We start from the raw sequence: 72089 nt of genomic DNA, 5'->3' as shown, positions 1-72089 counted from the left end.
CACTTGGTGTTGGCTGTGTCAGTGTGGTGGTGTGGCCAGTGTACAAAATACACTTGGTGTTGGCTGTGTCAGTGTGGTGGTGTGGCCAGTGTACAAAATACACTTGGTGTTGGCTGTGTCAGTGTGGTGGTGTGGCCAGTGTACAAAATACACTTGGTGTTGGCTGTGTCAGTGTGGTGGTGTGGCCAGTGTACAAAATACACTTGGTGTTGCCTGTGTCAGTGTGGTGGTGTGGCCAGTGTACAAAATACACTTGGTGTTGGCTGTGTCAGTGTGGTGGTGTGGCCAGTGTACAAAATACACTTGGTGTTGGCTGTGTCAGTGTGGTGGTGTGGCCAGTGTACAAAATACACTTGGTGTTGGCTGTGTCAGTGTGGTGGTGTGGCCAGTGTACAAAATACACTTGGTGTTGGCTGTGTCAGTGTGGTGGTGTGGCCAGTGTACAAAATACACTTGGTGTTGGCTGTGTCAGTGTGGTGGTGTGGCCAGTGTACAAAATACACTTGGTGTTGGCTGTGTCAGTGTGGTGGTGTGGCCAGTGTACAAAATACACTTGGTGTTGGCTGTGTCAGTGTGGTGGTGTGGCCAGTGTACAAAATACACTTGGTGTTGGCTGTGTCAGTGTGGTGGTGTGGCCAGTGTACAAAATACACTTGGTGTTGGCTGTGTCAGTGTGGTGGTGTGGCCAGTGTACAAAATACACTTGGTGTTGCTGTGGTAAATTATCTTCAGTTATCATCAGGATGTTGTGTTTGGCGTAGCCAGGCCTGGGGGGCCAAGCCCAGCCACACTCACAGGTTTATCGCCTTGGCTGTTTTGACTCTGACTTGGCCTAAAACTGCCATCTCTCCATCACGAATGTGGAGCTGGAACAAGAGATTAATACTACAGTATAGTGCTAGTCACGAGGTAGTGCTGTGGCAAAGGTACAGAGTGGTAGTATGGTATTATTCTGGTAGTGATCTTGGTGAAATAAACCACCAAAATACAAGTCAAGGTAAGTCTACAGAACTGCATCACAAGGACTTAACTCCTTCAGGCAGATGACGTCATTTTGTAGCGTAGTCTTGGTACGGTATTGCACACGATTTTATTGAACTGACCAATTGACTCTCGTACTGAAGGGGTTAATAAAGGCTGTAGCCAACCCCTCTAGTAATAAAGCTGTGGCCCAAGATTAATAAAATCGTCTTGAAGTGGTAATAATAAAATAGAAATATCAGGTGGCAACTGCACCAGAACATGCAATGACATCATAGACACAAAGACGTTATGGCAGTGAAGGTATTTATGATAATGTGTTGCATATCAACACAAGGTGCTATGATAATGTGTTGCATATCAACACAAGGTGCTTATGATAATGTGTTGCATATCAACACAAGGTGCTATGATAATGTGTTGCATATCAACACAAGGTGCTATGACAATGTGTTGCATATCAACACAAGGTGCTATGATAATGTGTTGCATATCAACACAAGGTGCTATGATAATGTGTTGCATATCAACACAAGGTGCTATGATAATGTGTTGCATATCAACACAAGGTGCTATGACAATGTGTTGCATATCAACACAAGGTGCTATGATAATATGTTGCCTATCAACACAAGGTGCTATGATAATGTGTTGCATATCAACACAAGGTGCTTATAATGTGTTGCATATCAACACAAGGTGCTTATGATGATGTGTTGCATATCAACACAGGGTGCTTATAATGTGTTGCCTATCAACACAAGGTGCTATGATAATGTGTTGCATATCAACACAAGGTGCTATGATAATGTGTTGCATATCAACACAAGGTGTTATGATAATGTGTTGCATATCAACACAAGGTGCTATGATATTGTGTTGCATATCAACACAAGGTGTTATGATAATGTGTTGCATATCAACACAAGATGCTTATAATGAGTTGCATATCAACACAAGGTTCGCCTTCACGTTGTGGCACAGATATAACATGGCGGCTGCACTGCCTGGTTATACATATGTCCCCCTACTACTTCCCTAACCCGCGTGAGGATGATGGTGGCGTGCATGTAAGGGTCAAGTTAAGCCTGCAGTCCACTGGGTTGAGAGTCCAGATGAGCCTGTGGCCACAACAACAACAATAAGCCGGTGACGTCTTTTACTAGATTAATTTTGCCGCTTAACAGGCGATTTTATTCAGCTTAGGAAAGACGTCTCGTGCTGAAGGAATTTGTGAAGGATTTTTCCAGTTCTGTCTAAAACCGGCTGTGGACAGGCCTGGCAGGAATAAGATCAAACTATGTCATTGGTATGAAGGGGTAAATTTTTGCACGATCATAAACTCCCTCAAAAGAGGCCAGTGGACTGCCAAAAGGGGGAAGTTGGGCCTGAAGTCCACTGGGTTCACTTTCAGATAAGCCTGGTTCAACAAGATTGTATCCCACATTACAGCGAGCACTATACTGTTCGTGTTACCATGAGTCTCTTGTGCCCCGCCCCCTTCCGATGCCCCGCCCACTTCCAGCTTTACTCATTGCTAATTTGCTGAGATAATTATTCTTCTTATTGACAGAATAATGAGCCTTATCACGAAACAGTATCCCATTATTTACTTTTACTTTGAATTCATTTCTGTTTGACAAAGGAAGCACTAAAATTTGCTGCCTGAATCAAAATCAGTTTGAAAAGAACCACTCCGCCTCCTCCCGCGACCGCAACTGAATTTTGGCGCCAAGGATATTCAGAGCTTGGCAATAACACATGGCAGCTGTGCCGCTGTTGCTGTTAAACATATTAAGTCTTCTGTTAAGTCTGGTAAGTTACCACAGTATCATAACCATATTGTAATTTCCTTATTTATTTTCTTCATTAATTTCATTAAAATTAGAGGGATCGGATACAGAAGTAGGATAACGAAATGTCACTGGCTTCGCCTACTCAGTACAGTATAATATTATTATTTATACAGAATAATTATTTATACCAGCAATGCCGTAAAAGAATTTGATTCTATACACGTGAAGTCAATAAAATCTTATAGAGAGAAAAGGGTTGTGCTGTGTGTGTGTGTGTGTGTGTGTGTGTGTGTGTGTGTGTGTGTGCGCGCGCGCGCCAGTCCTCCTCCTCTCAAATTCATCTCCCGTTCCTCTGTTACTTTTGTTCTATTTTTCTTATCGTCTTTCCTTTTCCATCTTATATATAAAGAAAAAGTCAAAACGGTTCTTTGTAGAAAGTATACCTTTTTATTTTCATAGAGGGAATTTTCGTTACTTCACAAACCTTTCAGCCCGATGACGTTGCTTGGTACTTTTTTCCAACATCCTTTACTACAAAACATTTCCTAGTTAAATGGAAAAGATGTCATTGCAGTTAAAGGGTTAAATAAAAGTTTTGTTGCTTCGATTAGCTAGAGCACCTGACATGTTTACCTGATGCTGGCTCGGCAAGACTGGCTCAGAACTCCTACTCGGGCCGACGGGGGAGTGGGCGGGGCCAAGGGGGCAGGGCACAAGAGAATCGGACTAACGCGAACAGTATAGTTAACAGTTTTACAACTGGATTAGTTAGACGTTAAGTAACCTTCATTAATTAATTAACCGTTGTATATTATTCCTAAAGTAAGTAGGTAAAGGTGGGGCCAGACACCTTGAGTTAAATCCTGTGTTCACAGCCAAAATAAAATACTAATGAGTAATGGCAGTAAACTGGCCAGAATGTCACAATACGATCTACACTGCAGTATTGTGTATTAATCTATACTGTCTTGGCGTTGTGTTGTATTGCCATGGTATATTTTATTGTTAGGCGGCATGAACACACTCCATGACTTGTTAGACAGTATATCATCATCATCATCATCATCATCATCATCCAACCTTCTCCACTCTGACTCATGTCCCACTGGAGTCTGGGGATTGCCTTGAATAAGATGGTGTGGATGGGGTAGGGTTGTATTGGTGTGGATGGGGTAGGGTTGTGTTGGTGTGGATGGGCTAGGGTTGTGTTGGTGTGGATGGGCTAGGGTTGTGTTGGTGTGGATGGGCTAGGGTTGTGTTGGTGTGGATGGGCTAGGGTTGTGTTGGTGTGGATGGGCTAGGGTTGTGTTGGTGTGGATGGGCTAGGGTTGTGTTGGTGTGGATGGGCTAGGGTTGTGTTGGTGTGGATGGGCTAGGGTTGTGTTGGTGTGGATGGGCTAGGGTTGTGTTGGTGTGGATGGGCTAGGGTTGTGTTGGTGTGGATGGGCTAGGGTTGTGTTGGTGTGGATGGGCTAGGGTTGTGTTGGTGTGGATGGGATAGGGTTGTGTTGGTGTAGATGGGATAGGGTCATCAGCCTTGACACGCACCCAGCATATGAAGCCACTGGACTCTAGTCATCGAGTGTTAGTGTGAGCTGAGCCAGGCTGAGTGTGAGTACAAGTAGCGGTACAAATGACAGGGCAGCAGCAGGCCAGTGTGATGTGTTGTTGCCAGTGCAGTGTGAAGATGGCGTGAGTGGCAGCATGACTGAGAGGCAGCGGAATTAGGCTACAGGAATCTGGCCAGCTTAGTAATGGCTGCATCCGTCATGTCTTGGCGTGTGTGTGTGTGTGTGTGTGTGTGTGTGTGTGTGTGTGTGTGTGTGTGTGTGTGTGTGTGTGTGTGTGTGTGTGTGTGTGTGTGTGTGTGTGTGTGTGTGTGTGTGTGCACGGAATTAACACTGATGACTTAATTTACCACGCAGCCTTGATTGTGTGTGTGTGTGTGTATGTATGTGTGTACGGAATTAACACTGATGACTTAATTTACCACGCAGCCTTGATTATGTGTGTGTGTGTGTGTGTGTGTGTGTGTGTACAGAATTAACACTGATGACTCAATTTACCACGGAGCCTTGATTATGTGTGTGTGTGTGTGTGTGTGTGTGTGTGTGTATGTGTGTGTATGTGTGTGTGTGTGTGTGCACGAAATTAACACTGATGACTCAATTTACCATGCAGTCTTGATTATGTGGCTGGGAGAAAAGGAGCGGAATTCAGGGTGTGTCTGTGTGATATATATATATATATATATATATATATATATATATATATATATATATATATATATATATATATATATATATATATATATATTGTAACAAAGCCTATGATTTCATCATCCTTTGTGTAATTCTAACGTACAGTATGCTGCATGTTTGATCACGAGCGTGTTCTACCTCACTCCCCCCTTCTACCCTTATAGTAGAGTAAGTCGTTCTTTCTGTTGTTCAGAGCAGGAGTGTCAACTCTTTGTTCCGTATGGCTTCATTTGCGCGTCCTTCTTACAAGTTGTATCAAGCTCTGCCGGCCCCTATATAATGAGCTCAGTCTCTGCATTTATTGCCACTTAGATCTACTCCTCATTTTGTTCACATCTCTGTCCTCCCCTGTACAGTTGTTATTATTGTGAGTGCTCAGGAAGTCTCCAACCATCTAGCAGCTGTGTAATTTGAGTATAAGTGTTATTGCATATTTTCTTGTACTGTAAAGCATAAAGAGTTAATTCGTTTAACTGGTAAGGCTTTTGTGATTCATGTAAAATTCATATTGTCAGCCATTATTAATATTTTGTATATGTAATAATATATCTTGCATTCACTGAGCATTATCCGGTTTTCTCATTTTATCAGGGCTGACTTAAATAAATTTACTCTTGCTAATTTCGTGTTAATAGAGGCTATTGCAGTTAACCATATATTTAACCTGTTTTTGCCATTACATTATCCTTATGAGTCTTGAATGTTTAGTTGTTAGTTTGAGCATTAAACTTTAACTTGTAATTTTACCTAACTCTTTTGTTTTGAACCTGGAACTTTGCGGGACGGTTTTCTCTGTTCCGTAACATAAATTTGGCGACCTCTCATCAGGATATTCAGGATATTATCATCAGGATATTGCTTGATATTTTGTGACTGTGATTTATTCATGATGTCTACTATTACTACTCTTGATGAAGCCAAAGATTTTTTGTCAAATGTGCAAACAGTGTGTGATGTAGAAAACAGAACAAAGAATGAACTTAAGCTTGGTGCTCAACAATTGGGAATTGCTGTTCGCTCTCATCATTCTAAAGATCAAATTGTTGACATGATTAATGAAAGCTTGTTTAATGTAACTCCTACAAATGAGCAAACGCAGATTGAATTAGCTAAGTTACAGCTAGCCCTGCAGGAGGCTGGTGCTAAGGAGGCTGACTATCAGGCTCGTGCTAAGGAGGCTGAGTTTCAGGCCCGTGCTAAGGAGGCTGAGTTTCAGGCTCGTGCTAAGGAGGCTGAGTGTCAGGCTCGTATTCAGGAGGCACAGGCACAGGCTCAGGCACAAATTGAACTAGCTAGGACTCAGGCAGACCATGAGTATCGCATGAAACAAGGTGGAACTGGATCATCTAGCTCTGATGATTTTGATGTGGCTAAAAATGTTAAACTTGTCCCTCCTTTTAATGAATCTGATTTAACAAAGTATTTTCAGTTGTTTGAGAGGGTAGCTACAGGTTTTAATTGGCCCTAAAAGTATTCGCCAGTACTCCTTCAGACTGTTCTCACCGGTAAAGCTCAAGTAACTTATGCATCTTTGCCTCAGGATCAATCTGATAATTATGATGTAGTTAAGAGCTTGACTCTTAAGGCCTATGAGCTTGTTCCTGAAGCCTATAGAGTAAAATTTAGGACAACTTATAAGCAAGATAAGCAATCCCATGTTGAGTATGCAAAAATCAAAGAAGATCTGTTAGAGCAGTGGTTAAATTCTAAGAAAGTGGATTCTGATCTTGGTAAATTTAAGCAGATGATTTTGCTGTAGGACTTCAAAAGGTGTATTAATAAAGATGTAAGCCTATATCTTGATGAGAAAAGAATAGATAATTTGTCTGATGCTGCAGTTTTAGCTGATGAATATGTTCTCACTCACAAGAGATATTCTAGAGAAAAAAGGAAAGCTGAGAGTAAGTACGTTGCCTCTACTCAGAGTACAGGTAACAGGAAAGAGAATAAAGATGATGTTTCTCAGGAAGTAAATACCAGCTTCACCTCTAGATTTCAGAAAAGTAAATGTACTTATTGTAGTAAGCTTGGTCATACTACGGAGAAATGTTTCAGGAGACAGCGTGATGTGAACAAAAAGGAGTCTTTAAATATTCAGTCAATTGGTCTAGTGTCCACCCTTGAGAGTTCCCAGAATTCTTTAACTGAGTTAACTGAACCTGCTTTGAGGGGTAAATTAAATTCTCATGATGAAGCTCCTCTTTTGAGCAGTAACGTGGGTGACACTCTCGAGTTCATGTGCTAATTTCCTGTCTGATGGTTTTGTCAGTCCTCTGGACAGTAATAACAGGAAATCAGTTAAAATATATCGTGATACAGGTGCTTGCCAATCCCTTATGCTGACCAGTGTTCTAGGCTCTAATGTTAATTCCTCTGATGAAACTGTAATCTTACAAGGTGTAGGGAATAATTACTTCTCTGTCCCTCTGTGCAGAGTGAATTTAGAGTCTGTTTTTGTTAATGGTTCCATTTTGGTTGGGTTGGTTGAGACACTCCCAATGTCAGGTGTAACTTTCTTACTTGGAAATGATATTGGTGGAAGTCAAGTGTGTCCAGCTCCTCAGTTGTCTAGTGAGCCAGTGGCTGCGACCCAGGATTGTGATGTCCCTGATGTGTTCTCTGCATGTGCTGTCACTAGGGCTAAGTCTAAAGTTACTGGTGACTTAGAGGATAATGATGATGATGTTATCCTAGCTGACACTTTTCTTGCTAATTTGGACCACTCACCAGATGAGGCAGTACCCCGTAGTGTTGATAATTTGTCTCGTCAAGAGTTGGTTGAGTTGCAGGTTGCTGACCCTGAGTTGAAAGGTCTAGCTAACTCTGCTTGCAGTGAGGAAGAGTCAGCCGGTGCTTCTACTTGTTATTATATAAAGTCAGGAGTACTTATGAGGAAGTGGAGACCCCCAACAGCATCAGCCGACTGTGAATGGGACCTTGTACATCAAGTTGTCATCCCTCGTGTTTGTAGGCAGGATATCATTAGAGTGGCTCATGATTCCAGTTTGGCAGGACACCTTGGAGTGAGGAAGACTGTGGCACGCATTTTGAAACACTTCTACTGGCCAGGTATCTTCAGAGATGTTTCCTGGTATTGTAAGTCTTGTCACACATGTCAAGTTGTGGGGAAGTGCAATCAGACAGAAAAGGTTGCACCTCTAGTTCCCATTCCTCCTTTTGAGGCGCCATTCACCCGTGTGTTGGTGGATATTGTGGGCCCTCTTCCTAAGACTTCTTCAGGATTTTCTTATGTGTTGACCCTGATTGATATGGCTACTCGTTATCCTGAAGTCATTCCACTAAGAAATATCTCAGTAAAGAACGTGGTTAAGGAAATGCTAGGGTTCTTCACCAAGTTTGGTCTACCCAAGGAGGTACAGTCCGACCAGGGAAGTAATTTCATGTCAAATGTTTTCAAGCAGTCTCTGAAAGAGTTGGGCATCACCCAGATAACGTCTTCAGCTTACCATCCCCAGACCCAAGGAGCGTTGGAGAGATATCATGAAACACTCAAATCGATGCTCAAGAAATACTGTTTGGAACATCAGAAAGACTGGGATAAAGGTCTTCCATTCGTTGTATTTGCCGCAAGAGAATCTCCAAATGAATCACTGGGCTTCTCACCTTTTGAACCACTGTTTGGCCATGAAGTAAGAGGACCCCTTAAGTTACTCAAGGAATGCTGGCTGTCGGAGGAAGATGACGTCAACCTGCTGGAGTATGTGATGAAGTTCAAAGAACGGCTGTCCACTGCTTTACAGCTGGCGAGAGAGAATTTAGGAGCTGCTCAGGAGAAGATGAAGACTTGGTATGATAAGAAGTCCAGGTTACGCCACTTTCAGCCAGATCAGGTTTTGATTCTGCTACTGGTGCATGGGCAACCTCTTCAAGCCAAGTTTAGTGGTCCTTGTTTCGTGGAGAAGAAACTCAGTGATGTCAACTATGTCATCGCCACACCAGATCGTAGAAAGAACAAGCAACTTTGTCACATCAACATTCTAAAGTTATATCACAGGCGGGATGAAAATAACCCAGTCTGCATTGTAGCTGTTCCACCCGAGTCTGCAAGTGAAGTTCTCCCATGCAGCATGAGCCTGAGTGATAATTCGGGGAAGAATCCTGATATAATGAATGATCTCCAGACTAAGCTTTCTCATCTACCTCCCAAGGAAAGGCAGGAGTTTTTGGCATTACTGCAGGAGTACCCGCAAGTGTTCCGTGCCACTCCAGGAAGAACCACTGTGTTGATGCATGATGTCGATGTTGGAGACGCAAAGCCAATTAAACTGCATCCTTACTGTGTGAACCCAGTGAAAGTTCCTCTCATCGAGAAGGAGCTTGGCTACCTGTTGGACCACAAGATGATTGAGCCCTGTCAGAGCGAGTGGAGTTCTCCTTTCACTCAAGTCCCTAAGCCAGGTGGGTCACAGCGGCTTTGCATCGACTACAGACGTGTTAATCAGATAACCAAAACAGACACTTACCCTCTCCCTCGCGTGGAAGATTGCATAGACAAGATCGGAAAGGCTAGGTACATAAGTAAGTTTGATTTGTTAAAGGGATACTGGCAAGTACCTATGACTGAACGTGCTAGGGGGATCTCATGTTTTGTAACACTAGGAAAGACTTTTGCATGTTCTGTAATGCCATATGGTATGAAGAATGCACCAGCCACATTTCAGAAGCTCATGAATGTTGTAACAGAGGGTTTGGCAGGGTGTGTTGTTTATATTGATGATGTATTAATCTTCAGTTAATACATCATCAATTGGAAAGATCACCTATGCCATGTCAGTAAATTTCTTGAGCGTTTGGTTCAGGCTAATCTTGTAGCTAATTTATCAAAGTGTGAGTTTGGTCAAGCTAAAGTTCAATACCTTGGGTATGTAATTGGTGATGGACACGTTGCACCACCAGCAGCTAAGGTTCAGGTCATAAGTGATCTTCCCAGACCTAAAAGTAGGAAAGAGTTACAAAGATTTTTGGGAATGGTAGGTTATTACAGGAGATTTGTTCTTAACTTTTCAATTCTTGTATCACCACTTACAGACCTACTGAAAAAGGGAGTTAAATTTATCTGGACCGATAACTGTGAATCCTCTTTCAGTAAACTTAAAGCTATCCTATTAAGTCAGCCAGTGCTCGCTACTCTAAATTTTGCTAAGCCTTTTAAGATGGCTGTTGACGCAAGTGATACAGGAGCTGGGGCTGTTTTGCTGCAAGAGGATGATCAGGGTATTGAACATCCTGTATCTTATTACAGTAAGAAGTTCACTCCACCTCAAAAGAACTACTCAACTATTGAGAAAGAGCTTTTCGCCTTGATTTTGGGTTTACAGCATTTTTCATTTTATTTGTGTTCTGGTTTTGACCCCATAGTCATTTATACCGATCATAACCCACTGAAATTCCTTAGTAAGTTTAAAGATAAAAATCAGAGATTGACAAGATGGAGTCTACTTCTTCAGGAGTATTCATTAGACATACAACATGTCAAGGGGAAATAAAATGTTATTGCAGATTGCTTATCTAGACTTTAGACAGATTGTTTTAGAGTAATAAGAAATTTCCTTTGTAAATTTCTTTTTTTTTGTGGGGAGGTGTTACAAAGCCTATGATTTCATCATCCTTTGTGTAATTCTAACGTACAGTATGCTGCATGTTTGATCACGAGCGTGTTCTACCTCACTCCCCCCTTCTCCCCTTATAGTAGAGTAAGTCGTTCTTTCTGTTGTTCAGAGCAGGAGTGTCAACTCTTTGTCCCCTATGGCTTCATTTGCGCGTCCTTCTTACAAGTTGTATCAAGCTCTGCCGGCCCCTATATAATGAGCTCAGTCTCTGCATTAATTGCCACTTAAATCTACTCCTCATTTTGTTCACATCTCTGTCCTCCTCTGTACAGTTGTTATTATTGTGAGTGCTCAGGAAGTCTCCAACCATCTAGCAGCTGTGTAATTTGAGTATAAGTGTTATTGCATATTTTCTTGCACTGTATAGCATAAGGTGTTAATTAGTAGGCCTGGTAAGGTTTTTGTGATTCATGTAAAGTTCATATTGTCAGCCATTATTAATAATATTTTGTATCTGTAATAATATATATCGCATTCACTGAGCATTATCCGGTTTTCTCATTTTATCAGGGCTGACTTAGATAAATTTACTCTTGCTAATTTCGTGTTAATAGAGGCTATTGCAGTTAACCATATATTTAACCTGTTTTTGCCATTGCATTATCCTTATGAGTCCTGAATGTTTAGTTGTTAGTTTGAGCATTAAACTTTAACTTGTAATTTTACCTAACTCTTTTGTTTTGAACCTGGAACTTTGCGGGACAGTTTTCTCTGTTCCGTAACAATATATATATATATATATATATATATATATATATATATATATATATCACACAGACATTGATGAATGACACGGACGGTGATGGTGGTGATTGGACTGGGGAATTAAATCTCTCCCTCTCCCTCTCTCTCTCTCTCTCTCTCTCTCTCTCTCTCTCTCTCTCTCTCCACACAGCTTTGGCTCTGCTACTGATGCAGGTCAAGGCTGGGCTGGCCACTGAATACTGATGATTCTTGATCAAAACGGTGGCTAATGGGCTAAGGCGAGCAGTGTCTGTCTCCCTGTCTCTCTCTCAAACTGTTTCTTTCTTTCTGTCTCCCTGTCTCTCTCTCAAACTGTCTCTTTCTGTCTCCCTGTCTCTCTCAAACTGTCTCTTTCTGTCTCCCTGTTTAACTATTAGTGTCAGTGAATCTCTCAGGCTATCTAATTACCTTCCCGTAAATCCATTTGTCTATCTTTTTCTCTCAGTCTATCTATATCCATCCATGTTTCTGTATGTCATTCTATCTACATCTTTATCAATTTGTCTGTTTATCTACCTATCTATCTGTCAATCAATCTATCTATCTGTCTATCTATCTATCTATCTACCCATCTATACTTCTCTCTCTCTCTCAGTACCATGCATCTATCCGTACACAACCAGACGCCTCAGTGCCACACAGGGTGGCCACGAACAAATCATCATTTAGTGGCAACGAAGAAACAGGCTGGACATTGATGGTGGAACTTACAGCAATTGCTACTGACTCTTTCAAACCCAAGGAGCATTTTTTGTGGGGTTGGGGGTTGTGTGGGGGTGGGGGGTTACGTCAGATCATTTTATTAAGCTTTTTTCTTGCCTTTAAGTTATAATATTAGTCTTTAAAAACAGCAGCTGTAGAACGACCAGAAAGAAACTTGAGATGAGGGCTTTGATAGATGAGAAGCCATTAGAATGTGTTTTATACAGTAAGTTATACATTAGTACTTTACGATGTCATGCACAATACCAAAAGCTTTACCTCCACCACAAAAAGGCTGAGCAGCAAATATGAACAGAATGTAAGATAACTGGCAGTGCAACGTCCCTCAGACTAAAGAAAGAGGCCTATGATCTTCCTTTTGTAGTGAGGAAAGATTCAAAATGAAAACTTGTATAAATTGGTCGATAGTCGGTGGGGTGGAAATGGTCGCCATCCTTCACTGTAGTGCAAAAATCCAGCTACAGAAAAATGTCTTAGGACAAGCTTTTGTAAATGAATGGGCTAGATACAGCCTTCATTACCCCTTCACTGTACAGCCTTTATTACCCCTTCACTGTACAGCCTTTATTACCCCTTCACTGTACAGCCTTCATTACCCCTTCACTGTACAGCCTTCATTACCCCTTCACTGTACAGCCTTCATTACCCCTTCACTGCAAATGTAGCAGTGACAAAGACAATGACGTTATGGCAGTGAAGGTGCTTATGATAGTGTGTTGCATATCAACACAAGGTGCTATGATACTGTGTTGCATATCAACACAAGGTGCTATGATAATGTGTTGCATATCAACACAAGGTGCTACGATAATGTGTTGCATATCAACACAAGGTGCTATGATACTGTGTTGCATATCAACACAAGATGCTTATAATGTGTTGCATATCAACACAAGGTGCTTATAATGTGTTGCATATCAACACAAGGTTCGCCTTCACGTTGTGGCGCAGATATAACATGGCGGCTGCTCTGCCTGGTTATACAAATGTTCCTCCATTGTTTCCCTATCCCTCGTATGGATGATGGTGGCGTGCATGTGAGGGTCAAGTTAAGCCTGCAGTCCACTGGGTTCAGGGTTCAGGTGAGCCTGTGGCCACAACAACAACAACAATAATCCAGTGACGTCGTTTAGTAGTTTATTTTTGCTGCTTAACAGGTGATTATATTCAGCTTAGGAAAGACCTCCCGTGTTGAAGGAATTTATGAAGGATAAATACAAGGCCTTCACTTGTAAAAATATGAGTCAAACCGTCCTTGGCTAGCAAGACTAAAACTGAAGGGGTTAATCTTATCATGTTCACACTCAGCACACTGTTCATATCCATGTTAACAGGATAACACCTTATGTGTTTATTGTATTCCTTTTACGGCCACACCATTGTATTTTGTGGGGGAGAAACTACCTGCACTGAAAACGTTTAGATGCTTTCACTAGGCCCTTCCCAAGCATGAGTTATTAAGTAGCACTTGTTGCCGTCACAAGATTTTTATTTAAGTTAGCAGGAATCAGCTGTGCATTATGTTAGCCTTTTATATATTATTCTGTGTTGTCTCCAAACCATCATTTTTGGGTATAGGCAGAGTTTTGGAACTGGCCGGGTTACATCTATCCTTCATTAACACCTTCATTACTGTGGCTCCTTTACTTATTATTCATGATAACAAGAATACAGCACCAAAGACGTCATGGCAGTGAAGTGGTTGAAGTGATCCAGCAGCATATGGCATCAACAGGTATTATTTTGTGCAGAGGCTGTGCTCTGTTACCTGGGTACTAGACACGTTTGGCCGAATGAACACATTCCATGAACAGTTGACTGTTGAACACTCAGCAATTTTTCAGCCGCCACCACCATTAGCAGCAGCAGCAGCAGCCGCCACACGGCGGTAAGAGACGATGTGTCATAACAATGAGGTAAAATATTTACATAACAGAATAAACATAAACACAGAAATGTTTATTAAAAGCAACAACAATTTCGGCCCACCTTGGACCCGCTTCTTACCACAATGATAACTTATTTCCATACTTGGGTTTAGCCTAATTGTTCCCTGATGCAGCCACGTCTGCTGACCTTGTACACTCTGACCTACAGAATACGGTATTGCTTTGGCAGCAGGGCTATCACTGCAGCTGATTATACCTTTGGCAGCAGGGCTATCACTGCAGCTGATTATACCTTTGGCAGAAGGGCTATCACTGCAGCTGATTATACCTTTGGCAGCAGGGCTATCACTGCAGCTGATTATACCTTTGGCAGCAGGGCTATCACCGCAGCTGATTATACCTTTGGCAGCAGGGCTATCACTGCAGCTGATTATACCTTTGGCAGCAGGGCTATCACTACAGCTGATTATACCTTTGGCAGCAGGGCTATCACTGCAGCTGATTATACCTTTGGCAGCAGGGCTATCACTGCAGCTGATTATACCTTTGGCAGCAGATGTGAACACACAGTGAACCAGATCCATGCAATGTTTGTGTGCTCTGTAGGTCCCAGATAATAGTTACCGACAGCGATACAAATGACAGCACCAGCTGACCCCAAACATGCCGTGTGTAATGTTGTTGGCAGCGGGATGTGAAGGTGACGTGAGTGGCTATATATATGTTAGTTATTATCACTGTAGGGGGTTTAATTATAAACTAACATAAAGCGAAACAACAACTATCTATCTGTCTATCTATTTGCCAGACGCCTCAATCCCATCTGGGGTGGCCACAAACAAATCGCCTCCATGTCGCCCTGTCCCCCGCCATTTCACTGCCCTGCTCCCAACTCACACCCCCCTCTCTCAGATACCTCTCCACCCCATCCCTCCATCTCATCCTCGGCCTCCCTCTCCCTCTTCCCCCCTCCACCTCACTCACATACACTCTCCTCGTCAGTCTTTCACCCTCCATCCTCTCCACATGGCCAAACCACCTCAGTGTGTTCCTCATAACGCTTCCTATCACATCCACATCAACACCACAACGCTCCTTTATATCTTCATTCGTCAGCCTGTCTCTCCACGTGACTCCACAGGCTCCTCTTAAATAACTCATTTCCACTGCTCTCACTCTTGACTTGTGTCCTTCCAACAATGTCCAAGCTTCACTTCCGTACGTTAGAGTGGGTATCACAATACTGTCATGTAGTAACTTTTTCACTTCCATGCTCACTTCCCTGTTTCTTATCACTGCTTTCAAAGAACCAGCAACCTTTCTTCCCTGCTGTACCCTTTCAAGCACTTCATCCTCCAAACCTCCATCCTTACTCATCACACTACCCAAGTACTTAAACGTACTCACATTTTCCAATTCCTCACCATCCAACCTCACTGTACATTCACTAACTTCACCTCTCTCACAGACTATCACTTTACTCTTCCCTACATTCACCTTTAGATTCCGTCTCTTACACACTCTCTCAAACTCATCCACCAAGCCTTGCAGCTCTCCTTCGTCTTCACTCAACAACACAGTATCATCTGCAAACAACAGTACAGGGAGTTTCCAAACACTATCCTCTCTCACCAGGGCCACTCCAACATCCACTACCCTACCTTGTACAACAACTCACCATTATAATATACGGTATGTGAATATGGCGTTTTGATCAGTACTCGGTATAACTATGCTAGGCCCAATAAATATGCTGAGTACTTAGTTGTGGTGTTGACGGTAATAAATGCAGAATATTCTTGGATGATTCCTGGAGAATGCTTAAGGCACGTGTATATTAGCTGGTGGCAAGGAGAGAACTGAACTCACTGGTAGCAGGGAGAGGACTGGTCAGCTTCGAGCAGCTTCGTGCACGAAGTAAATGAAATGAAACAACATTTCTGAATAATTATAACTAAATACATTGTTTTCTCCATGACCAGATTTATCTCTAGCGATAAATAATATCTTACCCAATTTATGCAGTACATGAAATTATTTACAAAAATGTGTTGTCGTGGGCGGGAATATTTAAACCCGAAATCCACGACAATATATGACAATCAGCAGGATTAAGGCAACGGACTTACCTAGTGACTGACAGGCAGCAGGATTAAGGCAACGGACTTACCGGCTAGTGACTGACAGGCAGCAGGATTAAGGCAACGGACTTACCGGCTAGTGACTGACAGGCAGCAGGATTACGGCAACGGACTTACTGGCTAGTGACTGACAGGCAGCAGGATTACGGCAACGGACTTACCTAGTGACTGACAGGCAGCAGGATTAAGGTGCAAGATAATCGTAGGATCCGTATTGGATCCATCGTCCAGGAGTTTTCAATATCCCTTGAGAATTATTAACACTGATGGCTCAATTTACCGCGGAATTATAATTGTGTCGAGAGAGAGAGAGAGAGTTAATCCCTTCATTATGATTGTCGTCACCGCCGTACAGTCCTCTTATGTATCTTGTGTAACCCTCTCTCTCTCTCTCTCTGAAACCATAGCGCTCTTAATCCTCAGTAGGCAGCTATGTAATCACACACACACACACACACACACACACACTTTTTATTACAGGAAAGTGGTCTAGCTCTAGCCTTAATACTAATGGAAAAACCTACTCGCTGGTATGAGACAGACAGACAGACAGAATTAGATAAGGGACACGAATGGTGGTGGTGGTGATTGAATTACGTAACTCTCTCTCTCTCTCTCTCTCTCCGCCATTACAGGTATGGCCAGGTACAGGTGCAGGGCCAGGCGGGTGTGGTCACCGAATGCTGATGACACTGGCACCAAAATGGCCACCAGAGGAACCAAACTGATGCTGCCAGTTGTGGACGCCAGTTTTGTCCAAGGCATATGACCGATTGACTCCCAACTGTCTGGACAATTCCTTGAGGAGGTTGTTCCTGGACTGTTAGTTTGCTTATCACTTGGCTGGATAATACCTTGAGCACAGCAGGTTGTTCCTGGACTGCCAATTTGCTTATCATCCTGGTGTAGGTGATTGTGATGCGTTGATAAGAATGAGCCATGGTTGACTGCCAGCCCTGGAATGTGGATATGAGGGTAGGTTGATGACTAATATCTCTACTGACTCTGACTGGGTCATTAATAAAGGATTGTTGTATAAATTTCCCTTTACTGGTGCAGGAGGCTGTGTATGCTGTCTGGCTGAGAATTTCCCTCAGGTCGTAGGCAGAAGGTGTGCATTGATGGTGTTTATGGTTATTGGTGTGAGGTTATGTGTGACGTTCCTCAGAGCTGTGTCTTGGCTTCAATTCTGTTGTGCTGTACAAACTTGTTCTGTCCAGTATTGTATTGTATGCAGCTGATGCGATTGTGTTGTATGTAGCTGATCTGTCTCTTATCGTATACAGCTGATCTGTCTCTTACCGTATACAGCTGATCTGTCCACTGTTTGTGTTGTATGCAGCTGATCTGTCCACTGTTTGTGTTGTACGCAGCTGATCTGTCCACTGTTTGTGTTGTATGCAGCTGATCTGTCCACTGTTTGTGTTGTATGCAGCTGATCTGTCCACTGTTTGTGTTGTATGCAGCTGATCTGTCCACTGTTTGTGCTGTGTGCAGCTGTTTGTGTTGTATGCAGCTGATCTGTCCACTGTTTGTGTTGCATGCAGCTGTTTGTGTTGTATGCAGCTGATTTGTCCGCTGTTTGTGTTGCATGCAGCTGTTTGTGTTGTATGCAGCTGATCTGTCCACTGTTTGTATTGCATGCAGCTGTTTGTGTTGCATGCAGCTGTTTGTGTTGTATGCAGCTGATTTGTCCGCTGTTTGTGTTGTATGCAGTTGTTTGTGTTAAATGCAGCTGATCTGTCCACTGTTTGTGTTGTATGCAGTTGTTTGTGTTAAATGCAGCTGATCTGTCCGCTATTTGTGTTGTATGCAGTTGTTTGTGTTAAATGCAGCTGATCTGTCCACTGTTTGTGTTGTATGCAGCTGTTTGTGTTAAATGCAGCTGATCTGTCCACTGTTTGTGTTGTATGCAGCTGTTTGTGTTGTATGCAGCTGATCTGTCCTCTGTTTGTGTTGTATGCAGCTGATCTGTCCACTGCTTGTGTTGTATGCAGCTGTTTGTGTTGTATGCAGCTGATCTGTCTGCTGTTTGTGTTGTATGCAGCTGGTCTGTCCACTGTTTGTGTTGTATGCATCTGATCTGTCCACTGTTTGTGTTGTATGCAGCTGTTTGTGTTGTATGCAGCCGATCTGTCCACTGTTTATGTTGCATGCAGCTGTTTGTGTTGTATGCAGCTGATCTGTCTGTTGTTTGTGTTGTATGCAGCTGATCTGTCTGTTGTTTGTGTTGTATGCAGCTGATCTGTCTGTTGTTTGTGTTGTATGCAGCTGATCTGTCTGTTGTTTGTGTTATATGCAGCTGATCTGTCTGTTGTTTGTGTTATATGCAGCTGATCTGTCTGCTGTTTGTGTTATATGCAGCTGATCTGTCCACTGTTTGTGTTGTATGCAGCTGATCTGTCCACTGTTTGTGTTGTATGCAGCTGATCTGTCTGTTGTTTGTGTTATATGCAGCTGATCTGTCCACTGTTTGTGTTGTATACAGCTGATCTGTCCACTGTTTGTGTTGTATGCAGCTGATCTGTCCACTGTTTGTGTTGTATGCAGCTGATCTGTCCACTGTTTGTGTTGTATGCAGCTGATCTGTCCACTGTTTGTGTTGTATGCAGCTGATCTGTCCACTGTTTGTGTTGTATGCAGCTGATCTGTCCACTGTTTGTTTTGTATGCAGCTGATCTGTCCACTGTTTGTGTTGTATGCAGCTGATCTGTCCACTGTTTGTGTTGTATGCAGCTGATCTGTCCGGTGCTTGTGTTGTATGCAGCTGATCTGTCTACTGTGGTTGGGAACTGTGTTTTCTGCTGTGGTGATCATGTCACCCTGGCGGATGTTGTTGATGGTCTAGTGAGCAGGTCTGTGGTGGGTGACAGTCCAGTGAGCAGGTCTGTGGTGGGTGACAGTTCAGTCAGCATGTCTGTGATGGGTGATAGTCCAGTGAGCAGGTCTGTGGTGGGTGACAGTCCAGTCAGCAGGTCTGTGGTGGGTGACAGTCCAGTGAGCAGGTCTGTGATAGGTGACATCCAATCAGCAGGTCTGTGGTGAGTGACAGTCCAGTCAGCAGGTCTGTGGTGGGTGACAGTCCAGTCAGCAGGTCTGTGGTGGGTGACAGTCCAGTCAGCAGGTCTGTGGGTGACAGTCCAGTCAGCAGGTCTGAAACGCATCCAGCAATGGTGTCAGATCTGTGATATGAGGTTCAGTGCCAGGATAACGAGCGCTGGTTGTTGGTCGTTACACAACGGCTCATCCACCACAGCCTGTGTTACCTGATGATGGATGCTGCTGCTGCTGCTGCACAGTTCTCTTGACATCTTGTTAAACAACGGCTCATCCACCACAGCCTGTGTTGCCTGATGATGGATGCTGTCTGCTGCTGCACAGTTCTCTTAACGGCTCATCCACCACAGCCTGTGTTACCTGATGATGGATGCTGCTGCTGCTGCACAGTTGTCTTGACATCTTGTTAAACAACGGCTCATCCACCACAGCCTGTGTTACCTGATGATGGATGCTGCTGCTGCTGCACAGTTCTCTTAACGGCTCATCCACCACAGCCTGTGTTACCTGATGATGGATGCTGCTGCTGCTGCACAGTTCTCTTGACATCTTGGCTGTCAGTTTTGACAAGATGATATCTGAGAGTTTATAATGAGCCTGAAGTTGTAGTGACTTGTGAAAGACCATTTGTTCTACTGATGTAGTGACTTGTGAAAGACCATTTGTTCTAGTGATGGATTTTTGTTCTATGGTTTGGGTTTTGTGGCAGCTTCTCATCTTTCTTTTCTTAACAGAGATATGTGGATATATACCAACACTGCCGCCACCCAGGCCAGTTGACTTGGATCATCGTCGAAGTGAAGGTTCTTTGTTCTTGTGTAAGGCAGTGAACAACCCATGGCACCCCATGCAGTGTTCACTGCAGGATCGTTATGTTGCTCCTGGACCCACCAGAGCTGCCGGACAACTGCACGGGCAGGTGTTCATGTTGCGCGTTGTTCAACATGCCAGTACAGTAGGTGTTCATGTTGCTGCGTTGTTCAACATACTAGTACAGTAGGTGTTCATGTTGCTGCGTTGTTCAACATGCCAGTACAGTAGGTGTTCATGTTGCTGCGTTGTTCAACATGCCAGTACAGTAGGTGTTCATGTTGCTGCGTTGTTCAACATGCCAGTACAGTAGGTGTTCATGTTGCTGCGTTGTTCAACATGCCAGTACAGTAGGTGTTCATGTTGCTGCGTTGTTCAACATGCCAGTACAGTAGGTGTTCATGTTGCTGCGTTGTTCAACATGTCAGTACAGTAGGTGTTCATGTTGCTGCGTTGTTCAACATGTCAGTACAGATGGCGGTTAAGGAGTGTTATTAAGCAGCTGAGGAATAGCTGGCCTGAGTTTTTGTATTCCATGTGCTTTTTTGTTTTATCATAAGTGTTGCATCAATGTTGTTTATGATTTACAGTTTGATTCTGTCAGGTTTTAGGCTTTACTCATTCTTCCTCTTCCTCTGTATCTCTGCTGTCAGTCACTAACAGATCCGTTGTGCCGTTATTCAATGATCCAGCAGTGTGTATAACAAACAATTATTGACAGTAAACAAAGGCATTAACCTTGACATCTGTATTGATTTGGGAAGGATGGGTGAGGGGAAGGGTGACAAAATGAAGGGCAGGGAGGCACACAGACAGGCAAGTAGCAAGAATAGATGGAAGAGAGTAGAGAACCATGGAAGAAAAAGGAGAGTTAGAAAAAGAAAATGAGAGAAAAGTAACACTAGTTGAGAGAGAGAGAGCTAATCCCTCCATTCCCATCAGCATCACCACGGCAGTCCTCTTATCTAATAATCTCTCTCTCTCTCTCTCTCTCTCTCTCTCTCTCTCTCTCTCGTTGCTGTGTTTGCGTTCCTTCACTTCTCTTTATTTCATTTCGTTTAATTATCGCTGTTATTATCGTTCTCTCTCTCTCTCTCCCCTTCCAGCATTTCCTTCCATATATCTGCCTCACATCCCGGCATCATTGCCCTGTTCGTCACTTCACTAAGGTATCATTGCCATTACACTCTCATATTCCCTTCTTCAAGCATTTCTTAACCAGTCTCTCTCTCTCTCTCTCTCTCTCTCTCTCTCTCTTTCTTTCTCTCTCTCTCTGATATCATTTGTGTTGTTTTTCCTTTCTAAAAAGTCAAGTAAACACACACACACACACACACACACACACACACACACACACTATGAAGCTGCCCAACATCGATAGTAACAGAAAATTCTAGTGTGTGTGTGTGTGTGTGTGTGTGTGTGTGTGTGTGTGTGTGTGTGTGTGTGTGTGTGTGTGTGAATTATTAAATGCAGCTAAAGTGGATGTACATTAGAGAAGCAGACAGACAGACAGACAGACAGGCCTAGAGGACACAAATGAACAGTAGTCTAATCTGATTAACAGTAAGAGTACAAATAACACTGGGAATAAAAGTAGGAACTGGAGCAGAGAGAGAGAGAGAGAGAGAGAGAGAGAGAGAGAGAGAGATAATCCCTTCGTTTCCCCCCATGCCACCACTGTCAAGTCCCCTTACCTAATACAGTAATCCCCTCCTCTCTCTCTCTCTCTCTCTCTCTCTCTCTCTCTCTCTCTCGAACCATTGTGCTGGTAATCCTCAGTACGCAATTATGTAATCACACACACACACACACACACACCTTCAGATCACAGTAAAGTGGTCCAGCCTTGATATTAATACAACAAACTACTCACTGCCCAGAGAGAGAAATAGGTGAGAGGCAGACGGGGTGACTGGCCTTGGGATTGGCTGTGTGTGTGTGTGTGTGTCTGTGTGTGTGTGTGTGTATGTGACCATTGTTACCACAACCATTGATTGTGTGTGTGTGTGTGTGTGTGTGTGTGTGTGTGTGTGTGTGTGTGTGTGTGTGTGTGTGACCATTGTTACCACAACCATTGATTGTGTGTGTGTGTGTGTGTGTGTGTGTGTGTGTGTGTGTGTGTGTGTGTGTGTGTGTGTGTGTGTGTGACCATTGTTACCACAACCATTGATTGTGTGTGTGTGTGTGTGTGTGTGTGTGTGTGTGTGTGTGTGTGTGTGTGTATGTGTGTGTGTGTCACCATTGTTACCACAGTCATTGATGTGTGTGTGTGTGTGTGTGTGTGTGTGTGTGTGTGTGTCACCATTGTTACTACAATCATTGATTGTGTGTGTGTGTGTGTGTGTGTGTGTGTGTCACCATCGTTACAAAATGATGTCTACTCAGTTCACTTTAACTTGGCCTAAAATTGCCATCTCTCCATCTTGAATGCTAGTCACGAAGCAGTGCTATGGAATGGATGCAGAGCCACAGTACTGCCACACTGTAACATTAAGTGTCGGTAAATTGGCCGCGAAGGGATGGCAGATTGTGGCAGGTAAAGTGACTGTGGTGTGAGTGTCCATTGTATATTGTGTGGTAATGGTGGTGACTACCACGGCTGACACCAGCACCCTCATGAGGCACGCAACTCTGACACCAACACCCTCATGAGGCACACAAGTCTGACACCAGCACCCTTATAATGCACGGCTGACACCAGCACCCTCATGAGGCACACAACTCTGACACCAACACCCTTATAATGCAAGGCTGACACCAGCACCCTCATGAGGCACACAACTCTGACACCAACACCCTCATGAGGCACGCAACTCTGGCACCAACACCCTCATGAGGCACGCAACTCTGACACCAACACCCTCATGAGGCACGCAACTCTGACACCAACACCCTCATGAGGCACACAACTCTGACACCAACACCCTCATGAGGCACACAAGTCTGACACCAACACTCTCATGAGGCACACAAGTCTGACACCAACACCCTCATGAGGCACACAAGTCTGACACCAACACCCTTATAATGCACGGCTGACACCAACATCCTCATGAGGCACGCAAGTCTGACACCAACACCCTTATAATGCAAGGCTGACACCAGCACCCTTATAATGCACGGCTGACACCAACACCCTTATAATGCAAGGCTGACACCAACACCCTTATAATGCACGGCTGACACCAACACCCTTATAATGCACGGCTGACACCAACACCCTTATTTGCACGGCTGACACCAACACCCTTATTTGCACGGCTGACACCAACACCCTTATTTGCACGGCTGACACCAACACCCTTATTTCCACGGCTGACACCAACACCCTTATAATGCACGGCTGACACCAACACCCTTATAATGCACGGCTGACACCAACACCCTTATAATGCAAGTCTGACACCAACACCCTTATAATGCACGGCTGACACCAACACCCTTATAATGCAAGGCTGACACCAACACCCTTATAATGCAAGGCTGACACCAACACCCTTATAATGCACGGCTGACACCAACACCCTTATAATGCACGGCTGACACCAACACCCTCATGAGGCACGCAAGTCTGACACCAACACCCTTATAAAGCAAGGCTGACACCAACACCCTTATAATGCAAGGCTGACACCAACACCCTCATGAGGCACACAACTCTGACACCAACACCCTCATGAGGCACACAACTCTGACACCAACACCCTCATGAGGCACGCAACTCTGACACCAACACCCTCATGAGGCACACAAGTCTGACACCAACACCCTCATGAGGCACACAAGTCTGACACCAACACCCTCATGAGGCACACAAGTCTGACACCAACACCCTTATAATGCACGGCTGACACCAACACCCTCATGAGGCACGCAAGTCTGACACCAACACCCTTATAATGCAAGGCTGACACCAGCACCCTTATAATGCACGGCTGACACCAACACCCTTATAATGCAAGGCTGACACCAACACCCTTATAATGCACGGCTGACACCAACACCCTTATAATGCACGGCTGACACCAACACCCTTATTTGCACGGCTGACACCAACACCCTTATTTGCACGGCTGACACCAACACCCCTATAATGCACGGCTGACACCAACACCCTTATAATGCACGGCTGACACCAACACCCTTATAATGCAAGGCTGACACCAACACCCTTATAATGCACGGCTGACACCAACACACTTATAATGCACGGCTGACACCAACACCCTTATAATGCAAGTCTGACACCAACACCCTTATAATGCACGGCTGACACCAACACACTTATAATGCACGGCTGACACCAACACCCTTATAATGCAAGGCTGACACCAACACCCTTATAATGCAAGTCTGACACCAACACCCTTATAATGCACGGCTGACACCAACACCCTTATAATGCACGGCTGACACCAACACCCTTATAATGCACGGCTGACACCAACACCCTCATGAGGCACACAAGTCTGACACCAACACCCTTATAATGCAAGGCTGACACCAACACCCTTATAATGCACGGCTGACACCAACACCCTCATGAGGCACGCAAGTCTGACACCAACACCCTTATAATGCAAGGCTGACACCAACACCCTTATAATGCAAGGCTGACACCAACACCCTTATAATGCAAGTCTGACACCAACACCCTTATAATGCAAGGCTGACACCAACACCCTTATAATGCACGGCTGACACCAACACCCTTATAATGCACGGCTGACACCAACACCCTTATAATGCAAGGCTGACACCAACACCCTTATAATGCACGGCTGACACCAACACCCTTATAATGCAAGGCTGACACCAACACCCTTATAATGCAAGGCTGACACCAACACCCTTATAATGCAAGGCTGACACCAACACCCTTATAATGCACGGCTGACACCAACACCCTTATAATGCACGGCTGACACCAACACCCTTATAATGCAAGGCTGACACCAACACCCTCATAATGCAAGGCTGACACCAACACCCTTATAATGCAAGGCTGACACCAACACCCTTATAATGCACGGCTGACACCAACACCCTTATAATGCAAGGCTGACACCAGCACCCTTATAATGCACGGCTGACACCAACACCCTCATGAGGCACACAAGTCTGGCACCAACACCCTTATAATGCAAGGCTGACACCAACACCCTTATAATGCAAGGCTGACACCAACACCCTTATAATGCAAGGCTGACACCAACACCCTTATAATGCAAGGCTGACACCAACACCCTTATAATGCACGGCTGACACCAACACCCTTATAATGCACGGCTGACAACAACACCCTTATAATGCACGGCTGACACCAACACCCTTATAATGCACGGCTGACAACAACACCCTTATAATGCACGGATGACACCAGCACCCTCATGAGGCACACAAGGCTGACACCAACACCCTCATGAGGCACACAAGTCTAGAATATTACCTCACTTGCTGCACACTGGTTTGATTTAGTCTGTTGATTCTATTTATTTTATTTCTTTGAATTTTATTTATTTATTTTATTTTATTTTATTTTCATTTTATTTATTGTTATTTTATTTATTATTTTATTTTGTATTCATTAATTTCTTCATTTATTTATTTATTTAAATTTATTTTTCTTTATTAATTTATTCATTTTATTTATTTTGTTATTTTATTCATTATTTTAATATATTTTTTATTCATTTCATTTATTTTATTTTATTTTATTTAACATTTAACCCTCCAATGGGGGGCACAACTCTAGTCATGTGAAGGTGGGTCATAGGAGCGTCAGTGTTAATATTGGTACATTTAACCCTCCAGTGGGGGGCACAACTCTAGTCATGTGTTTTGCTGAAGGTGGGTCATAGGAGCGTCAGTGTTAATATTGGTACATTTAACCCTCCAATGGTGGGCACAACTCTAGTCATGTGTTTTGCTGAAGGTGGGTCATAGGAGCGTCAGTGTTAATATTGGTACATTTAACCCTCCAATGGGGGGCACAACTCTAGTCATGTGTTTTGCTGAAGGTGGGTCATAGGAGCGTCAGTGTTAATATTGGTACATTTAACCCTCCAATGGTGGGCACAACTCTAGTCATGTGTTTTGCTGAAGGTGGGTCATAGGAGCGTCGGTGTTAATATTGGTACATTTAACCCTCCAATGGGGGGCACAACTCTAGTCATGTGTTTTGCTGAAGGTGGGTCATAGGAGCGTCAGTGTTAATATTGGTACATTTAACCCTCCAATGGTGGGCACAACTCTAGTCATGTGTATCAACTAACGCCAGGCAGTTTTACTTGGCTGAGAAGGAGTCACTGAATCACAAGAGAGTTAGGCATTTGGGAACGTGTTACCATTTTGCTTCCTTGATCTCTCTCTCTCTCTCTCTCTCTCTCTCTCATTTTCCTCCATCACAACTCCGGCTCAGTCCCACTCAGTGCTGGTAACTGGATCAAAGATGGTGGTTTGGGGCTGAGTTGGTCTGTGTCTGCCTGCCTGTCTGTCTCTCAAATTATCTCTTTCTTTCTGTCTCACTTTTTATCTGTAAGTGTGTATGAATCTGTCTCTCCATCTGATTATATGCCCGTGAAACCCTCTGTCTATCTGTCTGTTGCCCTGTTTATATCTATATCTATCTATATCTATCTATTTGTCTGTCTGTAAGTGTGTATGAATCTGTCTCTCCATCTGATTATATGCCCGTGAATCCCTCTGTCTATCTGTGTTGCCCTGTTTATATCTATATCTATCTATTTGTCTGTCTGTAAGTGTGTATGAATCTGTCTCTCCATCTAATTATATGCCCGTGAAACCCTCTGTCTATCTGTCTGTTGCCCTGTTTATATCTATATCTATCTATATCTATCTATTTGTCTGTCTGTAAGTGTGTATGAATCTGTCTCTCCATCTAATTATATGCCCGTGAAACCCTCTGTCTATCTGTCTGTTGCCCTGTTTATATCTATATCTATCTATATCTATCTATTTGTCTGTCTGTAAGTGTGTATGAATCTGTCTCTCCATCTAATTATATGCCCGTGAAACCCTCTGTCTGTCTGTCTGTTGCCCTGTCTATGTCTATGTTTATCTATTTTTGTGTGTACAAGAACAGTATATTTATAAGTCTGTCTAAATATTTCTACCTAATATCTGCCTGCCTACCTAGTAACCTACCTACCTACCTACTTAACTACGGTACCTGCCTACCTTCCTTCCTATCTATCTATCTATCTACCTATCTACATGTCCATCGTTCTCAGTACCCATCTATCTAACAATATACAGTAAAGCCAGACGCCTCAGCCCCGGACAGGGTGGCCAGGAACTAAGCATGAACAAAAAGCCGAGGTGGAATATATAGCTGTTTTTATTAACTCTTCCCCCCCCCCCCAGGAAAAAAAACGCATTTTGAGGTGGGGGGGAGGGAGTGGGTTGGGGGTGTACACTAGACAATTTCAATAATATTTTTCTCGTCTCTACTTTTAGGTGAATATTGGTCGTCAGAAACAGCAGCTGTAGAACGACCACAAAGGCAACTTGATGTGACAGTATCGATATGAGGATAGAAACAGTTTGATGCGTTTTATGAGTTAAATATTTGTACTTTTCGGTGTCAAGTGTAACACCAAAAGTTCTTCCCAAGTTTAAAGAAAGGGGTTGAGTGACAGTCTAAAAAAAGAATGTAAGATGATTAGCAGCGTAACGTCCCTGGCAGAATAATACTAAAGAAAGAGGCTTAAAATAATTCTTTTGTACTGAGGAAAGATTCAGATATTTGGTAACGGAATAACTTGTATAAATTGGCCAACAGTTTGGAGGGATGGAAATGGTCACCGTCCTTTGTCATAGGCTGAGTGAGAGCAAACTTCCAGCAAGAGAATAATGTGTAAACAAACAAAAAAAGACACAGCTTGCCTAGTGTGGGTATCAGTGTGGATGTTCAGTATAAGGGAAGGGAATTACCCAACCAACACCTAAATGTTTATTATACTGCTGTGACCACCGGGAGCAGAAAGTACACCACTGAAGAGATTTTAACGCCAGTCATGTGTAGGTGGGAGGGAGGGAGGGAAGGAGGGGTGGGCGGAGATGGAGGAAGAGCAGGGGAATCGTTCAAAGCAGGACCGGGGACAAAAGTGTGTGCAAAATATTTAGCTTCATCAGGGGAGGAAACACCTACTGAGCCATCAGAGTGGAAAAGAGGAGAGAAAGATGAGGTAGTTGTTGAAGAGGGTTCTGAAAACGAGTGGGATGACAGTCTTGGAAAATTTATTTAGCTTAGAAGTGATGAAATGTTTTTTGTCACAGTCGAAGAACGGACACCTAATATTACGGTGACATGTAATAAGTAACAAGATTTACGGACCTCAGGGAAGGGACCGTCAAAGCTGTGGTCAGAGTCGAGACATAAACACAGCGGTGACATGTGAAGGTGTATGGCAGGTGGCAGGATAACTGGGCCTCAGGGAAGAGACCGTCAAAGCTGTGGTCAGAGTCGAGACATAAACACAGCGGTGACATGTGAAGTGTATGGCAGGTGGCAGGATAACTGGGCCTCAGGGAAGGGACCGTCAAAGCTGTGGTCAGAGTCGAGACATAACCACAGCGGTGACATGTGAAGGTGTATGGCAGGTGGCAGGATAACTGGGCCTCAGGGAAGGGACTGTCTAAAGCAGAGCCTGCCATGTTCATCAGAGGGTCCAGTTAGTGCCGTGTGTCATGTTTGGTGGCGATTGATTCAGTAGTTTGGGTGTGACTGGCCACACACACACACACACACACATACACACACACACACACACACACACACACACACACACACACAATTTCATTCAGGTGTAGAAGGATGTGTTATATTGAAGGGATCAGCCCGTAGACCGCAAGACAACACTGCTGAGCTGAACCAAATTCTCTGGTGGTATAGTTGGTTGGTTTTCATCTGACAGAACTGGTCAAGTCCCACAACCTGAACACTAAGAAATGGCTGCATGAAATTCAGTGTTTTAGTCATGAAGGAGGATTGAGTCTCCTTGGTTACTAGTCCAATCCACCTTGCAGTCAGACTCACCTTGGCCGCCAATGGAGGTGGCAGGGGTTAGGGATGTTTGTCAGGTTGATATAAACAGACTAGAGCAGCAGTAAAGCAGTAAAGCTTTGTGTGGTAGTTGTGTGGTTACTGTGTAAACCACACCAATCTATAGCAGTAAAGCTTTGTGTGGTAGTTGTGTGGTTACTGTGTAAACCACACCAATCCATAGCAGTAAAGCTTTGTGTGGTAGTTGTGTGGTTACTGTGTAAACCACACCAATCCATAGCAGTAAAGCTTTGTGTGGTAGTTGTGTGGTTACTGTGTAAACCACACCAATCCATAGCAGTAAAGCTTTGTGTGGTAGTTGTGTGGTTACTGTGTAAACCACACCAATCCATAGCAGTAAAGCTTTGTGTGGTAGTTGTGTGGTTACTGTGTAAACCACACCAATCCATAGCAGTAAAGCTTTGCGTGGTAGTTGTGTGGTTACTGTGTAAACCACACCAATCCATAGCAGTAAAGCTTTGTGTGGTAGTTGTGTGGTTACTGTATAAACCACACCAATCCATAGCAGTAAAGCTTTGTGTGGTAGTTGTGTGGTTACTGTATAAACCACACCAATCCATAGCAGTAAAGCTTTGTGTGGTAGTTGTGTGGTTACTGTATAAACCACACCAATCCATAGCAGTAAAGCTTTGTGTGGTAGTTGTGTGGTTACTGTATAAACCACACCAATCCATAGCAGTAAAGCTTTGTGTGGTAGTTGTGTGGTTACTGTATAAACCACACCAATCTATAGCAGTAAAGCTTTGTGTGGTAGTTGTGTGGTTACTGTATAAACCACACCAATCCATAGCAGTAAAGCTTTGTGTGGTAGTTGTGTGGTTACTGTATAAACCACACCAATCCATAGCAGTAAAGCTTTGTGTGGTAGTTGTGTGGTTACTGTATAAACCACACCAATCCATAGCAGTCAAGATTTGTGTGGTAGTTGTATGGTTACTGTATAAACCACACCAATCCATAGCAGTCAAGATTTGTGTTGTAGTTGTGTGGTTACTGTGGTAGTTGTGTGGTTACTGAGGTAGTTGTGTGGTTACTGTATAAACAACAACAATCCACAGCTGAATAGAATCGTCTCGTGACACCATCAATTCAATGGCGAAGATTTATGGCCCAATTACTGCCACAAAAGGAGCCAGGTAAATAGTGTACCGATAATTTATTAAGATATATGGCCCAATTACTGCCATAAAAGGAGCCAGGTAAATAGTGTACCGATAATTTATTAAGATTTATGGCACAATTACTGCCATAAAAGGAGCCAGGTAAATAGTGGACCGATAATTTATTAAGATTTATGGCACAATTACTGCCATAAAAGGAGCCAGGTAAATAGTGTACCGATAATTTATTAAGATTTATGGCACAATTACTGCCATAAAAGGAGCCAGGTAAATAGTGTACCGATAATTTATTAAGATTTATGGCACAATTACTGCCATAAAAGGAGCGAGGTAAATAGTGTATCGATAATTTATTAAGATTTATGGCACAATTACTGCCACAAAAGGAGCCAGGTAAATAGTGTACCGATAATTTATTAAGATTTATGGCCCAATTACTGCCATAAAAGGAGCCAGGTAAATAGTGTACCGATAATTTATTAAGATTTATGGCCCAATTACTGCCATAAAAGGAGCCAGGTAAATAGTGTACCGATAATTCATTAAGGCTTCCAGGTCTTCCAAGTTACCTATATCTATACAATTACTTCGTTGTTTGTTTGTTTGTTTGCTTGTTTGTTTGTCCTTCAGTCACGTCAATACCAAGGGACAGACACCCCCACACCCATATATATTCCTAATCACGGTGACCCAAGGATGGTTTTAGAGAGGTCAAAATTCAGTTCTGGGTTACTTAAGGTCATCAATAGAATGTTCGCCTTTATGGCCCGGGCAACGCCGGGTACCTGGAGACTCACATGACCTTCAGTTCGGATATAAGGTATGTGAGATTGATCTCCGAGGTCATGTGAGGTCACCGGTCGGAGGTCATTTGAGGTCACCGGTAATAGTAAACAAGTGCGCACAAATACTGTGCGTTAGTCTGTGAAAGTTGAAATAGAAAGTTGCTGGACCTCTTATAATCCCTCATGAAAAGCATAAGAGGTACATGGTCTTTCTGGAGTACAAAGAAAGACTGAACTACAACAAATAGGATTAGTGTTCGCCTCTTTGGCCCGGGCAACGCCGGGTACCCCTGCTATTCTATTTTATTTTTTATGTGTTTATCCTCTCATACAGCGTATGGCTGGAAAATTTGGCCTGAAAAATCATGTTTTTTGTTTTTTGTTTTTTTTAGCACATACTGTATTTACTTAAATACTACTTACCAGCAAAATAACTCTCTCCCCCCCCCTCTCTCTCTCTCTCTCTCTCTCTATCTTTTCCCTACTCTTCCCTAACCTTCTTTTCCCTTCACTTCCTTTCCCTCCCATTCTATCACGTTTCCATCCCTTCCCTTCTCATTCCATCTCTTCATTTCCCTTCCTCTCTCCCTTTTCCTTCCCTTCCCTTCCTTTCCCATCCCTTTCTTTCTCTCCTTTTCCCTTCCCTTCCCTTCCTTTCCTTTTCCACTTCTTCTCTTCACTCCTCTCTCCCCTCATCCTCCACGGGTCATCGTAAAGTGCTGACGAGAGCCCATGAGGTGAGGTGAGGTGAGGTGGAGTGAGGTGAGGAGAGGTGGGGTGAGGTGAGGAGAGGTGGGGTGAGGTGAGGAGAGGTGGGGTGAGGTGAGGTGACGTGGGGTGAGGTGAGGTGAAGTGAGGTGAGGTGAGGTGGGGTGAGGTGAGGAGAGGTGGAGTGAGGTGAGGTGAGGTGAGGTGGGGTGAGGTGAGGTGAGATTAGGTGAGGTGAGGTGAGGTGAGACGATGTGAGGTGAGGTGAGGTGAGACGGGGTGTGACGAGGTGAGGTGAGGTGAGGTGGGGTGAGGTGAGGTGAGGTGAGACGATGTGAGGTGAGGTGAGGTGAGACGGGGTGTGATGAGGTGAGGTGAGGTGAGGTGGGGTGAGGTGAGTGAGGTGAGGTGAGGTGAGGTGAGGTGGAGTGAGGTGAGGTGAGGTGAAGTGAGGTGAGGGGAGGTGGAGTGAGGTGAGGTGAGGTGAAGTGAGGTGAGGTGAGGTGAGGTAATGTTAGGTGAGGTGAGGTGAGAGGGGCTAAGTTTCCCCTTGTTAAGCAGGTGTTGGGTACAACCTTTTGTCAGGCACACGTCTCTTTCACACACCTGTATATTTTACTCTTATATTTTGCCAGGCTGTATACTTTATATACGAGAATTTTAACCATTTTACACACATTCATTTTTATTTTTTTGTTTATTTATTTATTTTTACCTTACATGATGCCTTCCTACCTACTTTTCCTCATTTCCTAGTACTTCTGACGAGTCTCTCTGTTCACCCCCACACGGTGAATGTCTCTACCAACCTACTAGTCTAACTACCTATCTACCTGCCTACTCAATCACCTACCCACCTACCTACTTACCTGCCTACTTTTGTCTGTCCTGCCCTACCAACCTACATACATACACACTTACCTAAGCTAATTTGTACAATTAATCTGTACACTGAAGTGAGCCAACTTTTCTCCTTACCTGACTCCACTCCCTCTCTCAGTTTCCTCTCACAACATCAACACAGTTTATGAACAAGAAGCGGTGCCATGGCACAACAAACCCTTCCCCGGGCAGTCATGTTAGTGCTGACGTATAAACACAACAGGATATCTAGTCAAAGATTTCGCATATCAAATTTGGAATAAATCGGGTGAAAATTGACGATTTATGCCATTTTGAAATTTTAGGCCCGACCCACCTGACACTGACTCCGTTGCCGCTAACACGGGGGAAAGGGTGACCCACCTGCTGTAATGAGGCATGTTATAGGATGTAGATTTGAAAGATACACCTTTAGGTTTTGGTTTCATGTCGGTATAAGGACTTTGAAAGGAGTTAAGGCCAAAAAAAAAAAAATTTTTTTTTTTTTTTTTTTTTTTTGCATTTTTTGGTTCTACAGCCTAGGCCTTGGCCCATGTGGCTCAAAATTCAACCAGGTGATCGGAGGGTCATAGCCCATCATTCCTGTAATTTTAGTCAAAATTGCACCGGTAGTTTTCGCGTAAAGTTATTAAAAGAAAGGCAGACAAACAAACAGACAAACCGAGTGAAAACAATACCATTCCCCGAGCCCCTCATGAGCGGGGACGGGTAATAAACCAACACAGCGGCAGCACTGCCTTTTATCCATGTTTTGGTGAACCACTGACGCCAAACTGGCAACTGTTGTCAATATCGGCTATTTTATGGCGCCATAATTCCCTTACCACCGCCACCATGTCCTAACTTACAACTGTTGTCAATATTGGCTATTTTATGGCGCCATAATTCCCTTACCACCGCCATCATGTCCTAACTTACAACTTTTGTTAATATTGGCTATTTTATGGCGCCATAATTCCCTTACCACCGCCATCATGTCCTAACTTACAACTGTTGTCAATATCGGCTATTTTATGGCGCCATAATTCCTTTACCACCGCCACCATGTCCTAACTTAGCACCATTGTCAGGTAAATGGTCTGCTGTCTGCAAGGACGCCAGTTCGATCCTATTCAGGTCAATGGTCTGGGCTGGGCTAGACCAGCCTGGTGGTGGCCAAGTGGTCTGACAAGTGGTCTGCTGTCTGCAAGGACGCCAGTTCGATCCTAAGCTAGAGCAGGCAACTGTCTGATAATATGAATTTCGTTCAAACCTAAATGAGTAAGACAACCTTACCATGTATTCAGTATAGACGGTAGGTGTTGTAATACCACTACACCACAGAAACCACCTGACTAATACCACTACACCACAGAAACCACCTGACTAATACCACTACACCACAGAAACCACCTGGCTAATACCACTACACCACAGAAACCACCTGACTAATACCACACCACAGAAACCACCTGACTAATACCAGAACACCACAGAAACCACCTGGCTAATACCACTACACCACAGAAACCACCTGGCTAATACCACTACAACACAGAAACCACCTGACTAATACCACTACACCACAGAAACCACCTGACTAATACCACAACACCACAGAAACCACCTGACTAATACCACTACACCAATGCTGAATGAGACAACCTTACCATGTATTCCGTATAGACGGTGGGGGTTGGTGCACAGGTGGTGATATGTGAAGAAATGTACCACCTACCAGCACTTCGTAGTCTCTCTCTCTCTCTCTCTCTAGTTTAATCTTTCTTGTCTCTCACCAGTTATATTTTCTCTCCTTTTCTCTCCATTCTCTCTCACGTTTCTGTCTCTCTTTCCCCCAGCTCTCTTGTCGCTCTCATAATTCTCTCTCTTCTTGCTCTCTTTTTCCTCCTCTTCATTCCATCTTCTGTCTTTCACCTCTTTAAATGTCTCTTTATATTTCCTCTTTCCAGACCTTTTTCTGTTTTACTATATGTTACTTATGGGATTATAGAGGTGTGTGTGTGTGTGTGTGTGTGTGTGTGTGTGTGTGTGTGTGTGTGTGTGAGTGTGTGTGTGTGTGTGTGTGTGTGTGTGTGTGTGGATAGCATAACAATGTAATTCGTGAAGGTAATTGTATTAGTAGTAGTAGTAGTAGTAGTGGTAGTACTAGTAGTAGTAGTGGTGGTAGTAGTAGTAGTAGTAGTGGTAGTAGTAGTAGTGGTAGTAGTAGTAGAAGTAGTAGTAGTAGTAGTAGTAGTAGTAGTAGTAGTAGTAGTAGTAGTAGTCGTGGCCATAATAGTAGTAGTAGTAGTAATAGCAGCAGCAGCAGCAGCAGTAGTAGTAGTAGCAGTAGTAGTAGTAGTGTTGGTAGTAGTAGCAGTAGTAGTAGTAGCAGTAGTAGTAGTAGTAGTAGTAGTGGTAGTAGTAGTAGTAGTAGTAGTAGTAATGTTGGTAGTAGTAGCAGTAGTAGTAGTGGCAGTAGTAGTAGTAGTGGTAGTAGTAGTAGTAGTAGTAGTAGTACTAGTAGAGTAGTAGTAGTAGTAGTAGCAGTAGTAGTAGTAGTAGTAGCAGTAGTAGTATAGTAGTAGTAGTAGTAATAGTAGTAGTAGTAATAGTAGTAGTAGTTGTGGTGGTTGTGGTGGTGGTGGTGGTGGTGGTAGTAGTAGTAGTAGTAGTAGTAGTAGTAGTAGTAGTAGTAGTAGTAGTAGTCATAGCAGTAAACTCTACGGCAGCAACCCTCCACATTTCACTACCGTGGCTACCTGTGCTGGCCACGGAGGAACTAAAGTATTTGTGTTATTCCATTAGGTGTATTTGCCAGGGTCACTTTGCTGCCTGACACGTTATATCAGAGAGAATCATTTATGGCCAGGTAATAATACCAAGTCTCTCTCAGCTTAGCCAGCAGAGCAAAGTGACAGGCACAAGAGGTGAAATACTAGGCCAACTTTTGTATGTATAGGCAGAGAATCATTTATGGCCAGGGAATAATACCAAGCCTCTCTCAGCTTAGCCAGCAGAGCAAAGTGACAGGCACAAGAGGTGAAATACTAGGCCAACTTTTGTATGTATAGGCAGAGAATCATTTATGGCCAGGGAATAATACCAAGCCTCTCTCAGCTTAGCCAGCAGAGCAAAGTGACAGGCACAAGAGGTGAAATACTAGGCCAACTTTTGTATGTATAGGCAGAGCATCATGTGACATCTCTTTCAGCTGTGCAATATAAGCCACTAGAGAACACGGACAGGCACAACACCTGAAATATTAGCCCAGCTTTTATGCCAGTGTGCATATGTATGTGCCTGAGTGTACATATGAGCACGAGTGTATGTGCCCTTGTGTACGTATGTAACCTTGTGTACGTATGTGCCCGAATTTAGGTATGTGCACGACTGCAATGTACCTAAGTTCGATAAACTCTACGGTATGTGCCAGCCATATTTAACAGCCTTGGGCATTTTTGCAGCAGGCAGTGCATCCACACGACCAAATGACACTCTTGTCACTTTAACTTGGCCTAAAATTGCCATGACTCCATCCTAAGTGCCAACTGTAGCCAGACTATATTATGGTGCTAGTCACAAAGAAGTGCTATGGGAAGGCTGTAGAGCAGAGCCGTAGTACTGAGTTAATCTGCCAGTCAGCCACGGGAAATATGCAACAAGGAAAATGTGGAGCGAGTTAACGTTAATCCAGTATATTAAGTAGGTAGGTAGGCATAGGCAGGTTAATTGGTAAGTAGGTAGGTAAGTATGTAGGTAGGTAGGCATAGGCAGGTTAATTGGTAAGTAGGTAGGTAAGTATGTAGGTAGGTAGGCATAGGCAGGTTAATTGGTAAGTAGGTAGGTAAGTATGTAGGTAGGTAGGCATAGGCAGGTTAATTGGTAAGTAGGTAGGTAAGTATGTAGGTCGGTAGCATAGGCAGGTTAATTGGTAAGTAGGTAGGTAAGTATGTAGGTAGCAGGGATAGGCAGGTTAATTGGTAAGTAGGTAGGTAAGTATGTTGGTTGGCAGGGATAGGCAGGTTAATTGGTAAGTAGGTAGGTAAGTATGTAGGTAGGTAGGGATAAGCAGGTTAATTGGTAAGTAGGTAGATAAGTATGTAGGTAGGTAGGGATAAGAAGGTTAATTGGTAAGTAGGTAGGTAAGTATGTAGGTAGGTAGGGATAAGCAGGTTAATTGGTAAGTAGGTAGGCAAGTAGATGGTTAAGTTGGTCCATGGGTAAGCCGGTAGGCAGGAAGATGTACAGGATTTTCTTTCCATTTATTGATAATGTTTGGGGATTTTAAATAGGATCCTCTCTCTCTCTCTCTCTCTCTCTCTCTCTCTCTCTCTCTCTCTCTCTATATATATATATATATATATATATATATATATATATATATATATATAAAGAGAGAGAGTTAAAGACATTATCAATATGGTTAAATAACAAGAAGGTTGTCATTGTAAATGGAAGGAGGTAAGGAAAGTGAGAGATGGTAAAAAATAAATGTGTAAGAGAGACATGTGCCTTACAAAACAAGGGGTAACTAGTCTTCTCTCACCCCACCTCACCAAACCTCACCCCACCTCACCTCACCTCACCCCACCCCACCTCACCTAACCCCACCTCACCACACTTCACCTCACCCCACCTCACCTAACCCCACCTCACCACACCTCACCCCACCCCACCTCACCTCACCTAACCCCACCTCACCTCTCCTCACCTCACCTCACCTCACTTAGCTAACCTTATAGGGCTCTCGTCAGCATTTTACAATGGTGAGTTTGACATAAGGGTAAAAGAGAAGAGAAGAGAAGAGAGGAAACAGGAAGGAAAGGGAAGGGAAGAGAAGAGAAAGTAAAAGACGAGAAAAGAGAAAAGAGAAAGAAAAGGTAAGGGAAAAAGGAGAGAGAGAGAGAGAGAGAGAGAGAGAGAGAGATGTTAGGATATCGAGAACTGGGCAGACTGATCCACATTTCAGGGGCAGACAGCAGTTATGGTGGCAGTGATGGTGGTAGTGGTGGTAAAAGTGGCGGTAAGAGGGTGATAATTGTGGTAGCAATGGTGGTAGCAGAGGTGGTAGGTATGTGAGTGTGGTTGTAGGTGAGGTGGTAGTTGTGGTGGTGGATGATAGTATTGGTGGTGGTGGTTGTGGTGGTGATGTGGTGTTGGTATTAATCTTTGTGGTGTTGATAGTTGTGGTAGTACTAGTAAAGGTGTAATATGACAGTGATGGTAATGGTGGTAGTTGTGGTAGTAATGGTGGTGGTGGTGACAGTGGTAGTGATGATGATGATGGTGGTGGTGGTGGTGGTGGTGATAGTGGTAGTGATGGTGATGATAGTGGTGGTGGTGACAGTGGTAGTGATGGTGATGACAGTGATGGTGATGGTGATGACTGTGGTGGTGATGGTGTGGTAGTGGTGATGATGATGATGATAGTGGTGATGATGGTGATGATAGTGGTGATGGTGGTGATAGTGCGAGTGATGGTGATGATAGTGGTGGTGATGATGATGATAGTGGTGATGATGATGATAGTGGTGGTGATGGTGAGGATAGTAATAGTGGTGATGATAGTGGTAGTGATGGTATTGATAGTGGTAGTGATAGTGATGACAGTCGTATGATGGTAGTGATTATGATGATAGCAGTAGTGATGATGGTGATGACAATGGTAGTGATGATGATAGTGGTGATGATGGTGATGATGATAGTGGTAGTGATGATGATGATAGTAGTAGTGATGATGGTGATGGCAATGGTAGTGATGATAGTGGTGATGATAATGATGATCGTGGTAGTGAAGGTGACAGTGGTGGTGATGGTGATGATAGTGGTAGTACTACGATTATGATGATAGTGGTAGTGGTGGTAATGATAGTGGTAGTGATGATGATGATCATGGTAGAGATGGTGATGATAGTGGTGGTGATGGTGATGATATTGGTAGTGATGGTGATGATAGTGGTAGTGATGGTGGTGATAGTTGTAGTGATGGTGATGATGGTGGTGGTGATGATGATGGTGGTTATGGTGATGATAGTGGTGGTGATGGTGATGATATTGGTAGTGATGGTGATGATAGTGGTAGTGATGGTGGTGATAGTTGTAGTGATGGTGATGATAGTGGTGGTGATGATGATGATGGTTATGGTGAAGTGGTAGTGATGGTGATGATAGTGGTGATGATGAAGATAGTGGTAGTGATGGTGATGATAGTGGTAGTGATGATGATAGTGGTAGTGATGGTGATGATAGTGGTAGTGATGGTGGTGATAGTGGTAGTGATGACGATTGTGGTAGCGATGGTGATGATAATGGTAGTGATGATGATAAGGTTTGGTAGTGGTGGTGATGGTGCTAATGGTAGCTTCAGTGGTTGTGGTGGTAATATGGTAGTGGTAATGGGCATAGCGGTAATGCTGTAGTGGTTGTGATGATATGATGTTATTGGTAGTACTCTTAGCTGATGTGGTAGTTGTGGTAGTACTGAAAAAGCTGTAATATGCTGATGTAGTAGTGGTAGCAGTGTCAGTAGTGGTGGTTGTGGTAGTAGTGGTGATGGTAGCAGTTTTGGTAGTAGTGGTAGCAGTGGCAGTAGTGGTGGTTGTGGTAGTAGTGGTGATGGTAGCATTTTTGGTAGTAGTGGTAGCAGTGACAGTAGTGGTGGTTGTGGTAGTAGTGGTGATGGTAGTAGTGGTGATGGTAGTAGTGTTGGTAGTAGTGGTAGCAGTGGTATTTGCAATGGTGGTGGTTGTGGTAGTAGTGGTGATGGTAGTAGTTTTGGTAGGAGTGGTATCTGTGGTATTTGCAATGGTGGTGGTTGTGGTAGTAGTGGTGCTGGTAGTAGTTTTGGTAGTAGTGGTACCAGTGGTATTTGCAATGGTGGTGGTTGTGGTAGTAGTGGTGCTGGTAGTAGTTCTGGTGGTAGTAGTGGCAGCAGTGGTATTTGCAATGGTGGTGGTGGTAATTATGTTAGTGACACAACAATGTATAGTAAAGAGCGTCGTAAGTAAGATGAGGTATTTAAGTATTGCATTAACGAGAAATATTAATAGGAAGAGACGACTGAAGAATTTTTGTGGTGGTGGTGGTGGTGGTAGTGGTAGTGGTGGTGGTAATAGCAGTGGTGGTGGTGGTGGTGGTGGTGGTAATAGTAGAGGTGGTAGTGGTGGTGGTGGTGGTGGTGGTAATAGTAGTGGTGGTAGTGGTGGTGGTGGTGATAATAGTAGTGGTGGTAGTGGTGGTGGTGGTTGTAATAGTAGTGGTGGTGGTGGTGGTGGTGGTGGTAATAGTAGTGGTGGTGGTGGTGGTGGTGGTGGTGGTAATAGTAGTGGTGGTAGTGGTGGTGGTGGTGGTAATAGTAGTGGTGGTAGTGGTGGTGGTGGTGGTAATAGTAGTGGTGGTAGTGGTGGTGGTGGTGGTAATAGTAGTGGTGGTGGTGGTAATGGTAGTGGTGGTGGTGGTAGTGGTGGTGGTGGTGGTAATAGTAGTGGTGGTGGTGTTTTTTTTTTTTTTAATGCGAGGAAGAAGGAACCAAAGGCCATGAGCCCGCAGTAACAGTTCCCTCCAAGAGAAAAACAAAATACAATATAGAGCCAAATTCAAGATCCGATCATTTTGAGATGCCTGGACACACTGCGTTTGAAAGACTGGAGATCATAGGCAGCAGGAAATACAGACAGAGGGAGACAGTTCCAGAGCTGACCTGTTGCATAAATGAAAGACTGGGAGTAACGGTTAACTCTTGCATTAGAGAGTTGGACAGAAAAAGGATGAGAGTTTGCTGCCAGACGGGTGCTACGCGCCCGTCGTAGAGGTGGAGGAATGCAAGCAGACAGTTCAGAGGAGCAGTGACCATTAAAGTAGCGATAGAACAGAGATAAAGATGCAACAGTGCGGCGAAGAGACAGAGGTTGAAGGGAGTCAGTAAGAGGAGGAGAGTTAATGAGACGAAAAGCCTTTGCCTCCACCCTATTGAGAAGAGCTGTATGTGGGGAGCCTCCCCACACATGAGAGTTGTACTCCACACAGGGGCGGATAAAACCCCTGTATAGAGTCAACAATTGTGCAGGGGTGAAGAAAGTGCGGAGTCGGCTTAGCACACCCAATCTCTTGGAAGCAGATTTTACAAGAGATGTAATATGAAATTTCCAAGATAAGTCCCGAGTAAATGAAACCCCAAGCATGTTCAAGGATGATGCAGGATTAAGCTGAATATTATTAAACATTAGTGGGTATACTTGTGGAAGATTTTGTCGGGTTGATAGGTGTAAGAACTGAGTCTTAGATGCATTAAAGACAACCATATTATTTTTACCCCAGTCAGAGATACGAGCCAAATCAGACATTAGGTGTGCCACAGCCTCATCCCTTGCTTGTTGAAGTAACTGTTGAGATGGGCGTTGCGGGAACCGAATGGAAAGGTGAAGGATGGAGTCATCAGCGTATGAGTGGATAGGGTTAGATGTACAGCTTAGAAGATCATTGATGAATAAAAGGAAGAGAGTTGGTGATAGGACAGAGCCATGAGGAACACCACTGTTGATAGATCTAGGAGAAGAACGATGGCCGTCTACAACAGCGGCTATAGAACGACCAGAAAGGAAGCTAGCGATGAAGGCACAGATAGAAGGATAGAAACCGTAGGAGGGCAGTTTGGAAATTAAAGATTTATGCCAGACTCGATCGAAAGCCTTTGAGATGTCAAGTGCAATGGCAAAGCTTTCGCCAAAGTCCCGAAAGGAGGATGACCAGGAGTCTGAAAGGTAGGTGAGAAGATCACCAGTGGAGCGTCCCTGACGGAACCCATACTGACAAACGGAAAGAAGGTTGTGATAGGAAAGATGCCTTAAAATTTTTCTATTAAGAATTGACTCGAAAACTTTTGAAATACAGGACGTTAAAGCAATTGGACGATAGTTGAAGGGTTGGGAGTGGTCACCCTTCTTTGGGACTGGCTGAATGAGAGCAAACTTCCAGCAAGAAGGAAAGGTACAAGTTGACAGACAAAGGCGAAAGAGTTTGCCTAGGCAGGGTGTAAGCACAGAAGCACAGTTCTTGAGAACAACAGGAGGGACCCCATCAGGCCCATATGCCTTGTTAGTACTGAGGCCAGTGATGGCAGAAAATACATCAACTGAAGAAATTTTAATGTCAGCCATGAGGAAGTCAGAGGGGGTAAGTGATGGAGGAACAGCACCGGAATCGTCTAAGGTAGAATCGGAGGAGAAAGTCTGTGCGAAGAGATCTGCTTTATCAGTAGAAGAAATAGCTACAGAACCATCAGAGTAGAAAAGAGGAGGGAAGGATGATGAGGTAAAGTTGTTAGAAAGATTTTTGGCAAAATGCCAGAAGGAGCGGGAAGAATTCGAGTCGGAGAGTTGAGAGCATTTAGTATGGATGAAATTATTTTTAGTAGAGCGAAGAACAGACTTGGCACGATTCCGGGCAGAAACGTAAAGATGGTGTGATTCAGGGGTGGGTTGGCTCCGGTACCTTTTGTAGGCCCTCTCCTTGTTGCGGACAGCATTAGAACAAGCGTGATTAAACCAAGGCTTTCTTGCATTAGTCAAAGGAAATGAGAAAGGAATGTATGCTTCCATGCCCGAGAGAATAACCTCCGTAATGCGCAAGGCACACTCAGATGGCTCACGGCCATGGAAGCAATAATCATTCCAGGGAAAATCAAAGAAGTACTGCCTGAGGGCCTCCCAGTCTGCGGCTCCAAAATGCCACAGACGACGTTTCACTGGAGGGTCCACAGGCCGTACCGGAGTGATAGGACAGGTTAAGGTAATAAGGTTGTGATCGGAGGAGCCCAACGGAGAGAAAAGATTAACAGAGTAAGCAGAAGGATTAGTTGTGAGGAAGCGGTCAAGTATGTTGGAGCTCTCTCCAAGGCGGTCAGGGATACGGGTAGGGTGCTGTACAAGCTGCTCTAGGTCATTAAGGATAGAAAAGATGAAGGCTTGTTCACCAGGTGGATCCGTGAAAGGAGAGGAGAGCCAAAGGTGGTGGTGAACATTGAAATCTCCTAGAATGGAGATTTCAGAGAAAGGAGAAATGGATAGAATGTGTTCCATCGTAGAAGTAAGATAGTCGAAGAATTTTTGATAGTCAGTAGAATTAGGGGATAAGTAAACAGCACAGATATATTTAGTCAGAGAATGACAGGAAAGCCGAAGCCAGAGTGTGGAGAATTCAGAAGAATCAAGTTCAGGAACACGAGAGCAAGATAAGTCGTTGCGTATATATACACAACAGCCACCTTTGGCTTTGAAATGAGTATAGAGAAAGTAGGAGGATACAGAAAAGGGTTTGCTGTCAGTTGCCTCAGACAGCTGAGTCTCCGTTAGAAAAAGAAGGTGAGGTTTAGAGGAGGAGAGGTGGTGCTCAACAGAGCGAAAGTTAGAGGAAAGGCCACGAATGTTGCAGAAATGAAGAAGAAGAGAGTCAGACCGTGGTTCCAGGCACCTTGAGTCGTCACCGGGAGACGGGCAGATGGTGGGGGCATTTATGGTCCCCCCCCCCTGGGGACTCCGAGGCTTGATAAGACGACGCCATTTTGGTAAATTTTGAATAGGAAGTGTAGTGTGTACTGTGCATGTAGTTTGGTGTAGATAGTTAGAGAAATTTGTACTGGAGAGCATGCTGGCCTACTCTCTGTGTAACTGAGACACGGAAAAAGTTCAGCAAAGGGGGATGGTCAGGAACTAGTCCTGAGGGCTGATGAAACGGGAGCTCCAGCACTCCCTGTCATCAGCTTTCCATCCACCTCGGGAGTACTGCCCTGCTCGACTGGTGCTACAGTAATAGTAGTGGTGGTAGTGGTGGTGGTGGTGGTAATAGTAGTGGTGGTAATAGTAGTGGTGGTATTGGTGGTGGTGGTGGTGGTAATGGTAGTGGTGTTGGTGGTAGTGGTGGTGGTAATAGTAGTGGTGGTGGTGGTGGTAATAGTAGTGGTGGTGGTGGTGGTAATAGTAGTAGTGGTAGTGGTGGTGGTGGTTGTAATAGTAGTGGTGGTAGTGGTGGTGGTGGTGGTGGTAGTGGTGGTGGTAATGGTATTGGTGGTGGTGGTGGTGGTAATAGTAGTGGTGGTGGTGGTGGTAATAGTAGTGGTGGTGGTGGTGGTAATAGTAGTGGTGGTGGTGGTGGTAATAGTAGTGGTGGTGGTGATGGTAATAGTAGTGGTGGTAGTGGTGGAGGTGGTGGTAATAGTAGTGGTGGTAGTGGTGGTGGTGGTGGTGGTAATAGTAGTGGTGGTAGTGGTGGTGGTGGTGGTGGTAATAGTAGTGGTGGTATTGCTGGTGGTGGTAGTGGTGGTGGTAATGGTAGTGGTGGTGGTGGTGGTAATAGTAGTGGTGGTAGTGGTGGTGGTGGTGGTAATAGTAGTGGTGGTAGTGGTGGTGGTGGTGGTGATAGTAGTGGTGGTGGTGGTGGTAATAGTAGTGGTGGTAGTGGTGGTGGTGGTGCTAATAGTAGTGGTGGTAGTGGTGGTGGTGGTGCTAATAGTAGTGGTGGTAGTGGTGGTGGTGGTGGTGGTGGTGGTGGTAATGGTAGTGGTGGTGGTGGTGGTGGTGGTGGTAGTGGTGGTGGTGGTGCTAATAGTAGTGGTGGTAGTGGTGGTGGTGGTGGTGGTAATGGTAGTGGTGGTAGTGGTGGTGGTGGTAATGGTAGTGGTGGTAGTGGTGGTAGTAGTAGTGGTGGTGGTGGTGGTAGTAGTAGTGGTGGTGGTGGTAGTAGTAGTGGTGGTGGTGGTGGTGATAGTAGTAGTTGTACTGCTGTGGTGGTAGTAGTAGTTGTAGTGGTCGTGGTATTAGTGGTGGTGGTAGTATCAAAGGTACATCTAATCCCAAAATAAATATTAGTAGAAAGGCTGAGTGTGTGTGGGAATGTTGGTAGTTGTGGTAGTGGTGGAGAGGAAGGGTAGAAGTGTAAAGGAAATATTGGTGGAACGGAAATGATTGTGGTAGTGATGGTGGTAATAATGATGGTGAGAAGGATATAGTTAAAGTAATTGTGGTGATAGTAATAGCTGTTGTAGTAGTTGTGGTGGTAGTGGTAGTTGTGGTGGTATTGGTAGTTGTGGTGGTAATGGTAGTTGTGGTGGTATTTTTTTTTTTTTTTTTTTTTTTTTTTTTTTTTTATGTATCCGACTCTGGGCAAAGGCTCAGGGCCTATTTCTTGGGGGCAGTTGCCTATCCCATGGCTCAGTAGTCCTCCTACACCTTCACATGTCACCACTACCACTACCACCATGTTATGGTGGTAGTGGTAGTTGTAGTGGTAATGGTAGTTGTGGCGGTGATGGTAGTTGTTGTGATGATGGCAGTTGTGGTGGTAGTGGTGGTTGTGGTGGTAGTGGTAGTTGTGGTGATAGTGGTAATTGTGGTGGTAATGGTAGTTGTTGTGGTAGAGGTGGTTATGGCAGTAGTGGTAGTTGTGACGGAATTGATAGTTGTGGTAGTATTGGTAGTTGTGGTAGTGGTAATTGTGGTAGTGGTAGTTGTGGCGGTAGTGGTAGTTGGGGTGGTAGTGGTATTTGTGATGATAATGGTAGTTGAGGTAGTAATGGTAGTTGTGGTAGTGGTAGTTGTGGTAGTGGTAGTTGTGGTGGTTGTAGCGGTAATATATGCAGTGTGGTATTGTGGTGATGGTGGTAGTTGTAGTGGTAGTTGTGGTGGTAATTTTTGTGGTGGCTGTAGCGGTAATATATGCAGTGTGGTATTGTTGTGATTTTGGTACTTGTAGTGGTAGTTGTGGTGGTAATTTCTGTGGTGGTTGTAACGGTAATATACACAGTGTGGTATTGTGGTGATGTTGGTAGTTTTACTGGTAGTTGTGGTGGTAATTTTGTGGTGGCTGTAGCGGTAATATATGCAGTGTGGTAGTGTGGTGATGGTGGTAGTTGTAGTGGTTGTTATGGTGGTAATTTCTATGGTGGTTGTAGCGGTAATATATGCAGTGTGGTAGTGTGGTGATGGTGGTAGTTTTATTAATGGTAAACTTCACTAAACTCTACGGTTATCGCCAGCCGTATTTCACTACACCACTTTGTCTGTACTGTACGATCGCCCAAAAAAGTGATGACTCGCTTTTTTTAAGTTTCGGACAAAGTCCCTGGGTCTGACAACGTTCACTCGATTGGGAGTTAGGAGACGGAAACAGTCTTTGCCTGCCCGGCAAACATTATGTATGGCGTGAGAAAACTAATCTTGCGAAAATATTGGTGAAGTTTAGGGTGTATATCTTTTTAGGTCAAAACAATAATTAAGCAAAAAGCGACATCTGGCACGTTTCCACTCGTCACGATTCATGCCAGCAGTGTTACCAGTGTAGCAATTTTCCCGCTAAATTTAGAGGTTTTAAAAGCAATCTAGCTGGTAAAAATTTAAATATTTTCTGTGTATTTGGCGGTCTTTTCAAGTCATATCTAGCACTGTTTTCCTTATTTTCCTTAGTCTTGCGAAGTTTTACTACTTTTGAGACCAATATAGCGGATTTCTGTGTTTTTTTCCATTGCAACATTGCACGGAAGGCCTTACCGTTATGTCAGTCAGAAAGTATCATGCCATGGCTGTGGGTGGGTGTCTTCGCCTTTGTCGTGATTTTCCCCCCCCCCGCCCCCTTTTTTATACGATCCTTTTCGTCTGAAGTTCTCTTCATTGTCGCACTCTTGCTTTTGACTATCATCCTTTCCCTGTTTAGTTCTTTCATGAAACAGCTTATATATTTTATAACGTTTAAAATTCATCGTGTGAATAAAATGTCCAATTTCCCCCAAATAATTGCATTGCTTTCACTAACTTAACTGAATACCGGCAGATTAATTTGCTTCTTGGTAGCACCACATGTGGTTAGGGGTTGTTCTTTGGCACATGCAATAATATGTCTGTTTTGGTCTTGTGCTAGGAGGAGCTCCATTTTTCTGTTCTACCTCTCTATATCGTTTATCTATCCGTTAACTGTCCTCCTCGATGTTAAGCTGCCGGTATATCTGTCGTACTGGAATATTTGCTAAATAAAGAGCTATAATCTACTTGCACTGAGACGCTGTAGTATCGTGTTGACGATCCATCTTGCTTACAGCACTCATGGGTTTTCCCGTGTAAATATAATCCCGCAGAGAGAATTGAATGTGGATAATAATATATTTTTAGATGTTTATATTTCTGATTTGATGGCTCTCGTGATTTCAACATTACGCATATCTATGTGTTTTATTTTATTGAACATTTTTACTTCAGCACTGTTGATTTAGGATGTAAAATAAGTATTACGAGAGTTTCTTCGCATTTTAACCCTGAAACCGTTGAGCGATAGGGAGTGCGTTTCACATTCTTTCGTACGGCTAAACCTCAACTTTAGTATACCGTGGTTTCCTCTTCCGTAATGCGAGATATACACAGTAAAAGTATTTATTGCTTTTTGGTGTTTACCTAAATACTGCTCTTTCCGGTGTGCAATATAGGAAATATAACAAGGCCGCAGTAGTTGCCAGATACCACTTTCTGAGCGAAAGGTACTGATGGTCGGGTCATCACTTCTTTGGGCGTCCGTACATTCAATCCATCTGATTCTCCTTGATTCATGGATACCACCTCACGCCAACACTCACTGGGAGGAGAGCTGTTAGTGAGTGTTGTTGTTGTTGTTAGTAGTAGTAGTAGTATTTAATTATTGTTTTATTTTTATTATTATTATTATTATTATTATTATTTGTTCAATCACCACCACCACCACAACCATCACTTCTTTTCCCCTCTCTTAGTGTGTACTTTTTAATATATATATTTTTTTGGTTCCTCTTCTCACCCTCAGTCTCTCAAACACAAATGTCACACTACAACCATTACCACCACAACCACCACACTACCAACACTACAACCATTACCACCACAACCACCACACTATCAACACTACAACCATTACCACCACAACCACCACACTACCAACACTACAACCATTACCACCACAACCACCACACTACCAACACTACAACCATTACCACCACAACCACCACACTACCAACACTACAACCATTACCACCACAACCACCACACTACCAACACTACAACCATTACCACCACAACCACCACACTACCAACACTACAACCATTACCACCACAACCACCACACTACCAACACTACAACCATTGCCACCACAACCACCACACTACCAGCACTACAACCATTACCACCACAACCATCACACTACCAACACTACAACCATTACCACCACAACCACCACACTACCAACACTACAACCATTACCATCACAACCACCACACTACCAACACTACAACCATTACCACCACAACCACCACACTACCAACACTGCAACCATTACCACCACAACCACCACACTACCAACACTACAACCATTACCACCACAACCACCACACTACCAACACTACAACCATTACCACCACAACCACCACACTGCCAACACTACAACCATTACCACCACAACCACCACACTACCAACACTACAACCATTACCACCACGCTGCCAACACTACAACCATTACCACCACAACCACGACACTACCAACATGTCACACTACAACCATTACTACCACAACCACCACACTACCAACATGTCACACTACAACCATTACCATCACAACCACCACACTACCAACATTACAACCACTACCACCACAACTACCACACTACCAACACTACCACCATTATCACCACAACCACCACACTACCAACACTACAACCATTACCACCACAACCACCACTCTACCAACACTACAACCACTACCACCACAACCACCACACTACCAACATGTCACACTACAACCATTACCACCACAACCACCACACTACCAGCACTACAACCATTTCCACCACAACCACCACACTACCAACACTACAACCACTACCACCACAACCACCACACTACCAACATTTTCATCCCAGCTGTTACCTTGAATATTCTCATCACCATCATTACTAACACAGCTACTAACACACCACCGATACCACCACACCTACCACAATAACCACAACTACCATCACCATCGCCATTGACAACCATGACCATAACCACCAGTACCATAAAATCAACCACCATTTCCGCCACCATAACCAACATTCCCACCATTTGTGCCACCACAACCACCACTTCCACCACCACCAGCACCAGCACCACTATCACCATCAGTACCACCACCACTACCACCATCAGTACCATCATCACTACATATGACTCCTTAAAAATATGTATTGGTCTCTATTGTCGATATGATATAGCTTTGCCCCCCCCCCTCTCTCTCTCTCTCTCTCTCTCTCTCTCATCAATTCTGTTATTCTACTTTCTCCTCATTTCTCACTTTTTTCCTCTCATACTCTCGCTGCTTTCCCTCCCTGGTCTCTTGTCTCTTGAATCATTTTCTCTCTTTTTCCCTTCCTCTTTTCTTCTCCTTTTCATCCCCGCTTCTGTGTTTTTCCTCTTGATATTCTTCTTTTCATTTCCTCTTTCAATGCCGCTGTGTATTTCATCTCTATGTTACGTCTGCAAATATTAACAAAAGAGTGAGTCGTGCTGGGAGTGGATAGGATAAGAAATAATGTAATTCGTGAAGCATGTAAGGTGCAATGTGTTAATAATTGGTTGGCAGAGTGTAATTAGATGGTAGGGTGATATAGAGAGAATGGATGTAGGTAGGGTGGTGGAAAGGGTGTATGTGAGTGAGTGTGAGGGTGGCAGGAGGCGTGGTAGGCCAAGAAGAAGGTGTAATTAGATGGTAGGGTGATATAGAGAGGATGGATGTAGGTAGGGTGGTGGAAAGGGTGTATGTGAGTGAGTGTGAGGGTGGCAGGAGGCGTGGTAGGCCAAGAAGGTGTAATTAGATGGTGTGGTGATATAGAGAGGATGGATGTAGGTAGGGTGGTGGAAAGGGTGTATGTGAGTGAGTTTGAAGGGATGGCAGGCGTGGTAGGCCAAGAAGAAGGTGTAATTAGATGGTAGGGTGATACAGAGAGGATGGATGTAGGTAGGGTGGTGGAAAGGGTGTATGTGAGTGACTTGGAAGTGGCAGGAGGCGTGGTAGGCCAAGAAGGTGGATGGATGTGGTAAATGAGTGTGTGAGATAGCGAGGTATGGAGGCTGATGAGGCTGGGGAACTGACAGGGGATCAAGTTGTTTGGATAAAGTATGTATTGAGCAGCACATGACAAGGGTTGGCTCTCCTGTTTATTAAGCTGATAGTCGACAGCTTGACTGTTCCTGCCAGGTATTGTAAACCTTATATTGTAAAGAAAAAAGACATGCAGAAAATACTAGTTCTCCTCTCCTTTCATTTCTCTCTCATTTCTCTACCCTGACTTCCCATTTTTATCCCTTCGTCTCCGTTGCTTGCCTCACATTCTCTTGTTCACTTATCTCTCCCCCTCTTCTCTCTTCATTATATTTCTACCTTGTCTTTCCATCATCTTATCCTCTTTTACCACTCCTTAACTTTTTATTGCGGGACAATTGCACGTGCAGGTGTTCATGTTGCTGCGTTGTTCAACATGCCAGTACAGTAGGTGTTCATGTTGCTGCGTTGTTCAACATGCCAGTACAGTAGGTGTTCATGTTGCTGCGTTGTTCAACATGCCAGTACAGTAGGTGTTCATGTTGCTGCGTTGTTCAACATGCCAGTACAGTAGGTGTTCATGTTGCTGCGTTGTTCAACATGCCAGTACAGTAGGTGTTCATGTTGCTGCGTTGTTCAACATGCCAGTACAGTATGTGTTCATGTTGCTGCGTTGTTCAACATGCCAGTACAGTAGGTGTTCATGTTGCTGCGTTGTTCAACATGCCAGTACAGTAGGTGTTCATGTTGCTGCGTTGTTCAACATGCCAGTACAGTAGGTGTTCATGTTGCTGCGTTGTTCAACATGCCAGTACAGTAGGTGTTCATGTTGCTGCGTTGTTCAACATGCCAGTACAGTAGGTGTTCATGTTGCTGCGTTGTTCAACATGCCAGTACAGTAGGTGTTCATGTTGCTGCGTTGTTCAACATGCCAGTACAGTAGGTGTTCATGTTCCTGCGTTGTTCAACATACCAGTACAGTAGGTGTTCATGTTGCTGCGTTGTTCAACATGCCAGTACAGTAGGTGTTCATGTTGCTGCGTTGTTCAACATGCCAGTACAGTAGGTGTTCATGTTGCTGCGTTGTTCAACATGCCAGTACAGCAGGTGTTCATGTTGCTGCGTTGTTCAACATGCCAGTACAGTAGGCGGTTTAGGAGTGTTATTACGCAGCTGAGGAATAGCTGGCCTGAGTTTTTGTATTCCATGTGCTTTTTTGGATTATCATAAGTGTTGCATCAATGTTGTTTATGATTTACAGTTTGATTCTGTCAGGTTTTAGGCTTTCGTCATTCTTCCTCTTCCTCTGTATCTCTGCTGTCAGAGTCACTAACAGATCCGTTGTGCCGTTATTCAGTGATCCAGCAGTGTGTATAACAAACAATTATTGACAGTAAACAAAGGCAGTAACCTTGACATCTGTATTGATTTGGGCAGGACGGGTGAGGGGAAGGGTTACAAAATGAAGGGCAGGGAGGCACACAGACAGGCAAGTAGCAAGAATAAATGGAAGAGTAGAGAACCATGGAAGAAAAAGGAGAGTAAAGAAAATGAGAGAAAAGTAGCAGTAGCTGAGAGAGAGAGAGAGAGAGAGAGAGAGAGAGAGAGAGAGAGAGAGGGAGAGAGAGGGAGAAGTCCATATGGTTATATATAAACACTGACCACACCTGGGCCTACCTTCCACCCCTAATTAGGTGGCTGGGCCGTAATTATGTAGAAAGATTTATTAATTACCAAAGTTTCAGAACAGCAGAGAGAGAGAGAGAGAGCGAGAGAGAGAGAGAGAGAGAGAGAGCTAATCCCTCCATTCCCATCAGCGTCACAACCGCCAAGTCCTCTTATCTAATAATCTCTCTCTCTCTCTCTCTCTCTCTCTCTCTCTCTCTCTCCCCTTCCAGCATTTCCTCCCATATATCTGCCTCACATCCCGGCATCATTGCCCTGTTCGTCACTTCACTGAGGCATCATTGCCATTACACTCTCATATTCCCTTCTTCAAGTATTTCTTAACTACTCTCTCTCTCTGAAACCATTTTGTTGTTAAGCCTTCCTAAAGAGTCAAGTAACCACACACACACACACACACACACACACACACACACACACACACACACACACACACACACCATTCTATACAATGAAGCTGCCCAACATCGACAGTCACAGAAAATTCTACTGTGTGTGTGTGTGTGTGTGTGTGTGTGTGTGTGTGTGTGTGTGTGTGTGTGTGTGTGTGTGTGTGTGTGTGTGTGTGTGAATTACTAAACGCAGCTAAAGTGCATGTACATTAGACAGACAGACAGACAGGCCTAGAGGACACAAATGGACAGTAGTCTAATCTGATTAACAGTAAGAGTACAAATAACACTGGGAATAAAAGTAGGAACTGGAGCAGAGAGAGAGACAGAGAGAGAGCTAATCCCTTCGTTTCCCCCATGCCACCACTGTCAAGTCCCCTTACCTAATACAGTAATCCCTCTCTCTCTCTCTCTCTCTCTCTCGCTCTCTCTCTCTCTCTCTCTCTCTCGAACCATTGTGCTGGCAATCCTCAATACGCAATTACGTAATCACACACACACACACACACACACACACACACACACACACACACACACAGACACACACACACACCTTTAGATCACAGTAAAGTGGTCCAGCCTTGATATTAATACAACAAACTACTCACTGCCCAGAGAGAGAAATACGTGAGAGGCAGACGGGGTGACTGGCCTTGGGATTGGCTGTGTGTGTGTGTGTGTGTGTGTGTGTGTGTGTGTGTGTGTGTGTGTGTGTCACCATCGTTACCACAGTCATTAACATTTAATGATGTCTACTCAGTTCACTTTAACTTGGCCTAAAATTGCCATCTCTCCATCTTGAATGCTAGTCACGAAGCAGTGCTATGGAATGGATGCAGAGCCACAGTACTGCCACACTGTAACATTAAGTGTCGGGAAATTGGCCGCGAAGGGATGGCAGATTGTGGCAGGTAAAGTGACTGTGGTGTGTGTCCATTGTATATTGTGTGGTAGTGGTGGTGACTAGCACGGCTGACACCAACACCCTCATGAGGCACGCAACTCTGGCACCAACACCCTTATAATGCAAGGCTGACACCAACACCCTTATAATGCAAGGCTGACACCAACACCCTTATAATGCAAGGCTGACACCAACACCCTCATGAGGCACGCAACTCTAACACCAACACCCTTATAATGCAAGGCTGACACCAACACCCTCATGAGGCACGCAACTCTGACACCAACACCCTTATAATGCACGGCTGACACCAACACCCTCATGAGGCACACAAGTCTGACACCAATACCCTTATAATGCAAGGCTGACACCAACACCCTCATGAGGCACGCAACTCTGACACCAACACCCTTATAATGCACGGCTGACACCAACACCCTTATAATGCACGGCTGACACCAACACCCTTATAATGCACGGCTGACACCAACACCCTTATAATGCACGGCTGACACCAACACCCTTATAATGCAAGGCTGACACCAACACCCTTATAATGCAAGGCTGACACCAACACCCTTATAATGCACGGCTGACACCAACACCCTTATAATGCAAGGCTGACACCAACACCCTTATAATGCAAGGCTGACACCAACACCCTTATAATGCAAGGCTGACACCAACACCCTTATAATGCAAGGCTGACACCAACACCCTTATAATGCACGGCTGACACCAACACCCTTATAATGCAAGGCTGACACCAACACCCTTATAATGCACGGCTGACACCAACACCCTTATAATGCAAGGCTGACACCAACACCCTTATAATGCAAGGCTGACACCAACACCCTTATAATGCACGGCTGACACCAACACCCTTATAATGCAAGGCTGACACCAACACCCTCATGAGGCACGCAAGTCTAGAATATTACCTCACTTCACTGGTCTGATTTAGTCTCGTTATTTTATTTTTTTATTTTATTTTTTTTTAATTTATTTTATTATTTATTTATTTATTTATTCTATTTATTTTATTTATTATTTTATGTATTATTTTATTAATTAACTTATTATTTTATTTATTTTATTTTATTAACATTCAACCCTCCAATGGTGGGCACAACTCTAGTCATGTGTTTTGCTGAGGGTGGGTCATGGGAGTGTCAGTGTTAATATTGGTACACATAACCGTCCAATGGTGGGCACAACTCTAGTCATCTGTATCAACTAAGGCCAGGCAGTTCTACTTGGCTGAGAAGGAGTCACTGAATCACAAGAGAGTTACTATGCGTTTCAGGGGCCTTGACCCATCGTTTTTGGCAAATATCTCCCTCCTCTCTCTCTCTCTCTCTCTCTCTCTCTCTCTCTCTCTCTCTCTCTCTCTCTCTCTCTCTCTCTCTCTCTCTCTCTCTCTCTCTCTCTCTCTCTCTCTCTCTCTCTCTCTCTCTCTCTCTCAATTGCGGTTTTACAACGACAACGACAACGTAACATGTTGGACATGGCAGTGACGAGGCAAGTTTCTTCATAGAATGCGGGAATAAGCCTAATGCTGCCCACTGCCCGTGGCTCACCATGTTAACGTATACCGTACGTGGAGGGAAGAGGGAGGAGGGTGGGGAAGGAGGGGTAGTGTATTTGGTGACGTCACAACTGAGTCACGCCTCACCTGTTCGAATGCCGTGTCGGCTGAAGGATACGACGTTATCACAGTCAAGAGTAAACGCCGTAATCAGGTACATTTGGCAATGCACTATAGTGCCTAAAATTAGGGCAGGGTGTGAAACAGGCCGTGGTAATATGCCATACTGATCCGACTGTTTGTTTCGCAGATATTTGCCAAAAACGATGGGTCAAGGACCCTGAAACGCATAGTAGGCATTTGGGAACGTATTACCATTTTGCTTCCTTGATCTCTCTCTCTCTCTCTCTCATTTTCCTCCATCAGTCCTCCGGCTCAGTCCCAGTCAGTGCTGATAACTGGATCAAAGATGGTGGTTTGGGGCTGAGTTGGTCTGTGTCTGCCTGCCTGTCTGTCTCTCAAATTATCTCTTTCTTTCTGTCTCACTTTTTATCTGTAAGTGTGTATGAATCTGTCTCTCCATCTAATTATATGCCCGTGAAACCCTCTCTCTATCTGTCTGTTGCCCTGTCTATATCTATGTCTATCTATCTGTCTATATCCATCTATTGTTATAAGTCTGTCTAAATATTTCTACCTAATATCTGCCTGCCTACCTAGTAACCTACCTACCTACCTACTTACCTACAGTACCTGCCTACCTTCCTTCCTATCTATCTATCTATCTACCTATCTACATGTCCATCGTTCTCAGTACCCATCTATCTAACAATATACAGTAAAGCCAGACGCCTCAGCCCCGGACAGGGTGGCCAGGAACTAAGCATGAACAAAAAGCCGAGGTGGAATATATAGCTATCTTTATTAACTCTTCCCCCCCCCCAACAGGAAAAAAAAAAAAACGCATTTTGAGGTGGGGGGGAGGGAGTGGGTTGGGGGTTTACAGTAGACAATTTCAATAATATTTTTCTCGTCTCTCCTTTGAGGTGAATATTGGTCGTCAGAAACAGCAGCTGTAGAACGACCACAAAGGCAACTTGATGTGACAGTATCGATATAAGGATATAAACAGTTTGATGCGTTTTATAAGTTAAGCAACTGTACTTTACGGTGTCAAGTGTAACACCAAAAGTTCTGCCCAAGTTTAAAGAAAGAGGTTGAGTGACAGTCTAAAAAAAGAATGTAAGATGATTAGCAGCGTACCGTCCCTGGCAGAATAATACTGAAGAAAGAGGCTTAGAATAATTCTGTTTTACTGAGGAAAGATTCATATATTTGGTAACGGAATAACTTGTATAAATTGGCCAACAGTTTGGAGGGATGGAAATGGTCACCGTCCTTTGCCATAGGCTGAGTAAGAGCAAATTTCCAGCAAGAGAATAATGTGTAAACAAACAAAAAAAGACACAGCTTGCCTAGTGTGTGTATCAGTGTGGATGTTCAGTATAAAGAAGAGGCGGGACCCGACCAACACCTAAATGTTTATTATACTGCTGTGACCACCAGGGCCAGAAAGTACACCACTGAAGAGATTTTAACGCCAGTCATGTGTAAGTGGGAGGGAAGGAGGGGTGGGCGGAGATGGAGGAAGAGCAGGGGAATCGTTCAAAGTAGGACCGGAGACAAAAGTGTGTGCAAAATATTTAACTTCATCTGAGGAGGAAACACCTACTGAGCCATCAGAGTGGAAAAGAGGAGAGAAAGATGAGGTAATTGTTGGAGAGGGTTCTGAAAACGAGTGGGATGACATAGTCTTGGAAAATTTATTCAGCTCAGAAGTGACGAAATCTTTTTTGTCAAGTAGAACAGACACCTAATATTACGGTAACATGTGATCATGTGTGATATGCAACAAGAATACCTGGCCTCAGGGAAGGGACCGTCAAAGCTGTGGTCAGAGTCGAGACATAAACACAGCGGTGACATGTGAAGGTGTATGGCAGATGGCAGGATAACTGGGCCTCAGGGAAGGGACCGTCAAAGCTGTGGTCAGAGTCGAGACATAAACACAGCGGTGACATGTGAAGGTGTATGGCAGGTGGCAGGATAACTGGGCCTCAGGGAAGGGACTGTCTAAAGCAGAGCCTGCCATGTTCATCAGAGGGTCCAGTTAGTGCCGTGCGTCATGTTTGGTGGCGATTGATTCAGTAGTTTGGGTGTGATTGGCCACACACACACACACACACACACACACACACACACACACACACACACACACACACACACACACAAAACATAATTTCATTCAGGTGTGGAAGGATGCACTATATTGAAGGGATCAACCCGTCGACCGCAAGACAATACTGCTAAGCTGAACCAAATTCTCTGGTGGTATAGTTGGTTGGCTTTCATCTGAGAGAACTGGGCAAGTCCCACAACCTGAACACTAAGAAATGGCTGCATGAAATTCAGTGTTTTAGTCATGAGGGAGGATTGAGTCTCCTTGGTTACTAGTCCAATCCACCTTGCAGTCAGACTCACCTTGGCCGCCAATGGAGGTGGCAGGGGTTAGGGATGTTTGTTAGGTTGATATAAACAGACTAGAGCAGCAGTAAAGCAGTAAAGCTTTGTGTGGTAGTTGTGTGGTTACTGTATAAACCACACCAATCCATAGCAGTAAAGCTTTGTGTGGTAGTTGTGTGGTTACTGTATAAACCACACCAATCCATAGCAGTAAAGCTTTGTGTGGTAGTTGTGTGGTTACTGTATAAACCACACCAATCCATAGCAGTAAAGCTTTGTGTGGTAGTTGTGTGGTTACTGTATAAACCACACCAATCCATAGCAGTAAAGCTTTGTGTGGTAGTTGTGTGGTTACTGTATAAACCACACCAATCCATAGCAGTCAAGATTTGTGTGGTAGTTGTGTGGTTACTGTGGTAGTTGTGTGGTTACTGTATAAACCACACCAATCCATAGCAGTAAAGCTTTGTGTGGTAGTTGTGTGGTTACTGTATAAACCACACCAATCCATAGCAGTAAAGCTTTGTGTGGTAGTTGTGTGGTTACTATATAAACCACACCAATCCATGGCAATAAAGCTTTGTGTGGTAGTTGTGTGGTTACTGTGTAAACCACACCAATCCATAGCAGTAAAGCTTTGTGTGGTAGTTGTGTGGTTACTGTATAAACCACACCAATCCATAGCAGTAAAGCTTTGTGTGGTAGTTGTGTGGTTACTCTGGTAGTTATGTGGTTACTGTATAAACAACAACAATCCATAGCAGTCAAGATTTGTGTGGTAGTTGTGTGGTTACTGTGGTAGTTGTGTGGTTACTGTATAAACAACAACAATCCACAGCTGAATAGAATCGTCTCGTGACACCATCAATTCAACGGCGAAGATTTATGGCACAATTACTGCCATAAAAGGAGCCAGGTAAATAGTGTACCGATAATTTATTAAGATTTATGGCACAATTACTGCCATAAAAGGCGCCAGGTAAATAGTGGACCGATAATTTATTAAGATTTATGGCACAATTACTGCCATAAAAGGAGCCAGGTAAATAGTGGACCGATAATTTATTAAGATTTATGGCACAATTACTGCCATAAAAGGAGCCAGGTAAATAGTGTACCAGTAATTTATTAAGATTTATGGCACAATTACTGCCATAAAAGGAGCCAGGTAAATAGTGTACCGATAATTTATTAAGATTTATGATACAATTAGTGCCATAAAAGGAGCCAGGTAAATAGTGTACCGATAATTTATTAAGATTTATGGCACAATTACTGCCATAAAAGGAGCCAGGTAAATAGTGTACCCATAATTTATTAAGATTTATGGCACAATTACTGCCATAAAAGGAGCCAGGTAAATAGTGTACCGATAATTTATTAAGATTTATGGCACAATTACTGCCATAAAAGGAGCCAGGTAAATAGTGTACCGATAATTTATTAAGATTTATGGCACAATTACTGCCATAAAAGGAGCCAGGTAAATAGTGTACCGATAATTCATTAAGACTTCCAGGTCTTCCAAGTTATCAATATCTATTCAATTACTTCGTTGTTTGTTTGTTTGTTTGCATGTTTGTTTGTCCTTCAGTCACGTCAGAACCAAGGGACAGACATCCCCACACCCATATATATTCCTAATCACGGTGACCCAAGGATGGTTTTAGAGGGGTCAAAATTCAGTTCTGGGTTACTTAAGGTCACCAATAGAATTTTCGCCTTTATGGCCCGGGCAACGTCGGGTACCTGGAGACTCACATGACCTTCAGTTCGGATATAAGCTATGTGCGATTGACCTCCGAGGTCATGTGAGGTCACCGGTCGGAGGTCATTTGAGGTCACCGGTAATAGTAAACAAATGCGCACAAATACTGTGCGTTAGTCTGTGAAAGTTGAAATAGAAAGTTGCTGGACCTCTTATAATCCCTCTTCAAAAGCATAAGAGGTACATGGTCTTTCTGGAGTACAAAGAAAGACTGAACTACAACAAATAGGATTAGAGTGTTCGCCTTTTTGGCCCGGGCAACGCCGGGTACCCCTGCTATTCTCTTTTATTTTCTATGTGTTTTTCCTCTCATACAGCGTAAGGCTGGAAAATTTGGCCTGAAAAATCATTTTTTTTTTTTTTTTTAGTACATACTGTATTTACTTAAATACTACTTACCCTACCAGCAAAATAACTCTCTCTCTCTCTCTCTCTCTCTCTCTCTCTCTCTCTCTCTCTATCTATCTATCTATCTATCTATCTATCTATCCATCTATCTATCTATTTATCTATCTATCTTTTCCCTACTCTTCCCTAACCTTCTTTTCCCTTCACTTCCTTTCCCTCCCATTCTATCACGTTTCCATCCCTTCCCTTCTCATTCCATCCCTTCATTTCTCTTCCTCTCTCTCTTTTCCTTCCCTTCCCTTCCTTTCCCATCCCTTTCTTTCTCTCCTTTTCCCTTCCCTTCCCTTCCTTTCCTTTCCCACTTCTTCTCTTCACTCCTCTCTCCCCTCATCCTCCACGGGTCATCGTAAAGTGCTGACGAGAGCCCATGAGGTGAGGTGAAGGGAGGTGGGGTGAGGTGAGGAGAGGTGGGGTGAGGTGAGGTGACGTGGGGTGAGGTGAGGTGAGGTGAGGTGAGGTGGGGTGAGGTGAGGTGAGATTAGGTGAGGTGGGGTGAGGTGAGGTGAGGTGAGGTGAAGTGGGGTGGGGTGAGGTGAGGTGGGGTGGGGTGAGGTGAGGAGAGGTGGGGTGAGGTGAGGTGACGTGGGGTGAGGTGAGGTGAGGTGAGGTGAGGTAAGGTGAAGTGAGGTGAGGTTAGGTGAGGTGAGGTGAGGTGGGGTGAGGTGAGGTGAGACGATGTGAGGTGAGGTGAGGTGAGATGGGGTGTGATGAGGTGAGGTGAGGTGAGGTGGGGTGAGGTGAGTGAGATGAGGTGAGGTGAGGTGAGGTGGAGTGAGGTGAGGTGAGGTGAAGTGAGGTGAGGGGAGGTGGAGTGAGGTGAGGTGAGGTGAAGTGGGGTGAGGTGAGGTGAGGTAATGTTAGGTGAGGTGAGGTGAGAGGGGCTAAGTTTCCCCTTGTTAAGCAGGTGTTGGGTACAACCTTTTGTCAGGCACACGTCTCTTTCACACACCTCTATATTTTACTCTTATATTTTGCCAGGCTGTATACTTTATATACGAGAATTTTAACCCTTTTACACACGTTTATTTAATTTTTTGTTTATTTATTTATTTTTACCTTACGTGATGCCTTCCTACCTACTTTTCCTCATTTCCTAGTACTTCTGACGAGTCTCTCTGTTCACCCCCACACGTTGAATGTCTCTACCTACCTACTAGTCTAACTACCTATCTACCTGCCTACTCAATCACCTACCCACCTACCTACTTACCTGCCTACTTTTGTCTGTCCTGCCCTACCAACCTACATACATACACACTTACCTAAGCTAATTTGTACAATTAATCTGTGCACTGAAGTGAGCCAACTTTTCTCCTTACCTGACTCCATTCCCTCTCTCAAGTTTCCTCTCACAACATCAACACAGTTTATGAACAAGAAGCGGTGCCATGGCACAGCAAACCCTCCCCGGGCAGTCATGTTAGTGCTGACGTATAAACACAACAGGATATCTAGTCAAAGATTTCACATATCAAATTTGGAATAAATCGGGTGAAAATTGACGATTTTATGCCATTTTGAAATTTTAGGCCCGACCCACCTGACACTGACTCCGTTGCCGCTAACACGGGGGGAAGGGTGACCCACCTGCTGTAATGAGGCATGTTATAGGATGTAGATTTGAAAGATGCACCTTTAGGTTTTGGTTTCATGTCGGTATAACGACTTTGAAGGGAGTTATGACAAAAAAAATACTTTTTTTTTTTTTTTGCATTTTTTGGTTCTACAGCCTAGGCCTTGGCCCATGTGGCTCAAAATTCAAGCAGGCGATCGGAGGGTCATAGCCCATCATTCCTGTAATTTTAATCAAAATTGCACCGGTAGTTTTGGCGTAAAGTTATTAAAAGAAAGGCAGACAAACAAACAGACAAACCGAGTGAAGACAATACCATTCCCGAGCCCCTCATGAGCGGGGACGGGTAATAAACCAACACAGCGGCAGCACTGCCTTTTATCCATGTTTTGGTGAACCACTGACGCCAAACTTGCAACTGTTGTCAATATCAGCTATTTTATGGCGCCATAATTCCCTTACCACCGCCACCATGTCCTAACTTACAACTGTTGTCAATATCGGCTGTTTTATGGCGCCATAATTCCCTTACCACCGCCACCATGTCCTAACTTACAACTGTTGTCAATATCGGCTATTTTATGGCGCCATAATTCCCTTACCACCGCCACCATGTCCTAACTTACAACTGTTGTCAATATCGGCTATTTTATGGCGCCATAATTCCCTTACCACCGCCACCATGTCCTAACTTACAACTGTTGTCAATATCGGCTATTTTATGGCGCCATAATTCCCTTACCACCGCCACCATGTCCTAACTTACAACTGTTGTCAATATCGGCTGTTTTATGGCGCCATAATTCCCTTACGACCGCCACCACGTCCTAACTTACAACTGTTGTCAATATCGGCTATTTTATGGCGCCATAATTCCCTTACCACCGCCACCATGTCCTAACTTACAACTGTTGTCAATATCGGCTATTTTATGGCGCCATAATTCCCTTACCACCGCTACCATGTCCTAACTTAGCACCATTGTCAGGTAAATGGTCTACTGTCTGCAAGGACGCCAGTTCGATCCTATTCAGGTCAATGGTCTGGGCTGGGCTAGACCAGCCTGGTGGTGGCCAAGTGGTCTGACAAGTGGTCTGTTGTCTGCAAGGACTCCAGTTCGATCCTAAGCTAGAGCAGGCAACTGCCTGATATGAATTTCGTTCAAACCTAAATGAGTGAGACAACCTTACCATGTATTCAGTATAGACGGTGGGTGTTGTAATACCATTACACCACAGAAACCACCTGGCTAATACCACTACACCACAGAAACCACCTGACTAATACCACTATACCACAGAAACCACCTGGCTAATACCATACACCACAGAGACCACCTGACTAATACCACTACACCACAGAAACCACCTGGCTAATACCACTACACCACAGAAACCACCTGGCTAATACCACTACACCACAGAAACCACCTGACTAATACCACAACACCACAGAAACCACCTGGCTAATACCACTACACCACAGAACCACCTGACTAATACCACTACACCACAGAACCACCTGACTAATACCACTACACCACAGAAACCACCTGGCTAATACCACTACACCACAGAAACCACCTGGCTAATACCACTACACCACAGAAACCACCTGGCTAATACCACTCCACCAATGCTGAATGAGACAACCTTACCATGTATTCAGTATAGACGGTGGGGGTTGGTGCACAAGTGATGATATGTGAAGAAATACCACCTACCAGCACTTCATAGTCTCTCTCTCTCTCTCTCTCACTCTCTAGTTAAATCTTTCTTGTCTCTCATCAGTTATATTTTTTCTCCTTTTCTCTCCATTCTCTCTCATTCTCTCTCTCTCACGTTTCTGTCTCTCTTTCCCCCAGCTCTCTTGTCGCTTTCATAATTCTCTCTCTTCTTGCTCTCTTTTTCCTCCTCTTCATTCCATCTTCTGTCTTTCACCTCTTTAAATGTCTCTTTATATTTCCTCTTTCCAGGCCTTTTTCTATAGATGTGTGTGTGTGTGTGTGTGTGTGTGTGTGTGTGTGTGTGTGTGTGTGTGTGTGTGTGGTTAGCATAACAAAGTAATTCGTGAAGGTATTTGTATTAGTAGTAGTAGTAGTAGTAGTGGTAGTAGTAGTAGTAGTAGTAGTGGTAGTAGTAGTAGAAGTAGTAGTAGTAGTAGTAGTAGTAGGAGGAGGAGGAGTAGTAGTAGTAGTAGCAGTAGTAGTAGTAGTAGTAGTAGTCGTGGCCATAATAGTAGTAGTAGTAGTAATAGCAACAGCAACAGCAACAGCAACAGCAGCAGCAGCAGCAGCAGTAGTAGTAGTAGTAGTAGTAGTAGTAGTAGTAGCAGTAGTAGTAGTAGCAGTAGTAGTATTAGCAGTAGTAGTAGTAGCAGTAGTAGTAGTAGTGGTGGTAGTAGTAGTAGTAGAAGTAGTAGTAATGTTGGTAGTAGTAGCAGTAGTAGTAGTAGCAGTAGTAGTAGTAGCAGTAATAGTAGTGGCAGTAGTAGTAGTGGCAGTATTATTATTATTATTATTAGTAGTAGTAGTAGTAGTAGTAGTAGTAGTAGCAATAGCACATCAAATGATGCAAGAGTGGATGTCAGTGCTCGAGGTTTCTGGACACGTGGGCAGAGGGCGTTCTTCGACATCAGGATATTCGATCCCATGGCAGCATGTCATCGTGAACTGTTTCTCGAAGCTGCACACATAAGGAATGAACAAGAAAAAAATAGAAATTATCAAGAAAGGATCCAACATGTGGACCACGGTCGATTCACTCCCCTTGTGTTCACGACATCAGGTGGGATGGGTCCAGAGGCAGTGAGATTCTATTCGAGACTGGCAGAGGTTCTTTCTGAGAAGAAACGTCAACCGCAGAGTTCTGTTATGGCCTGGATGAGATGTCGACTATCATTCTCCCTCGTGAGGTCTGCACTGCTATGTCTCAGAGGCACAAGATCATCAGCCCTCAGGCCTGTCTCTCTGGCGGGTATGGATTACGAAGCTACAGTGGTCGAGAGTCGCATAGACCAGCGACTCCAATAGTTTAATGTCTTTATTTACACTGTAATATCAATAAATAAAAAATAAAATAATAATAGTAATAGTAGATGGTTGGTAACGACAGCCGTTGGCGTGCTTGGGGCCAACGGATTGTAATATGAGGGTTAGTGTTAACCTTCACATTACAACTCCAAATGGTGAACTGTATTAGCAAGGTTGGTTTTGATCTTCACAATATAATTCACCAATGGATGGAAGTGATGTTTCATTTAAAAAAAAAAAAAAAGTAGTAGTGGTAGTAGTAGTAGTAGTGGTAGTAGTAGTAGTAGCAGTAGAAGTAGTAGTAGTAGTAGTAGTAGTAGTAGTAGTAGTAGTAGCAGTAGTAGTAGTAGTAGTAGTAGTAGTAGTAGTAGTAGTAGCAGCAGTAGTAGTAGAGTAGTAGTAGTAGTAATAGTAGTAGTAGTAGTAGTAGTAGTAGTAGTAGTAGTAGCAGTAGTAGTAGTAGTAGTAGTAGTAGTAGTAGCAGCAGTAGTAGTAGTAGTAGTAGTAGTAGTAGTAGTCATAGCAGTAAACTCTACGGTAGCAACCCTCCACATTTCACTACCGTGGCTACCTGTGCTGGCCACTGAGGAACTAAAGTATTTGTGTTATTCCATTAGGTGTGTTTGTCAGGGTCACTCTGCTGCCTGACACTTTATATCAGAGAGAATCATTTATGGCCAGGGAATAATACCAAGCCTCTCTCAGCTTAGACAGCAGAGCAAAGTGACAGGCACAAGAGGTGAAATACTAGGCCAACTCTTGTATCTATAGGCAGAGCATCATGTGACATCTCTGTCAGCTGTGCAATATAAGCCACTAGAGAACACGGACAGGCACAACACCTGAAATATTAGCCCAGCTTTTATGCCAGTGTGCGTATGTATGTGCCTGAGTGTACATATGAGCACGAGTGTATGTGCCCTTGTGTACGTATGTAACCTTGTGTACGTATGTGCCCGAATTTAGGTATGTGCACGACTGCACTGTATCTAAGTTCGATAAACTCTACGGTACGTGCCAGCCATATTTAACAGCCTTAGGCATTTTTGCAGCAGGCAGTGCATCCACACGACCAAATGATGCTCTTGTCACTTTAACTTGGCCTAAAATTGCCATGACTCCATCCTAAGTGCCAACTGTAGCCAGACTATATTATGGTGCTAGTCACAAAGAAGTGCTATGGGAAGGCTGTAGAGCAGAGCCGTAGTACTGAGTTAGTCTGCCAGTCAGCCACGGGAAATATGCAACAAGGAAAATGTGGAGCGAGTTGATGTTAATCCAGTACATTAAGTAGGTAGGTAGGCATAGGCAGGTTAATTGGTAAGTAGGTAGGTAAGTATGTTCGTAGCAGGGATAGGCAGGTTAACTGGTAAGTAGGTAGGTAAGTATGTAGGTAGGTAGGCATAGGCAGGTTAATTGGTAAGTAGGTAGGGAAGTATGTAGGTAGCAGGGATAGGCAGGTTAATTGGTAAGTAGGCAGGTAAGTATGTTGGCTGGTAGGGATAGGCAGGTTAATTGGTAAGTAGGTAGGTAAGTATGTAGGTAGGTAGGGATAAGCAGGTTAATTGGTAAGTAGGTAGGTAAGTATGTAGTAGCTAGGGATAACAAGGTTAATTGGTAAGTAGGTAGGTAAGTATGTAAGTAGGTAGGGATAAGCAGGTTAACTGGTAAGTAGGTAGGTAAGTATGTAGGTAGGTAGGGATAAGCAGGTTAATTAGTAAGTATGTAGGCAAGTAGATGGTTAAGTTGGTCCATGGGTAAGCCGGTAGGTAGGTATGGAAGAACGGATCTGGAGGTAGATACTGTAGGTATGCTAGTAAGTAGGTAAATAACCAGGTAAGTAGGCAGGTAGGTAGGAAGATGTACAGGATTTTCTTTCCATTTATTGATAATGTTTGGGGATTTTAAATAGGATCCTGTCTCTCTCTCTCTCTCTCTCTCTCTCTCTCTCTCTCTCTCTCTCTCTCTCTCTCTCTCTCTATATATATATATATATATATATATATATATATATATATATATAAAGAGAGAGAGTTAAAGACATTATCAATATGGTTAAATAACAAGAAGGTTATGTCATTGTAAATGGAAGGAGGTAAGGAAAGTGAGAGATGGTAAAAAATAAATGTGTATGAGAGACATGTGCCTTACAAAACAAGGGGTAACTAGTCTTCTCTCACCCCACCTCACCTCACCCCACCTCACCTCACCCCACCTCACCACAACTCACCTCACCCCACCTCATCCCACCTCACCTCACCCCACCTCACCTCACCCCACCTCACCTCACCTCACCTCACCCCACCTCACCTCACCCCACCTCACCTCACCTCACCTCACCCCACCTCACCTCTCCTCACCTCACCCCACCTCACCTCACCTCACCTCACCCCACCTCACCTCACCTCACCCCACCCCATCTCACCTCACCTAACCCCACCTCACCTCACCTCACCCCACCCCATCTCACCTCACCTCACCCCACCTCACCTCACCTCACCCCACCTCACCTCACCTCACCTCGCCTCACCTCACTTAGCTAACCTTATAGGGCTCTCGTCAGCGTTTTACAATGGTGAGTTTGAGATAAGGGTAAAAGAGAAGAGAAGAGAAGAGAGGAAAGAGGAAGGAAAGGGAAGGGAAGGGAAAGTAAAGGACGAGAAAAGAGAAAAGAGAAAGAAAAGGTAAGGGAAAAAGAGAGAGAGAGAGAGAGAGAGAGAGAGAGAGAGAGAGAGAGAGATGTTAGGATATCGAGAACTGGGCAGACTGATCCACATTTCAGGGGCAGACAGCAGTTATGGTGGCAGTGATGGTGGCAGTGGTGGTAAAAGTGGCGGTAAGGGGGTGATAATTGTGGTAGCAATGGTGGTAGCAGAGGTGGTAGGTAGGTGAGGTGGTAGTTGTGGTGGTGGATGATAGTATTGGTGGTGGTGGTTGTGGTGGTGATGTGGTGTTGCTATTAACCTTTGTGGTGTTGATAGTCGTGGTAGTACTAGTAATGGTGTAATATGACAGTGATGGTAATGGTGGTAGTTGTGGTAGTAATGGTGGTGGTGGTGATAGTGGCAGTGATGAGGATGATAGTGGTGGTGGTGGTGGTGGTGGTGATAGTGGTAGTGATGGTGATGATAGTGGTGGTGGTGGTGATGATAGTGGCGGTGGTGGTGGTGACAGTGGTAGTGATGATGACAGTGGTGGTGATGGTGATGACTGTGGTGGTGATGGTGTGATAGTGGTGATGATGATGATGATAGTGGTGATGATAGTGGTGATGGTGGTGATAGTGCGAGTGATGGTGATGATGATGATAGTCGTGATGATGGTGATGATAGTGGTGGTGATGGTGAGGACAGTGGTAGTGGTGATGATAGTGATAGTGATGGTATTGATAGTGGTAGTGATAGTGATGACAGTGGTATGATGGTAGTGATTATGATGATAGCAGTAGTGATGATGATGACAATGGTAGTGATGATGATAGTGGTGATGATGGTGATGATGATAGTGGTAGTGATGATGATGATAGTAGTAGTGATGATGGTGATGACAATGGTAGTGATGATAGTGGTGATGATAATGATGATCGTGGTAGTGAAGGTGACAGTGGTGGTGATGGTGATGACAGTGGTAGTGATTATGATGATAGTGGTAGTGGTGGTGATGATAGTGGTAGTGATGATGATGATCATGGCAGAGATGGTGATGATAGTGGTGGTGATGGTGATGATATTGGTAGTGATGGTGATGTAGTGGTAGTGATGATGATGATGGTGGTTATGGTGATGATAGTGGCAGTGATGGTGATGATAGTGGTGGTGATGATGATAGTGGTAGTGATGGTGATGATAGTGGTAGTGATGGTTATGATAGTGGCAGTGATGGTGATGATAGTGGTGGTGATGATGATAGTGATGGTGATGATAGTGGTAGTGATGGTGATGATAGTGGTAGTGATGATGATGATAGTGGTAGTGATGGTGATGATAGTGGTAGTGATGGTGGTGATAGTGGTAGTGATGATGATAGTGGTAGCGATGGTGATGATAATGGTAGTGATGATGATAAGGTTTGGTAGTGGTGGTGATGGTGCTAATGGTAGCTTCAGTGGTTGTGGTGGTAATATGGTAGTGGTAATGGGCATAGCGGTAATGCTATAGTGGTTGTGATGATATGATGTTATTGGTAGTACTCTTAGCTGATGTGGTAGTTGTGGTAGTACTGAAAAAGCTGTAATATGCTGATGGTAGTAATGGTATCAGTGTCAGTAGTGGTGGTTGTGGTAGTAGTGGTGATGGTAGCAGTTTTGGTAGTAGTGGTAGCAGTGTCAGTAGTGGTGGTTGTGGTTGTAGTGGTGATGGTAGTGGTGTTGGTAGTAGTGGTAGCAGTGGTATTTGCAATGGTGGTGGTTGTGGTAATAGTGGTGATGGTAGTAGTTCTGGTGGTAGTAGTGGTAGCAGTGGTATTTGCAATGGTGGTGGATGTGGTAGTAGTGGTAATGGTAGTACAGTAGTAGTTGTGGTGGTAGTGGTAGCAGTGGTATTTGCAATGGTGGTGGTTGTGGTAGTAGTGGTGATGGTAATAGTTTTGGTAGTAGTGGTAGCAGTGGTATTTGCAATGGTGGTGGTTGTGGTAGTAGTGGTGATGGTAATAGTTTTGGTAGTGGTGGTAGTAGTGGTGATGGTAATAGTTTTGGTAGTGGTGGTAGCAGTGGTATTTGCAATGGTGGTGGTTGTGGTAGTAGTGGTGATGTAGTAGTTTTGGTAGGAGTGGTAGCAGTCGTATTTGCCCTTCAATGGTGGGCACAACTCTAGTCATGTGTATCAACTAACGCCAGGCAGTTTTACTTGGCTGAGAAGGAGTCACTGAATCACAAGAGAGTTAGGCATTTGGGAACGTGTTACCATTTTGCTTCCTTGATCTCTCTCTCTCTCTCTCTCTCTCTCTCTCTCTCTCTCTCTCTCTCTCTCTCTCTCATTTTCCTCCATCACAACTCCGGCTCAGTCCCACTCAGTGCTGATAACTGGATCAACGATGGTGGTTTGGGGCTGAGTTGGTCTGTGTCTGCCTGCCTGTCTGTCTCTCAAATTATCTCTTTCTTTCTGTCTCACTTTTTATCAGTAAGTGTGTATGAATCTGTCTCTCCATCTGATTATATGCCCGTGAAACCCTCTGTCTATCTGTCTGTTGCCCTGTCTATATCTATATCTATCTATATCTATCTATTTGTCTGTCTGTAATTGTGTATGACTCTGTCTCTCCATCTAATTATATGCCCGTGAAACCCTCTGTCTATCTGTCTGTTGCCCTGTCTATATCTATGTCTATCTATCTGTCTATATCCATCTATTGTTATAAGTCTGTCTAAATATTTCTACCTAATATCTGCCTGCCTACCTAGTAACCTACCTACCTACCTACTTAACTACAGTACCTGCTTACCTTCCTTCCTATCTATCTATCTATCTACCTATCTACATGTCCATCGTTCTCAGTACCCATCTATCTAACAATATACAGTAAAGCCAGACGCCTCAGCCCCGGACAGGGTGGCCAGGAACTAAGCATGAACAAAAAGCCGTGGTGGAATATATAGCTATTTTTATTATCTCTTCCCCCCACCCCAACAGGAAAAAAAACGCATTTTGAGTTGGGGGGGGAGGGAGTGGGTTGGGGTTTACAGTAGACAATTTCAATAATATTTTTCTCGTCTCTTATTTTAGGTGAATATTGGTCGTCAGAAACAGCAGCTGTAGAACGACCACAAAGGCAACTTGATGTGACAGCATCGATATAAGGATAGAAACAGTTTGATGCGTTTTGTAAATTAAGCATTTGTACTTTACGATGACCATCGTAATACCAAGAGTTTGCCCAAGTTTAAAGTATAGAGGTTCAGCAGAAAAGAATGTAAGATGATTAGCAGTGTAACGTCCCTGGCAGAATAATACTGAAGAAAGAGGCTTAGAATAATTCTGTTTTACTGAGGAAAGATTCATATATTTTGGTAATGGAATAACTCATGATAATTGGCTGATAGTTTGGAGGGATGGAAATGGTCACCGTCCTTCTTCGTAGTCTGAGTGAGAGCAAACTTCCAGCAAGAGAAAAATGTGTAAACTAACAGAAAAAGAGACAGCTTGCCTAGTGTGTGTATCAGTGTGGATGTTCAGTATAAAGAAGAGGCGGGACCCAACCAACACCTTATTGTTTATTACAGTGCTGTGACCACCGGGGGCAGAAAGTACATCACTGAAGAGATTTTAACGCCAGTCATGTGTAAGTGGGAGGGAGGGAGGGATGGGCGGAGATGGAGGAGGAGCAGGGGAATCGTTCAAAGTAGGACCGGAGACAAAAGTGTGGGCAAATATTTAACTTCATCAGGGAAGGAAACACCTACTGAGCCATCAGAGTGGAAAAGAGAAGAGAAAGATGAGGTAGTTGTTGGAGAGGGTTCTGAAAACGAGTGGGATGACATAGTCTTGGAAAATTTATTTAGCTTAGAAGTGATGAAATGTTTTTTGTCACAGTCGAAGAACGGACACCTAATATTACGGTGACATGTGACATGTAATAAGTAACAAGATTTACGGACCTCAGGGAAGGGACCGTCGAGACATAAACACAGCGGTGACATGTGAAGGTGTATGGCAGGTGGCAGGATAACTGGGCCTCAGGGAAGGGACCGTCAAAGCTGTGGTCAGAGTCGAGACATAAACACAGCGGTGACATGTGAAGGTGTATGGCAGGTGGCAGGATAACTGGGCCTCAGGGAAGGGACCGTCAAAGCTGTGGTCAGAGTCGAGACATAAACACAGTGGTGACATGTGAAGGTGTATGGCAGGTGGCAGGATAACTGGGCCTCAGGGAAGGGACCGTCAAAGCTGTGGTCAGAGTCGAGACATAAACACAGTGGTGACATGTGAAGGTGTATGGCAGGTGGCAGGATAACTGGGCCTCAGGGAAGGGACTGTCTAAAGCAGAGCCTGCCATGTTCATCAGAGGGTCCAGTTAGTGCCGTGTGTCATGTCTGGTGGCGATTGATTCAGTAGTTTGGGTGTGATTGGCCACACACACACACACACACACACACACACACACACACAATTTCATTCAGGTGTAGAAGGATGTGTTATATTGAAGGGATCAACCCGTAGACCGCAAGACAACACTGCTGAGCTGAACCAAATTCTCTGGTGGTATAGTTGGTTGGTTTTCATCTGACAGAACTGGGCAAGTCCCACAACCTGAACACTAAGAAATGGCTGCATGAAATTCAGTGTTTTAGTCACGAGGGAGGATTGAGTCTCCTTGGTTACTAGTCCAATCCACCTTGCAGTCAGACTCACCTTGGCCGCCAATGGAGGTGGCAGGGGTTAGGGATGTTTGTCAGGTTGATAAAAACAGACTAGAGCAGCAGTAAAGCAGTAAAGCTTTGTGTGGTAGTTGTGTGGTTACTGTATAAACCACACCAATCCATAGCAGTAAAGCTTTGTGTGGTAGTTGTGTGGTTACTGTATAAACCACACCAATCCATAGCAGTCAAGATATGTGTGGTAGTTGTGTGGTTACTGTATAAACCACACCAATCCATAGCAGTAAAGCTTTGTGTGGTAGTTGTGTGGTTACTGTATAAACCACACCAATCCACAGCAGTAAAGCTTTGTGTGGTAGTTGTGTGGTTACTGTATAAACCACACCAATCCATAGCAGTAAAGCTTTGTGTGGCAGTTGTGTGGTTACTGTATAAACCACACCAATCCATAGCAGTCAAGATTTGTGTGGTAGTTGTGTGGTTACTGTATAAACCACACCAATCCATAGCAGTCAAGATTTGTGTGGCAGTTGTGTGGTTACTGTGGTAGTTGTGTGGTTACTGTATAAACCACACCAGTCCATAGCAGTAAAGCTTTGTGTGGTAGTTGTGTGGTTACTGTATAAACCACACCAATCTATAGCAGTCAAGATTTGTGTGGTAGTTGTGTGGTTACTGTGGTAGTTGTGTGGTTACTGTGGTAGTTGTGTAGTTACTGTATAAACAACAACAATCCACAGCTGAATAGAATCGTCTCGTGACACCATAATGGCGAAGATTTATGGCCCAATTACTGCCATAAAAGGAGCCAGGTAAATAGTGTACCGATAATTTATTAAGATTTATGGCCCAATTACTGCCATAAAAGGAGCCAGGTAAATAGTGTACCGATAATTTATTAAGATTTATGGCACAATTACTGCCATAAAAGGAGCCAGGTAAATAGTGTACCGATAATTTATTAAGATTTATGGCACAATTACTGCCATAAAAGGAGCCAGGTAAATAGTGTACCGATAATTTATTAAGATTTATGGCACAATTACTGCCATAAAAGGAGCCAGGTAAATAGTGTACCGATAATTTATTAAGATTTATGGCACAATTACTGCCATAAAAGGAGCCAGGTAAATAGTGGACCCGTAATTTATTAAGATTTATGGCACAATTACTGCCATAAAAGGAGCCAGGTAAATAGTGTACCGATAATTTATTAAGATTTATGGCACAATTACTGCCAAAAAAGGAGCCAGGTAAATAGTGTACCGATAATTTA

Source organism: Coenobita brevimanus, chromosome 109 (assembly GCF_032717465.1).
Source record: "Coenobita brevimanus isolate Jiangsu-jjx chromosome 109, ASM3271746v2, whole genome shotgun sequence".
Classification (NCBI taxonomy): Eukaryota; Metazoa; Arthropoda; class Malacostraca; order Decapoda; family Coenobitidae; genus Coenobita; species Coenobita brevimanus.
This window is presented reverse-complemented; position numbering follows the sequence as displayed.